The sequence below is a fragment of the Physella acuta genome, unplaced genomic scaffold (genome assembly GCF_028476545.2).
Source record: "Physella acuta isolate Inbredline_101_S28 unplaced genomic scaffold, ASM2847654v3 ptg001334l, whole genome shotgun sequence".
In the NCBI taxonomy this organism is placed as follows: domain Eukaryota; kingdom Metazoa; phylum Mollusca; class Gastropoda; family Physidae; genus Physella; species Physella acuta.
The window spans coordinates 922-73010 of NW_026732849.1; the positions used below are offsets into that span (position 1 = coordinate 922).

Here is a 72089-nt window from a genome sequence, read left to right on the forward strand (position 1 = left end):
CGTTTCGCATCTGAAAGTTATTTTAAAACTACAAAACACCACGTGTGGGCATTTTACATTCATGTGTCCCTACGGAGAAAACTCTTTTCATCCTAATCTCTTAAAAACCTATCTCTCATTTCAATGTTATTTCATCAGATGCATGAACCGATGTCAATATTCGCGGGGTGACATGACTATTAAGAAATTTGACAATCAGATCGTATTAATATGTACGTAAAAGCACGCTTTGCGTGGGTTTGGAGCGTTGCGTGTAGGGTTACACGCAATCGGACGAAAACAAAAAACGCGAATCTCGTTACACCGCGCGAGAAGAAATCCCCGTTACGAAATGACGTTGATGCGAAAAGTAACGAAGCAATGTTGGCGTGTCTGAGACCCGTTTAGCTTTCCGGGGGTTTTTCTGCATACTTGTGAAATACGGCACCTCGCTGTAAATATTTTTTCAATAAATTCGAATGTTTGTGTAAGGCTGCGTGTTTGTGTCTAGCTGTCGTGTTGAATCATACGGATGGTGATGATACTCTTAAAGATAGGTTTTTATTGCTAGGAATTATGACACCTTTTGATGTATCGGATAGTTTAAACAACACAGCCCTATAGAAAAGAGGGCGGGGGTTAGGAGGAATATGGCGAACAAAATGGTGTCAATGATCTTTTATTATAATTCTGCTATTGATAAGGGTATTATATGCTTAAAAAGAATTGCTAAACGAGGTTAGAATTTCTACGTTTTTTGACACTCGTACTTCTAAATGAGTTTTTAGAATAAACATTTAATCTTCAAAACCTTTTTATTTTTGCAACGCGATGTTGTTGCTCTTAATGTCTGGTAGTTTAAGTATATATACATGAATATATATATACATGTATATATATACATATATATATATATATATATATATATATATATATATATATATATATATATATATATATATATATATATATATATATATATATATATATATATATATGTATATGTGTGTGTATATATATATATATATATATATATATATATATATATATATGTATATGTGTGTGTGTATATATATATATATATATATATATATATATATATATATATATATATATATATATATATATATATATATATATATGTATATGTATATATATATATATATATATATATATATATATATATATATATATATATATATATATATATATATATAATTATGCTTGTACTATTACCGTTTCAAGTGACACATTGCTTTGTGCAAGTTAACCTTTCAGACCCGATGGTTCATTGGGCTGATGAAGTAAAACTCGGCTTTATCTGTGACCTTTGCCTTTTTAAAATACCACCCTTCAAAGAATGCCAAAACAACCTCTCTAAAACACTAGAGCTAATAAAATAAACAGCATTTCTAAAACACCATCCCTAGCAAAATATTAAAACAGCTTTTCTAAAAAAAACTTCCCTAAGAAAACAACCAATATGTCCAAAATTGCATCCCTATGAAAACAAACAGCTTTTCTAAAGCACCATCCCTAGTAAAATGCCAAAATAGATGTTCTAAAACACTACCCCTAACAAAATACCAAAACTGCTTTTCTAAAACAATACCCCTAACAAAATACCAAAACAGCTTTTTTAAAACACCACGCCTAAAAGATATGCATTCTAAAACACTATCCTTTCCAAAATATAACAGCCTTTCTAACACACCATCTCTAACAAAACGGCTTTTCTAAAACACTACCCCTAAAAAATACCAAAACAGCTTTTCTTAAACACCACCCCTAACAAAATACCAAAAACAGCCCTCAGTACAACATTTAAACTCGTCTGACGCTAAATCCCCCAGTACAGTCAACTTCTCCCTAACGATACCACTAAACCACAAGCCCAGCAGACCGTATCCAACACATCAATGCCACTGTCAGCCCCCACCCCCTCCCCGCCGTCAAAATGCCATCCCTAGGCTTCGCCCCATTCACACAAATAAACCCCACAACATCGTAAATCCTTTTCATTGTCTAACTCCCGATTCACAAAAGACTTCAAAATTTACATCAGTATATGTATACGCCATAAAGACCAACACACGTACTAGAAAATCTACTACATTCAAAAGACAGACATCAAAAGGGTGTTGTTTGGAGGATATAGTCTGCCTGTTGAAGTTAATCCCGATAATCCACGGTGACATCCAATAGGTCTGCGTCTATGGATTAAGTGTAACTGTAGGTATCTCAACTGTAGGTAATTTCTTACCTTCCGTCCTGTACAGTGATCCATATCAGTCTATGGTGAAGAGTTACTAAAACCCCTTGAGAATCAATGGAAGTCGGTTCACTTGATATCAAAACTCTATCGTGTGTGATGAAATGACGTTTTCGAACGTGAGATATCTATATATAAAAAACTAAAGTATTCTCCAAAAAAAAATAACTGTTTAATCCATATTGCAGGTGAAGCAGAGGCGTAGCGACCCTTCCCGGCGCCCGGGGACAAACTCAAACTTTCGATTTGCACCCCCCCCTCGAGATTTCCATTTGCACCCCCCCCCCCCTCAAAACTTTTCGATTTGCACCACCCCCCTCAAACTTTCGATGTGCACCCCCCTCCTCGAGATTTCCATTTGCACCCCCCCCCCCCTCAAACTTTCGATTTGCACCCCCCTCAACCATACAATTTATTTTTCCAACCCATTTTGCCGCCCCCTAAGGTCGGCGCCCGGGAACATATGTCCCCCCCCCCCCGCATTCCCCCCCCCCTCGCTACGCTACTGAGGTGAAGTAGAGTTTACATGTAATGTCAGACATGAAGTGGGACACAAATTCATTCATTACAGCCATTATCTCCTTGCGTTTTGTTTTTCAGAGGATGTGGTTTAGTAAACTGAACACGCTATTCATTAATCTGATAAAGGATTTCAAAACTATATGAAAATACGAATAAGCATGCCGATTAAGAAATAATTACGCCAGATCTCGTTTTAATTATTTTTTTTATTAGATTCGCAAAAAATGACATTTTTACATAATCTAATTTTAAAATTTTCCCTGACCTTCGTTTGACACGAAATTTTCATTTTATAACAAAATAAAAAAATAAAAACGTGCGACCTTAGCATGTCCTCAATAATACCAGCATTCAGAAAACTCGCTGTCTCGCAAAACTGTCGAGCCAGATTAATTTCCGCGCCTCGCGAAACTGCCTTGCCAGATTGGATTACCAGCATGAGATTAACCAAGTAAACAATTGTATTGTTCCTTTGGAAGCGGGGTTTTAGCCTTGCCCAGGCACATTTTTCTAAACACACAGCCGGCTTTAAGTGAACAAATCTATTTTGGCATGACCGGGTCGCAGTATCGGCCAGCTCAGCTTGGGGTGTCGGCTCAGCTGGGGGCGTCGGTTCAGCTAGGGGCGCCCATACGATTTTCTCATTCATCAAACACGGAACGCTGTTTGAATTAATGAGCTTGTTAATCCTTTAATTGCTTAGCCGGATCTCAGTCCTGCTTTACGTGTTGTATAAAAAAAGATAATATTTTCTTACCCTTGAATGGACTTGACTTTTGAAATGACTTTTCTGGAACCCTGGTTAACAGTACACTAGATGTAATGAGTCGTTAACTTTAAGATATTTAATTGACGGGTGTAGACAATTTGTTTTTTTTTCTATTATTGATTTCTAAAACAGACCATCGCCCAGGTGTTTGTTGAAGTGGGGAGAGGGGTGGCGTGTTGGTGTATCATAAATCAAAATGTAAAGGGTGTGTATTTCACACATTCAAGGTTAGACAGACGTCTTCCATTATGCATAGCACACATGTAAGCCAACGAAGGCTTTGTCTAACCTGACCCTTTGAACCTCTACCTGCAGTTTGTGTAGTTTTATACGAACACATTACCTGCTGGTGTGGTTCAAAGGGTGAAAGAACAGCTAATCCAACTTGAAATTGCTGGTAAAACTCATAATTAACGGTTTATTGGTGGTCGGATCGGTAACGCTCGTGGTTGCTAAACAGATTAGCCACGAGTTCGAACCCCTAAGCAGATGAGGCTCCATACCTTTAGACAGAAACCCAGTGTTTCTTCCAGGCATCCTTCCTCCAGCCCCCCACCCCGAAGAAAATCTACCGCACCCGCCTCCCCCTCCCCCCGAAAATATCAAGTGCCTTTTGGAGAAAAAGTCTTGAAGAAACACTGCAGAAACACATCTAGGAGAGACAACTCCAAAGTCAAACAACTGCTGCCTTGTAGTTTGTTTCTAGAGGACAAAGGCTATGGAAGCAAATCCAAAAACAAAAGCAGGCTGAAATTAGAGTCAAGGTCCTATAGGACGCATAATAAGTTGACACGTAAGACTTAATTGTGTTGGAAATCCCGTCCAACAACACAATTAAGAACGGAGAAGAAGAATTATCGTGTACGGGTATGTATAGCTGTGTAGGTGTAATAAGCAACTTAGATTTTTTGAGGAAATAAAATAATTTTGTATCAAATCTCTTGTATGAACTATTTTCTGATGCGGCGGTGTTGTGCGGGAGTTGTTAGCTCCAGAAGCCCTGGGTTCGGACCCCAGGCACTAAAGGTTCTTTATCTAGGGACAGCAACCCATCTAGGAGAGACAAATCCAAGACCAAACAAATGCTGTGTTGTAGTTAGTACTTGGATTGACAAAGGCTCTCGAAGCAAATCCAGAAAAAAAGCAGGCTGAAGTCGGAGTCAACGGCCTATATGGCGCATAACAAGTTGACACGTTATACTTAATTGTGTTGTGTTAGAGGCAATCGCTTTCAATCTTACAAATTGAGAACAAAGAAGTCCTCAGACAAGACGATTGAGACTTTTATCTCTTCTTTTGTCAGCTCATGTGTAGGCCTAGAATAATTAATGACCAATACCGTTATAAGGCGAGGTAGGAGAAAGGGTAGGGGTCCGCACTGTGTTCCACCATTTTAGGGGTGACACCAATTAAGAAAATTAAGGGAAATTTACTGTCAGAATAATCTTTTATCCAGTTAAAATAGTTAAAAGTATTTGAACGTGATGATCCCTAATTTGATTTTAGTGAACGTGGTGACACCTAATCAAAATTGAAAAATTGTTGGAAAATACCCTTAGCTACTGCACTGGTTGTCACCCACCCTAGTGACGCTACTCATCGTGTCTAACGTTGATATTTAACTTGGCATAAAAAAAAAACATTATTTTATTCGGTTTATTTAAATTAGAAACATTCAACTTTATTTTAAACGTTCCCTTTTAATTTCATTTGGCTTAGAAACCAGCGGATAGAAAAATCTGGCAGCTTGCAGTGTTTGCTACAAGGCCAGTTTTCTTTAATGATAAAAATAGAAAATATAAGCTATGTAATAAAAGAGACAAAGTAGATATAAACACATAAGTATTTTATATAGCCCACTTACAACAACACAGCAAGCTAATTACATTACAAGCAAAGCTTACACACCTTACAGCCCGAGTTTCTACCAGACATCCCCCTCAACGAAAAAAATAAATAAATAAATAAAAAAAAAAAAAAAATATATATATATATATATATATATATATATATATATATATATATATATATATATATGTGTGTGTGTGTGTATATATATATTTATAATTTATATAGAAAATATATACTTTAAACAGTGTCCGGTGTCGGGCCCCCTCCCGAAGAAAATGTCTGAAAGAAACACTGCTCATAGCCCTATCTCTTACAACGTAGATGCTGGTATGTTCTAAAGAAATTCTTAGACATGGCGACATAGATGACGAAATTAACCGAAGCGCTGATAGCACCCAAGAAATCAGTGACCATCTCTAGCAGGATGCCAAGCCTGGACTCCCCGTCCATCTGTGACATCAGTTCCGGTCTGACCAGGTAAAAAATGGGCGGGACGAACGTGGGACAGGAAGTGAGAAGATACGCCAGGCAGACTGCTAGAAGCATCTTTGCTGCGCGTACGTCAATAACTTGTGTTGACGTCAAGGACATCCGCTTCCGGTTGTAGTCTTTGAGTTTCAACACCGTACATAAAGATAACATGGAGATAATTATAAACTGCAAAGGGCCCTTAATCCAGTCAGTTGTTATATTGAGAATGCTTAGAGCATCCCAGTTTTGAAGGATGAAGTTAGAAAAAACAGCTTCGCCAACTGTTGTGTTGAATTGCTCAAGATAGACCCATTTCAACTCAAACATGTACGAAAAGAGGGGACAGACTAGAGCTATCCAAAACAATGCAATGGCCATCATGTAATATGCGGTTTTTTTCGACGAAAAATAGAGCGCTGCTTTTAAAGGGAGGTAAACGGCGATCATTCGCTCTAGCGATAAAAGAACGATGTGCCCGGTGGAAAATTTCCTGAACAGCGTGTTTATTGTGAGGAAATAAGCCGACTGCACGGCCTCCATCGTCATAGAACCAGTGACGTCAAACGCCGCGATGACGCAGGAACTGCGTCTAAGGATGAGGGTTATGACGTAGACGAGGTCGCAGACAGAGAGTGACATCATAACATAGTTGGTGGGAGTCCTCTTCTTGCGTTGATGAAGGACCAGGACGTTCAGGACATTACCCACAATCCCCAACAGGCATATGGCGTTAATCAGAACGCAGTTGATCAAAATGTCTGCAATATGCAGCGCCTCAACGGATATGACGTCAAACTCTAGTACTGGACTGTCTTCATACGTCACATTTGATGAGTTTTCATCGTCTTTGAAGACCGCCATTACAACACTATTACTTTTTTTTGTCTTTTCAATCGTTTGCTTTGAAAAAATTCCTAGCTATTATTCCTTCCACGTGTGAATTCTACTTCACCTGCCACGTGGGCCACCAGGTCCAAAAGGGAACTTTAATTACTTTTACTTACTCCGACCACTTAATTAGATAGTTCATCTTTAGTTTTCACAATAATTTAAACGCAAAATGTGTTATATTTGGTGTTAAACTCCACTTTTTTGAAAAAAGGAAAATAAATAATTAAATTAAGATAATTTTTAGACAGAAAATATAACACTATTCCTGTCAGATACAACTATTTAATGCAGTGGCGTCACTAGGCGGGGTCGGGGTGCGGCCCGCACCGGGTAACACCATTCAGGGGGTGACACCACGATTAAAAGTAGAAAAATGTTCAAAACAAAGTTTTATTTGGTCAATATAACTAAATATTAGGGAACAGGGGTGATACCAAACTGAAATTGCAAAATTTTGAAAGGGGGTGGGGTGACACCCCCAGTTTTAGTGCACCGGGTGACACCCAACCTCGTGACCCCACTGATTTAATGTAAACAAAACTTTAAAGTTTAAAGCATCAATTATAAAAAAAAATACTGAAAATTTAAAAACTAGGCCCTAGCCCACAGTTTGGTTTTAAAAAAAAAGTATTTTTGTTGTAATTTTTAACATCTGAAAACAGATTGTGTTGTTTAGTTAGGTAGTACGATGCATCAGAGTGCATTTATTGTCAACCTAAGGAAAAATAAAGACTTCTTAAAAGGTCGAAAAGATGTATTGAAGCTATACTTTTTTGCTGGTCTAGCTACCCTAATTCCAGCTCTGGTTTTATCCATAACCCTAGACCTTTTTTTTTTTGCTAGTAAGTTTCACCCAAATTTCATCCCTGGTTTTTTGTTTTACACATAATTCTAGCCGGTTTGCTTTACTAGTTTCTCTAGTTTACCCTTAACCCTAGCCCTTTTTAGCTAGTGTAGCTACCCAAATTCCAACTTTCGTTTTATCCATAACCCTAGCGCTAAAAATTACACTAAAAATTAAAAACTTCCTTAGTCGTCAAGACAATAAAAGCCATTCGAACAGAGTATCGTCGAGTAATCGTTCTTTCAAGATCCAACAAAAAAAATACTATTGTGACGGTTTAGTCAAGCCTAACATGATGTTCTATTTGCACTGAAGACACAAACAACTCCTCAAGGCCGTCTCCTGCCTAGCTTCATGCAATCACGACACGTAGAAAAAAATAGTCTCTGCTTCAATTATTTCTACCTCGTTGTGTCGCCCTATATCAGTTACCAGCTTATCGTCTGTCATCTGAGCAGACGAGAGCCAGTCTTTCAGAGTCTGAGAAAATCACGTGATCTCGCATTTTTAGATCTCGACAAAAAATATGCTTTTTTATTGTTAACCCATTACATAAGAACAAAAAAAAACGGGAAAATCCAGTTCAGGAAATTGTAGTTTTGCCAACAATCATGAAGGAGGTTTTATTCTATGCAATAGCTTCTTTTACATTGCCTCTATAGTTAACGTTATTCGTTGCAAAACGTTTTATATATATATATATATATATATATATATATATATATATATATATATATATATATATATATATATATATATATATATATATATATATATATATATATATATATATATATAATATAACTGGATATATATATAATTATTTAGTTTGAAAATTACAAACAGTTTAGATACAATCAGCTTTAAACGAAACCAGTTTGATTTATCGAGTAATTATAACCCCCGCCCCTTCCCCGGAAATGAGCAAAAATAAAAAAATAACAATGTTTTAATTATAAATTCAATGTGTGTAGTTCCTACGATATTTTCAAAATTGTTTTAACTTTTTTCAGACTTAATATTAAAAAAAAAACAACAAATAATGGTATTTAGCAGTAGCGTTAGATTTCGGGAGCCGGTAGAGGGGGCGGTTCGCACCGGATGACACCCAACCTAGTGACGCCATTGCTATTTAGACCAAGTTAGTACGATCTGTTGTAGGCCAAAATAAAACTTTTTTAATAAAATAAAGAATTAATAATTATATTAAAAGATTAATATTAAAAAAATTAATAGTTATATTAAAAATACAACTGGAAAAACAAACAGTAGATGAATTGTTTTGAAAAAAAAAGTGTGTAAAATACCAAAGTAACTGTTAAAAATAGCGCACAAGAAAGCCAAAATACATCTGGATTTTGGGCCGCCCAGCCAGGCTGGGCAGAAAACATATTACAGTACTGTTGAATAGTACAGATAACACAATTTGACAGCAGAAATAAGAGAGACGCACGTTGAAGCTAAAACTTAGGTGGATGTTAAGATAAAATAAACACTGGATGTACGCGAAAATGGTTATCGCGCAAGGATACATCTTTTTTAAATGTACTCACTTCCTGTTTGGTTATTTATTGAGTGCTTCAATATACCTACTTTGAAAAATTACTACGCCTTGGGCTATGTAAACAAAGAGATATTATTAACCCCACTCTGCAATAATTAACCCGTGATTAACTATAATTTATTTTAAAATTGTATAACATTCAATTTTCTCATCAGTTAAGTTTAAAAAATCATTTCTGTATTGAAAAATTAGCAATATAAATAAGCCTTAACTGATATGAATATATTTAACGACAATTGCTAATTGTTTAATTATAAGTGATAGATTTTTAGCCGTTTCGACCCTAGTATTTAAAAAGTTAATTCATAATAACAGCTTAATGGGATGTATTACAAATAGTTTTTCGGAATTGTACTAATTATTAGATAACTAATTAGGTAATTACTGTAGTTATCATATTTTCAAATCAAGATAGAAATTTAGTATTATTACATAAATTATAGTGATTTTAAGGTTTTTTTTAACACGTGTCTGTAGAACAGTTTTTACTAACCCGGAAGTCCTGAGTTCGAACCTTCGGGCTGATGAGGCGCGTCTGTTGGGACACAACTCATCTTGGTGTAAAAAAAAACAAATAAAACTCCGAAATTAAACGGGAGTTGAGCCCCTTAGGCGATAGAATTCCAACTCTGGTTTCCTTTCGGCAGCTCCTGCGACACTGCTGATTCCAAGCTGTACAGGTAACGTCCTGTCCCTTGGGTCCATCAGCTGTGTGGAGAGATGAGGCCTGATACATGGGCAACGTCGGACTCTTCTCAACTTAGGGCCTGGGCTTTGTGCTTGGATTTCCCATGCGCAATCATCCACTGATCTTTTAGATTATGGAGCCATAATATTGTATTTTACCCATTCACTTGGCATGGATTTTTTTAAATATATTAACAATTTTACCTAGTGGCCTATGCTTATTTTAATTATAGGCCTATAACTCAGATTGACTAAAACTTTGGATCTAGTTGGTTTCGTACCACGTATATTTGAGTTTTCCTAAAAAAAATAGCAACTTTTTTTTCCATTGGTGTTAGTTGGGGGTCGTCCATAAATGACGTCACGCTTTTAACGATTTTTTTACCTCCCCCCCCCCACCCTCTGTCACACGTCGTCACAAAAAGCCCGCCCCCCCCCTCCACTTAATTGACGTCACACCTCAGCCTACAACCCCCCTCAAAATTGTAGTTTAATTTTTTTTAAAACATCGATATTTTTTTCTAAAATCTTGTCTGAACTCTGTCAAAATAGAGTATTTTAATCAATTCCTATTTCAATTCATTAAAACAGTTTTCTAAAACGCGAAATAACGTCTAAAATTCGTTTTCTAACATTGCTTTTTTATAATGCAAACGTGTGACGTCGCACCATCTGACCCAGTGTTTCTATCAGACTTTTTGAAATTTTCGGGGGGGGGGGGGAGGGCTTTTAAAAGTATATATTTTCTATATAATTTTTATTTTGTTCGGGGGGGGGGGGGGGAGGTGGATTTTCTTCGTGATGGCTCCGCCCCCCCCCCCCCCCCCCCCCCCGAAGAGATGCCTGGAAGAAACTCTGATCTGATCCCCCCTCCCCTTCATCACACGACGTCACAAAATTACGGACCCCACTCCCCCCTACGAGTGTGACGTCATTTATGGACGACCCCTTATAACATTTAAGACATTAATAAATTCCCCGTATGTGATACGTGACGATTTGCATGATCAATGTTTGAGGGGGTAAGAGAGAGAAAAAAAGATAACTGAAAAGGGGACACTACTCGCTACTCCTGACTGAACTGCGGACAAAAGCCCAGCACGCCATCGAAAAAACTTAACCCAATAATCGACAGGGGAACAAAAGAGTTAATTTAAAATATGAACTTGCTTATTCTTCTAGGATTTGACGAAACAATACTTTTTGAACAGGAAATATTTAAGAATCAATGGCCAGAGAACTGTTCACCTAGCTTGAAGTGTCTGTGGTTTAGAATGGCAAAATGGTTGTTTTGGATATAGTTACTAACCCCTGCCATTTCTATGTAGGGCAGGTTTTTATACTGCTAGGGCGGAGTTTCCGAAAGAGGATCTGGTCGCTAACACCGCGACGTTTGCGATCTATAGAATTCCGAAAAGTTAGCACAGTTTTCGACTGAGTTCAATAACTTCTTAAACATTAAAAGACAAAAATAAAGTCGCCCTTTCGAACCGGGATGTCCAGTGGGTACATGAAATAAAGTTCATCTATTTCTGTGACCTCAGTATTTGAAGGGACAGTGTGGTCAGCACAATGCCCAGCCGCCTTTACTTTCCATGACGTGAGGCAGATAACCGAGTTCAATGGACTCAGAGAAGTCAGGATCCGGACTCGAGACTGTCGTGTTAGTAGCCGTGTGCTCTACCATCCAACCACGTCATCCCATTAAAAAAAACAACAAAAAAAAGAAAACTTATTTCAAAAAAAATTTCGGGCATCTCTTCAGAATGGCACCACCACCGCAGCCCCCCCCCCCCCCCTACCCATGTCCCCGCTCCCGCGAAGCATGTCTACCCCCCACACACACCCCCCCCCCCCCCCGAGCGAAATAAAATTTATATACAAATTATTATATAGGACTGATAAACCGTAAGTCTCGAGTTCGAATCCGGGTTCAAGTCAGTAGACCGTCCCTGAGTCAACCCAGCTCTGATGGGTACCTAACTCCCATTAGGGAGAGTAAAAGCGGCTGGGCATGGTGCTGAAACCACTATCGCTTCACATGCCGAGGTCACAGAAACAAGTGAACTCTACTTCACTTGCCCCGTAGATCGCCAGGTTTGAAAGGGAACTTTACTTACTTACTTACTATATAGGCCTACTTCAAACAGTGTGCACCCGTCCACCCCCCACCCCCGTCCACCACCCCCCACCCCTCAGATCCCCCCTCGGAAAAAAATGTCTGAAAGAAACACTGAAAATATTAGGCCTTTAATTTAAAATGTGTAAAACAGAATATTCAACACTTTATTACATCCAGCATGAGAACCTAATCCCCTAATCTTAGCCTAACCTTAATCGTTAACCTCAATACCATTAACCAAACACTAATAGCGATGTTAATAAGCTTAACTAAACAGTAGCGTAGCGAGGGGGGGGGGGACATATGTCCCCGGACGCCGACCTTAGGGGACGCCAAAATGAGTTGGAAAGATAAATTGAAAGGTTTAGGGGGTGCAAATCGAAAGTTTGAGGGGGGGGGGGGGGGGGCGGTGTGCAAATCGAAATATTGATGGGGGGGTGCAAATCGAAAGTTTGAGGGGGGGTGCAAAGTTTGTCCCCGGGCGCCGCGGGAAGGGTCGCTACGCCTCTGAAACAAAATCCCGAGACAGTATTGTTTTACCCTGCCTGTTTCTATTTTACATCATACCTTCGATAAACTCAGTTTCCATAAATAGGCTTCTTAACTAAAATTATAGTAAGGTAGTTCAATTTGCCATTGTAGGTTTACTAACTACACAATCCCTAAATATATCATGACCACGGAGAAAACTGAACTCTACTTCCTCTTCTTTGATAACAAAATTTCTCTTGCAGTAAACATGAAACGATGGACCCCTTCTAATCCAGTATGTACCCAGTGTTTCTTCCAGACTTTTTTCTCCGGAGGGGGGGGGGGGCACTTGATTTTTTCGGGGGAGGGGGTAGGGGCGGTCAACATTTTACTGGGGGGTGGACACTGGTAAAGAGCCCCCCTTCTCTCCTCCCCCCGCCCGAAGAGATGCCTGGAAGAAACTCGGTATGTACCTTGCCTGCTTGTTCGACAAACGTCTCCTTTGTATAGGCCTAAATGTTTTTCAATTTTTAAATTCACTAGTCAGCCTTATGATTGTACTTGATTTCTTACGTTTTGAATATAGTATGTTTAAATTAATTAAATATTGAAAGTGATTCGTTCTGTTAATTAAAAGCAGATGTCAAGGAATAAAGATTAGCTATACCATTATAGACCTAAGTTGGCCTAAAAAATAATTGTTTTAAAGCAATACAATATCTACATGTAGGCTAACTTTCAATCACTGATAAAGTATTCAAAAAAAAAAAAAAAAAAAAAAAACACGAAATATTACAGTAAAAATGAAAAGGACTTGTGCGGTCTATAGACCAAGGGACGCAACTAAAAATTATTTTAGAAAGTAAAGTGTTTATTTTTTTTTAAATAATAATATAAGCTTCCTTGTAAAGACGAATGATTTAACAATTACATAAATTAATGTAATTTCATTATATGTTGGTTTTCTCATTATACCTATTTTTTGTATTTAGAAAAAATAAATAAAAGTTTACTAACTGAAAAATTTAAACCCATGCTGATGAATTAAATTTGTTATTTAAATTAAATATTTATGAAAATCTAATTGTCAAATAAATTCATCAGTTATCGTATTTCTTCATTTAAAAAAAATAATTAATTAAAATGTATATGAAACTTAATTTTGTGCAAGTCATGCGACATGCGTAATTATAAATGTCTAGTAAAACAAGTTAATAAAAAGTCTAGTGACAATTTAAGCGCAATTTCCTTATGTTATCCATAACAATTTTTTATTTTTTGTGACCGAACGAAAGGATATTTTTTGCGCTAAAAAAAAAGACAACTATATTAACCTATATCAACAGAAATAGTTTTATTTTAACGATGCTCAGTTTAAAAATTCTTAATTAATTTTTTGTGACCGAACGAAAGGATATTTTTGAAAACTTTCTTTGGCAATATTGTTCTAAATTATGGCAGGAATCGATTGGTAAATGTTTCAAGTCGCTAAGTGGTCTGGTTGCCGAGATATGGGTAAAAAACTGCATTTTTTTCGAGGTTTTTTTTTTTGCTTTTCCGGGAAATCCAGGAAGGAATTCCGGGAATTTTTTAGCCCACAATCATCCTTGGAACTTGCTTAACATATTTGCTTTTGGAACTAGTCCTCGATATTGCTTCGTTGAGGAGGAGATACGACTTAAAGCTTCGGACATCCATCCATCCATCCATCCATCTGTCCATCCGTCCATCCGTCCATCCGTCCATCCGTCCATCCGTCCGTCCGTCCGTCCATCCGTCCGTCCGTCCGTCCGTCCGTCCGTCCATCCGTCCGTCCGTCCGTCCGTCCATCCATCCATCCATCCATCCGTCCGTCCGTCCGTCCGTCCATCCGTCCATCCGTCCATCCGTCCATCCGTCCATCCGTCCATCCGTCCATCCGTCCATCCGTCCATCCGTCCATCCGTCCATCCGTCCGTCCGTCCGTCCGTCCGTCCATCCGTCCATCCGTCCATCCGTCCATCCGTCCATCCATCCATCCATCCATCCACCCATCCATTCCCAGAAATGACGAGTTAATAATCGCAATTCTCCAGAATGGAAATTGCGCTAAAAAGGTAACAATTATGTCTATGTTTTCCCTAAGCTTTCTAAAACCGTTATGCTTAAAATATTGTACACGTGTAGGCTACGTTCTAATATTTCCTCCAGGTAATCTTAACCACTACGCTAACCTTTGTAGAAAGTATTTTAAAAATCATATAGGCTAAAAATAGGCATCTATACCCTTTCGGTCATGACAGTTAATTGGTGTCATCCATAAACAACGTCATGCTTTATTTGGCGCACCCCTCCCCCACCCCCACCCCCCAAAAAAATGATGTCACACAGCCTACAATTCCCCTCCCTCCTTCCAAATAAAAAATTAAGGTTTTTGTTATACAAATATTAAAACATTGAATTCATTCTAAAATAGTTACCGAGCTCGGTCAACACTGGGCAGCCTTTATTTTTATTATAAATAAAAAACGCTAAATAACGGCAAACATTCAGATTCTATGCTCTGCCTAGGGCAAGATTACTGTTTTTAACAAGAACCCCGAACTGGAGACTTACGGGTAGTGGCGTACCGAGGTCGGGTGTCACCCGGTGCGGCACTTAATTGGTGTCCCCCCCCCCTTCCCCCCAGAGGCGTAGCGACCCTTCCCGGGGACAAACTTTCAAATTTTCGATTTGCACCCCCCCCCCCTCGAACTTTCGATATGCAATCCCCCCCTCAAGTTTTTCTCTATATATTTTGCTAATTTTTTTGCCTTGGTGTCACCTCCTAAATGGTGTCACCCGCTGCGGTCCGCACCCCCTTCCAAATAAAAAATTAAGGTTTTTGTTATACAAATATTAAAACATTGAATTCATTCTAAAATAGTTACCGAGCTCGGTCAACACTGGGCAGCCTTTATTTTTATTATAAATAAAAAACGCTAAATAACGGCAAACATTCAGATTCTATGCTCTGCCTAGGGCAAGATTACTGTTTTTAACAAGAACCCCGAACTGGAGACTTACGGGTAGTGGCGTACCGAGGTCGGGTGTCACCCGGTGCGGCACTTAATTGGTGTCCCCCCCCCCCCCTTCCCCCCAGAGGCGTAGCGACCCTTCCCGGGGACAAACTTTCAAATTTTCGATTTGCACCCCCCCCCCCCTCGAACTTTCGATATGCAATCCCCCCCTCAAGTTTTTCTCTATATATTTTGCTAATTTTTTTGCCTTGGTGTCACCTCCTAAATGGTGTCACCCGCTGCGGTCCGCACCCCCACCCACCCACCCCCCCCCCCCCCCCCTCGCTTCGCCTCTGCTTACGGGTTAGCTTTACCTCAAAGTTATAGATCTTGATCTAGATCTAGACTTTTACTTTAAAAAAATTATGTACCATGTGAACAATGTGATAAATCTTCTAATACATAGATCTAGATTGAAAAATAATTAGAATCTAGATTCTAGATCTAGATCTAATGCTTCTCCGTGTTTTCCAGTGTGTTGGCCTTTGAAATTAGCCTCAACAGTCAAGGAAATATCATTAAGCCTAACTATTCCTGCGGGAAATGTCGGTTTTCAGTGTAGCTAACAAAGTGTCCGAAAAGTTGTTGTCTGCTGTTGTTTATACAAAAGATTTCGAGGCAACACACGATCTACGTTAATAGTTTCGTTGCCGTTTATTAAAAGTTAGTGTCTCTTTCATGTATTTAAAGATCTAGATCGAACTAGAAATGCTATGTTGTATACTCACGCTCGCTTAGTTGCTCGATTAATCTAGATTTCAGTACAAATGTATTTTATTTGTAAATTTTATTTAAATTAATAATAAAAACAACCAATTCCCGATAACTGCTTCTACCTTACCTTAGGTTCAGTTTAGTTTCATACAGACATCTCTTCGGCAGTGCCCCCCCCCCCCCTCTGGGCACGTTAACCTCCCCTCCCAGGCATAATTCCTAATAGTAATAGATTTTTTTTTAAAAAGTATAGGCCTAATTTCCATAATTTTTAAAAAGATCACATTAGGGATGAATTGGGTAATCTATCGTTTTGGGTACGTAAAATCGCCCGCGATTTGTAATGTGAAAAACAGGTGACTCCTTAAATTTTAATAATTATTTCACATTTTGAGGAGGATTTATGTTTTAAAAAATTCAAAAATGTTTCCTTGATTCATTTATGTACCTGTTTTTAAACAATTGAATTAAAACTTTTTCCGTAATAAATGAAGACTAGCGATGTTTCCAACAGATGCAACCATGCTCATTTACTATAGCAGCCATCTTGTCTAAGTTTTATTTTTATAAGCTTTTAGCGCCAGATTCAGGGGGAAGCCACTCTATTTTACAAATGGCTGCTGTTTATATAGCAAATCTTGCTTGCAGACACTGTTGTTTAAAGTTAATTTCTGGCCTATATTGATATATTTAGCCATTGATTTAGGTTTATTATTCATTTATCTATAATATTTCATCTATGTACCTGTTTTTAAACAATTGAATTAAAACTTTTCAGTAATAAATGAACACCAGCGATGTTTCCAACAGATGCAACCATGCTCATTTACTATAGCAGCCATCTTGTTAAAGTTTTATTTTTATAGACTTATAGCGCGAGATTCAGGTTGAAGTCACTCTATTTTACAAATGGCTGCTGTTTATATAGCAAATCTTGCTTGCAGACACTGCTGTTTAAAGTTAATTTCTTGCCTATATGGATATATTTAGCCATTGATTTAGGTTTATTAATCATTTATCTATAATATTTGACACAAACATATCACTATATACTTCTATTACAGCCTTAACAATGAGGTAACGTTTTCGTACATTAATAGCCGCGGGCGATTTTACGTACCCAAAACGATAGATTACCGACTAACTAAATTAGTTGCTAAACCAGACTCAATCACAATAGGCCTAACTATTAAAAAAAAATTAACTAGCCTAATGTCACATTATATTTGATTATATGGCATGGAAGTTATAAAATATCCCATTTATCTTGTGTTTCACAATCCCTGATGATCTCTTAATAAAAATATTACTTAATTTTTACAGATGCCAGGCAAAGTCAAAGTTCGGATACTTAGTGCCAGAGATCTGCCTGTAATGGACAGAGCTAGTGAACTAACAGATGCTTTTGTAGAGGTTTGAATTTAAATGTAGAACATTGCGTAGTATTGAAAGTACACTTAATGTAGAATGATAGGAGCTTAGGGGGTCATCTAAAATTATGTCACACTCATAGGGGATAGTGTTGGAAGGGGGGGGGGGATTGGACAGCACGATAACACATTTTGGATTATGTATCTTAATGTTAAAAACTAAATTTTAGAAGCTATTTCTTGTTTTTATAAAACTTTTTTTTATAAATTTTGGTAGAAATATATTTATACACACAATGTTAACAGAGATCAGTATTTTTGAAAGAAATTGATATTTTAAGACTGACTGCAGTTTAGAGGCTGTAAGGTCATTTTCAAAGGGGGTCTGGCCCTTTGTGACAATGCTGAGGAGTAGGTAAAACTGGTCAAAGAAAGCATTTATGGGTGCCCCTAACTCTGTAACTAAATTTTTTATAATCTTTTATTTTAATAATTTAGTACAGAAATAATACCTGTTTTAAATCTTATTTCCTATTTAAATCTTATCTGCTATTCAGATTCGGTTTGGAAATGAAACATTTAAAACGGATGTGTGTAAAAAATCCTTGCGCCCACAGTGGAATTCAGAGTGGTTCAAGTTTGAGGTTTGGCTGTCATTCTTTTAAAAGCACAATATTGTTTAGAATACCTCCACATAGTAGCTTATAAAATTAGTATTAGATGTTATCTCATTTTAAACATATATAATTATACTTGACATAAATGATAGCAATAAAAATAATTATTCAGCTGTATTTATTTGATTCAGTCAAAATTATGCTATTAAATTGATAATCTTTGAGTTTTGTAAATTTTTTATTAGAATACTGCACAGGTCAGCATGGTTGGGTTGGTTAAGCTCATGGTAGCTGAACCAAAAAGTCCTGACTTTGAACCCCTGGGCAGATGAGTCGATAACTATGTCTTTTTTTATAATAGTGTATACAATTTTAAAAGATGATGTTCTTTGATAGGTTGATGATGAAGTGTTACAAGATGAACCACTGGATCTTAGGTAACAGCTTACTGTTGGCTTTTTCTTATGATTGAGAGTTGGAAGTTTGTTTCCTCTATCATGCAATTGTTTTATATGAACTGTATTCAACAGGGTTCTTGATTACGACACATACAGCGCTCATGACACAATTGGTAAAGTGTACATCGACCTAAACCCTTTGTTATCCAGAGAAAACTCTACCATTAGTGGATGGTTTCCTATCTATGACACCATGCATGGTAAAAATATCACAAATTTTCATATTATTAACAATTTTTCATAAGAGGGATCCTATTTGCAAAACTTGCCAAGTCATAGTAGATTTGCGGTTGTAGCCATGACAGGAACTACCATGAAGTGAATTGTAGGCCTACCCATTACGTCCTTTTTTTATCATCTTTTTTCCTCCTGGGTTTTTTATCTGACTTGGGGTAGGGTGTCTCCGACTGACATATCGGTCTGCCAGGGCACGGAGTTTTAAGTCATGGACCAAATAGTGTCATCGCTGGTTCAAGGGGATAACAGATTTTGCAAGTGCACCCTTAAAGTGTTGAAGCTTAATTAAATATTTTATTGACTTACTTCTTTAGTGGTTTATTTTTTTTGGCTTTTTATCAATGCATATTGATACTCCATTTTGTTTCAGGGCTTAGAGGAGAGCTAAACATTCAAGTTCGTGTGGAACTCTTTAGTGATTTCAACAAATTTAGGCAATCATCTTGTGGGATACAGTTCTTCTGCAGTAAGTTTAAAATTAAAAGAAATAAATCTTGTATTCGGTGGATTAATTTGTGTCCAAAATTTTTAATAGTTATCTAAGTTAGGTGTTTAAGAATGGCATGACTCTTTCGAAAAATTAGATTTATGTGTCTATGAGAACTTATTAACGTACCATATACAAATTGCTAGTGAACTCCCATAATTTTTATTAATGATTTTAGAGTATATTTTAATTTAATTTTGGATTATTCTTTATAATAATTCACAATAGTGTTTTGTTTTCTTTTTTGAAATCTCAGTCAGATATTACATTGTAGAGAATTTTCAAAATTGAATTAACTTTCATTCTTGTAATACGTTGAATATTTTCTAAATTTTTTTTACACTGGAACAAAATTTCTGCTACTTTTGTATAGCTTGTGAGGTGCCATCAGGTTGGAGAATACAAGGTATTCTGGGATTTGTTGAAGAACTTGTTGTCAACGACGATCCAGAATATCAATGGATTGAAAAAATTCGAACACCCAGGGCTTCCAATGAAGCCAGACAGAGATTGTTTTCTAAACTATCAGGCAGGCTGCTTTACTGATTTTATTTTTATGCTTGTATTTAAAAACACCTCGAAGAAAACCTTTGATAAAAAAGTCAATATTATAATGTAAATTTTAAATTGAATATTAATTTACCGTACTAAACCTTAAGGTAATAGACGTAACTGTGATTCATATCAAATGTATATACTTCTACTATATATTAACATACATAAACTAATACAAATCTTGCTAAATAACTTCAAAAATGAATAGAGTTGTTCTCAGCTTATTGTTATTGTAAATATAAGTTTCTAGAATGATTTGTGTGATTTATATGTTTTTAAAAACTGGTTATTTTCAAAGGTTTTCTCAGAAATTCAGATTTACTGTGAATGTTTATTATTTCAGGAACATTGCAAAGAAAACTTGGTGTTAAAGTCTTAGAAATGGGAGGAAATGCTGTTTTAGGGTACAGATCTGTTTTTCTATGCTATCGTATATTTGGAATGTTTTCATGCTTCCCTGAAATAATTTTTTTATTTTTGGTTAGCTCTTTTTTTTTAATTTAAAATTTGAGACAGCATGGTCATATGGTAGCGTATTCAACTGCTAACCCGAAAGTATTGAGTTTGGGTCCGTAGCACGTCACTGAGTCCACCCATCTCTGATGGGTACCTAACTTATGTTAGAGAAAATAAAGGAAGCTGGGCCTAGTACTGACCTCAGTATCCCTTCATATGGCAAGCTCACACAAACAGATGAACTCTACTTCACCTGATTGATTCATATGTTGCTATATTAAAAATCTTTGACAGATTTTTTTCTCTAGAAGGTTATTGAAGCAAAGTGGTCACTTGTATGCTAACCCATGCTAATCATTGAGTCTATTTTTAGGTATTTCCAGAATTTCGACTTAGAGGGTGAATCTGGCATAGTAGTGAGAGGCATCGGAACAGCAGTGGCTTTAACCAGGCTTCAGATTGGGCAGCTGTCTCCAGCTGTCGTTACATCTAATTCAGTGTCACCTGTTAAAGAGTGAGTAGTACAGTAGGCCGGTAGAATGTCTTATCAGGATTATTGCTGTATTTTAAATTAGGACATAATTTAATTTTAAAATATGAGTAGGGCTTCTGTTGGTAGGAGAAAAATGTGAAAATATGAATTTAATAAATCATAAAGTCCAGCATTTTATTTATTTTGAAAAAAAAAATTTCTTAGCATTTATCCGGTGTGTTTTAAAATAAGGGTATCATTTTGTTCAAAATTAGGAATAAGAATTTATTTTAATATAAGTAGGACATTTTGACGAGAATAATTTTAAAATACTAATTGACTATTTAACAAGGCTGGGCATTAATATTTAATTTGAACTTGTAATTGTAGTCTTAAAATATAAGTAGTACCTTATTACTAAATAAGACAGAATCTTTTTTAAAATATAAATAGCAGTACCTTGCAACAAACTCAGACTTACTTTCAAGTTAGAAACATACTAAATTACACAGCAGGGTAGTTATATAGGCTAATTTTAGAATGGAAGTATAACTACACTTCATAATAAAACAATAAAATTATAGCAATTGTATCAATTTTGGGTTATAGAATACTAACTAATTAAAACTAAATTTGTATTAACCTTATAAAGTCATGCATGTATTTGTAAAGCACATAATGTAATAGTCGTACAAGTAAGCAACATGTTGTAGCACTAATTGGCAGACTGTCAATTAATATATGTTAGTGAAAATAGTTATTAGCAGGCAAGCTTGTGTATTAGAATAAAAATGTGTATTTAAATGTTTCAGTAAGCATTTCAAATTAATTAATTGTGGATCAGAAAATTCTGACATGGCTAATTTACTATATTTATATTTTAACTCAAGATTTAAATCATGGTTAAATGTTGGTGTTTTTTAATTAGCCATGATAATCATGTAGTGATTTTTAAAACTAAATAACAGCATATAAAATAGTGATCCATATAAACAATATTGTAATGTAAAGGCTACTAAACTCGGAAAATGTTTTATTTTTAACAATAAATACATATCACAATGTTGAGGGAAACTGGACTGTTCTGGTATACAATTATATCAGAGTGGTAAAATAGGCAATAAATTGGTGAGGTGATTTAAGGATTATTTCACCATTGGTTCCCCGTCTCTAAATCCACAAGTAATGATAATTGATATTTGTTGTTTATGTCTGTCTATTTGTATTAACCACACAATGATCAAAATGTGACTTTTACTTCCAACTAAAATTTTGACCAACTGCGTCTAATCTAATTTGGAATTAAAGCTATGTATTGTTGTCGCTCTCACTTTTATTATAATTTTTTCTCACTGCCCAATAAAAAATATAAAGTAACTAAAGTTTTACTTTGATTTAAATATCTGCTTACACCTCAGAGTAATCCATTTTATGTTTTTTGTGCAGCAGGCCATGGTATGTTTTTGTTTCCATTACCCGTAAAACTCCCCTAGTATAACAAATAATACTGTAGTGACATAGTTTAACCAACCACTAACATAAAACAAACATTTAATACTGATTTAATATCAGCCACACTGAGGCATGAATTTACACTTTAAGAATGCTAACATTACACGATTTTGATAACTTAAACATTCTTTTTGTTTTCCTGTACATGCGCAAAAGTCTATGGCACTATACGTTTCTCCAACTTTTTTTAGAATGAAAGTTATTCTAATTTTATTTTCATATCACCCTCTATGAAATAGGTTTTTAATACTAATCATGCACATGATTTCACTAATTGTTTTATTAATTAGGAATTTGAGTGATTAAAAATATTTATAAGTATTTAGTGTGTGCAAATATTATACAAATAAAATTGAACATTGAAACCTATTGCTACTCAAATGTAATCAATAGTTTGTATTTTTAGCTATTTTTAGATAATGTACATTTCTCAGTTAAGAAGAAAAGTTACTGAAAACTATAGCTAATTCTGATTCACACTTCCAAACCTTTTGCTTAATGTAGGATTTAGTAGATGCTAATTATTCAGTAATTTTTTGTTGTTTGTACTAAGCTATTCTTACTTTGCCATTTTGACTGCTGATAAAGAATATACACTTACATTTGAAAAATGAGCTATATATTTTATAGGGAGTTTATTAAAAAATCCTTGACTTTAAATGTTTAAAATGTTGTAATTAACGTAAAAGTTAAAATAATTAATTGCGTCATGCTTATTTTAAAACCTCTAAGTATTATGCTATATACTTTAAGGTTTAAACAGTTAATGAAAATTGTTTTTGCTTTAATTATACTCTCTAATTAGCTGTTTGATGTAGATTCACTGTTTCACTGGTTATAAACTCTATGTATGATGAAGTAGAATTTCACCTTAAGCTTATCACTAAAATAGTGTATCAGTCATTGCTTATTTTGATAATTCTTCACCTTAACACTGTGACAAATATATTTTACTTTAAAATTGATTCTAGATGTTATAAAAAAATCACTTAGTTGTGTGGCTAAGCTTTATCACAGTGGTACATGTGATATACAAGACAATCCTGTGTATAGAATACACCATTAAAAAAAAATCTGCCTCTAATAAATTTACTGCTGCCAACTTTGAAAATTAATTTAATAAAGAAAACAAGAACTACTTTCTACTTAATTTGTATACATAAATTTACACTATGTTTTAGTGAGTTAATTATTAAGAGTTGTACACAGTATTGCTTGTATGCCATCTGCCATATAATGCTTACTTACTCGTTTTTTTTTCTTCGCTTTTCATTTCTCTCTGCACGGTTGTGCAGCATGCGGAGACACACCGTGAGTCTGCACCACCGCAACACAACCAACTCACAGATCAAATCGGAAAAACACGTCCACCCTCCTCTAAACAGGCAGCTCTCCAGCCCTGGCCCCTCTCCTTCTACCTCTCCGTCAACCATGTCGCCCAAGTCGGGGATCTTCTCACGACAGACCTCGCTCAGCAACTCTCGCAGTCCGCCGCCATCGGCTCCTCCCTATATCTTACAGAAGGAATCCCCCAGCCAATCCCTGTTCACTTTCCCTTGCAGTTCCTCCTTTCCTGAAGATTTTTCCCTGTCCTCCAACACCTTAACACCACAATCGCAGCCCACCGACACCTCGCAGGAGGTGTTCACCTCTGAGACAAAGTCAACCAGCTTGCAGGCGATCAGCTCATCGGCGCCAACCTCACCGCCTATCTCACCCCCCATCCATCAGCAGCACTCGCTCAGGCACTCTACTTCACCTGTTAGAGTTGGTCCTTGTACAGAGTCAAGCAGGAGGTTGTCGGACTCTGAAATCAGCTCTCCCCCCAAAGGTAAGAACTCTGTTTATATCTCGTAACAGGTATTTGGTGCTTTCTTATCAGGCTTTTAACTAGATGCACTCCATCGCCTATTTATACACAAACTTAAAAATTTATTTATGATTAATCACACCAAGGGGTGGGCATGGTCGAGTCAGTAAAGCTCATGCTTGCTATACTAAAAAGTCTCGAGTTTGAACCCTCTGGCAGATGAGGCTCGTAAGAAAAGCAGGCTGAAATCGGAGTCAATGGTGCATAACCAGTTGACACATATGATCAGTTGTGTTGAGGAGATCCCTTCCAACACTAAAATTAAGAAAAATGACAATAATAATTATTGCTGAATAAAAATCTTAAGAATATTATTTTCTTAGCTACATCTATTGTTATAAAAACAATATGAGCAAATTTGTTTAAATTTATCTTTAATTCTTTATCATTTCTCTCATTATAGCCAACAATCAGATAAAGCCACTTTATATGTAAATGTTAAAATTGTTGTAAAACCCTGAAATTTTATTTTTACTGCTTTATTTATAACCTGCTTGTTTTATATTGACTCAGTGAGTACGATGGGTAACAATACAAGAGCAGCTCCTGTAAATACAAGTGCCTTACAAAATCCTAACTTTGCTAAAGCATCTTTGATACAACAAAGCATAGACTTGCTGGTAAGATATAGTTGTGTATGAGAACTTATACTTTGAAATATTTTTTATTGAGTGGCTGCTCTGTGTCGGCGTGATTGGGTAGTAAAGCTCATGATTGCTAACTACCTGAGTTTGAAACCTCTGGCAGATGATACTCAATAGCTGGGGACAGCAACCCATCTAGACGAGAAAACTCTGAATGAAATAAAAAAACTGGTGCCTTTTTGGTTGGATGGACAAAGACTATAGAAGCAAATCCAAAAAGAAAAGCAGGCTGTCAAATACCTATTTTGGGCAAAACAAGTTGACATGCAATACTTAATTGTGTTGGAGGAAATTCCTTCCAACATTGCAATTAAGAATGAAGAAGAAGTAGAGTGACTGCTGATAATAGTTTCTGTTGATATGAAACTCTGGCTTTATATTGGGTGGGTGTAACTTGTTGAGGGGTCATATATCTGTCATACTCTAATTATTGTGAAATTTAAATGTTTGATTGTGTTGAAAAAATAAAATGACAATCTAATACTGTTGAACGAGAGCTAAAATTAGAAACTTCTAGAACAACTTTCTTCACTAAATGTTGTGTAACAATGATTACACTTGAAATAGTGCCTAAGTTATAGACTGCTTCTTCAATGAAAATCAACTTCCCAAACAGAATTAATTTTTTTAATAAAATTTTGCCATGGAGATTAAATTTACAAATTTTTATGTTTATTTTTTTAATTTGAAATATGGCTACTGATGATTGTTAAATACAGTTGATTCCCCAACCAGGCTAGAGAGATAACTCTTGTTTAACAGTAGTGATTATGTTATATTTTGGGATAAACTTCTATCCTTAAATGTTCATATAGTTTAGTCCTATTTCCATACAGGAGTATCCATTTTTCACAATGAGGAGCTTTCCACCAAATTTTATTGTCAGCTTGGGTGGAGTTGTGTCTGCAAGATCTGTCAAATTGTTGGACAAGATTCATAATCCAGGTAATGGCTTTTTTGCAAGCTTATATTGATCTTAATTCCTCCGTCATGCTGTTGTCTTTTGTTCTTCATCTTTTATCTTAATGCTTTGTACAAAACTCTTGAGCGAAATTCCAACCATTAATATTTTTTAGTTTATATGTAGATCAAGACTTGATGACAATGCAATGTGAAGTAAAATTTGACAAAATAAGGGGTTTAATTAATTTTTCAAAAGTTAAATAAATTCTGCTATGTAAATACTAATTTTATTGCAGTATTAATACAAATCACTATGTTCATTTGGTTTGCAAATTTATTTTTTGCTATCCAATTCTATTGAAATTAAAAAAGTATTCATTTTTAATAACTAATAAAAAGATTTTACAATAACAGATAGGTCGGATTGTTAAAAAAGATTGTCAGTTTGGGTGCAGTCAGCAACAGATTAACTATGTTTTATCTGCCATACATTCAGTGGTGTTTATATAAGTTCTTAAAATTGTTGTTTATAAAAAAATCAATAACCCATTTTGTCCTACTACTCTAGAGGAGGCAGAAACAAGAGATGCTTGGTGGAGCGAGGTGAGGATAGAGATCAAGGCTCACGCCTCCAAGCTTGGCTGTCATGCTGTGCTGGGCTACCTTGAACAAACAACTATTTGGTAGGATATTCTAAACACCTAACATTCTTTTTGGGTTTAAGTCTGTAAAAAAGTAAAGTTTTTTATTAGCCTGACGGCCCATGGGGCTAGTGAAGTAGAGTTCACTTGCTTCTGTGACCTCGGCATATGAAGAGATAATTTGGTAATCGCTATGTCCAGCCACCTTTACTTACCCGTATGTGTATTAGGTACCCATCAGAGCTTGGTGGACTCAGGGCCGTTCTACTGACTTGAACTAGGATTTAAAGTTGAGACTTTTGGGTTAACAGTCTAGCGCTCTACCACTAGGCAATGCCATCCTATTTGAGCCCATAGGATGTCCATGATTTCTGATGGCTACCTGAGTCACATTAGGGAAACAATAGAAGCTAGGAAGAGTGCAGACCACACTATCCCCTTGTATGCTGAGGTCACTGAAACAAATGGGAAAGGATGATGTTCTGTTAAGCTATGTTTTCCCAAATTTTCCCAAAGAGATATTAGCATTGACATCGGTATTGACAACTGAGTGATTTTCACAAGTTTCCTATACCAAGTCCATGACTTTGTACAAAAGCACTGATGGCAACATTAATTTTGAAAATATTGCAGCTGATTTGTTTTAAATTTTATATCAGATCTTGTCAAGCAGAACCCCAAAATTATTTTTGGAACTCCTGAATCCACTTTGAGAAACACTTTTTTAAGCTTTACAAATAACTAATTTTTTTTACTTTAGTTTGCTTTCCTCCCTTTGAAGCATATGGCCTCTATCATAATCTCCGACTTAATTAGGTCTTCAGCTATGAACTTTGCCATCTCCCAAGACATCCCTGTGGCTTTAGTTCTTCAAGAGGACTACGCCTCCTTGTCCTCCTTATCTGCAATGTCATGAGCACCTGCTTTGTCCATCTCCACCAGTCAAGCTATACATAATAACAGTGTATTTTTAATAAACATGTAAATTAATCATGAAAAAACAATTTCAGTGATGAGGTGATTGTATTGGCTGCCATGGGCACAGCAGCTAAAATCAACTTAAACTTTGATCTTCATGGAGGAGTTAACTCTGCTGGGTCCCTTGCCACGCCGTTACCTCCCCTATCCTCAGGAGCCTTATCAGAGAAAGCACCTGCTGGAACAGGTGAAAAAGAGAAAGACAAACACCTGTATGTAGATATTGGGCTGGCCAACCAAGTACAAATGAAAGTATGGACTTGTCCAGACAGGTACATATAATATCCAGAGTTATCTCTCTTTGTTTCACTCTTTATGACATTGTTTGACTCTTTAATGGCATAAAGTTCATACTCATTTTTAAATTTACTTTTTTTTCAATTTGTTTGAATTCTTATAATTATATCATACCTGAAATCATTCGGGAATAGATTTATTTGACTTGCAAGAACTTTAAGTTTATATCTTATTTAGCTTTATTAAAGTTTTTCTTCTTGAACTTATCTCCCCTTATAACAACAAAAGATAAATGTTTTGTTTACTTCATCTAGCCAAGAAGAACCTTTAGTCAAATGCACCCTTTGTCACATTCCATACAACCCTGTCAATCTTCCTTTTGAGATACAGTTATCAAAGTGTGCCATTTGCAGGTTTGTGACTCTTTCTTTAATATTAACCCATATTATCCTAAGTCCTCAAATTTTTAAAATTTTTCAATATTGTTTAGCTTTCAGTCACTGAATCAAGGAATTACTGTTGATTTTGTTTTAAATTGAATACTTTTTAAAATATTGATTTTTAAAAACTTTTCTCATAAATGTGACTAGTGAGCATGTTTTGACATGCCATCTTGACAAGTCAAACAAAACAGGCACTAGAATGTTTGTCTAAATTAAATTTTTTCACAAAACACACACAAATACAATAGTCTATCCATTTCCAAATTTAATGAAACATAATTTAATTTCTAAATAGTTGTCAATAAATTTTAGCAATTTTCTTTTACAAGCATCCCATAAGTGGGATGCTGACAGGATATGGGTTTTATGGTTTTTAGTTCTGTTACAAAAATATAATATTATTAGCTATTTAATAGATCTTCTTATCTCAAGTAAAGAAAAACGTACAATTTTAGACCTGGGGGGGTAGAGTTATGTTTCTGTTTCATATAAAGCAGGGGTCTCCAAACTTTTCAGACCGAGGGCCGCATTGACTATCAAATATCAGTTTGGGGGCCAGAGTTTCTTCCAGGCATATCTTTGGTGTTATGGAGTCGTCGTCCCCCCCCCCCCCCCCCCCCCCCAAAAAAAAATGTATACAGAAATATATACAAATTTTTCAAGTGTGCCCCCCCCCCCCCCCCCCCCGAGAAAAAAAATCTGAAACACTGACGGGGGGCCGACAACACACTCGAGGTCCAAGTTTGCTCTCAAGTTATTCTTCACGTATTCTATATCTATGGTTGAGCCCATGTGACCTTATTAAATTCTCCATCTTCACCACATGATTCAGTACACTGCTAATGTCCATATATTTAGCACTCAGAGCTAAGCTGATGAATAATAGAGTACAGGAGCATTGGTTGTAGAATATTGTTCTCATTCGCTTGTCCAACCAAGCCTTTCTTTATGCCACTAATGTACTTTTCCCCATCAACAGTCAGGTAACTGAGGTTAGTCCAGTCCAATTTATAATCAGCAACAACTCATTGAATATATCCTCTCCGGTAACAGTGCCATACATATTATGTAGGGAAGCCAGCTCTTGTGTTATGTTCATGTCTTCATCCACACCTCTAATGAACACAAGCAGGTGATAGGTGGAAAAGCTGTCCAGCAATTAAAAATAGTGAAACGTGCTTGCATGTTTTGCTTTTTGAGTCACGATGTTTTTCACCAATGTCTGCAACACGGTGGGCAAAGGTATTTGCACCCAAAGCTACATTTTCAAATTGTTTTGAATCCTCTGGGCAAAGTTCCTCAGCCACCTCTAACAGACATTTTTTTCGGTGGACAAAAAGATCTCAGCGGGCCGGATGAGAGGACCTTGCGGGCCCCATGTGGCCCGCGGGCCGTAGTTTGGAGACCCCTGATATAAAGGGATAGTTTAATCTATGCCTAGCTGCTTTACTTTATAATGAATGTTGAAAATAATTCCCACAAAGTTTCACACAGTTGATTGACATTAATATGTTATCACTTCAGGAAAAAAAGTGTACCTGAAGTATTATTCACAACAGTTGATCCGCCCCAAGACATACCTATATGGAGTAAAGGTTGTCTGATACAAGCAAGGTAGGCAGATCATTGTTACATTTGTAAACTGGATTATATCTGTAGTCTTATAACAGTTAGCTGTAAGCTATAACACAGTAGTCTATAATTAACATGTTTTAACTTAACCTTTTGAACCTGGTCCAAGTCTAAAATGTCAGTGCTCTGGCAGACGAATAAATCGACAAACCGTACATAAAATGGAAAATTTAAAAAGTAGTTAACTAGTACTGTTCGACTCGTAATGGCCACAAACTAATTTTTTTGGTTCATTGGCAACTTACGATGAAAAAGTGATTTGAAAACTCCATTAATTGGCTTTTTACTTATGACCACACCTACCTATGTCTGAAAAAAAGGTCTGCCTGCTGTGAGGACTGGCATTATAAAGCATAATTTTTGGCAATAATGAATGTACAAAGGTTCACTAAATAATAAAATTAACTTTGCAGTTATATTCATAGTCTTTATTGAAAGTCTGGTGTGTGTTCATTAAGCTCAGGGGCACAGGGATTTTAGGGTCAGGAGCTCATGGTTAACTATAAAGATTTGAAAAAGTACTTAGAAACAAAATGTAGAAATTTATGTCATGCAAGATTCTGAACATTTTTCAGACTTTGTCGAGCCAAAAACAAGAACAAAAGCTCTGAACAATCGGCTCGTGAGATTAGTGATGTGAGTAGGATAAACTTTGTTGTAATTTGGTGCTCAAGCAGTTCGTTTTTTGTACAATATTATATATATATTTTTTATTCTGATTGTATATGTACGTCAATTATAAGCCCCAAGGTCGGAAATATGATATAAAATATAAAATATTAAAATCTTGAGAAAAAAGTAATTGGTAATTGATAGCTTACTATGTTGAGGTATTAAATGATGTTTAAAAAGTACAATTATTATTATTTCATCTTCTCTTACAATGCTCTATGCAATGACAAAGGGATGAATAAAATAGAATAAGAATCAGTAATATTAGATTCTATTAATTTTTATGGTATGGCTGTCAGAAATACCAGCATAATGACAATGTAGCAATTTTTTGTTTTTTTGCAGATGTTACCATTTATAGAATATGAACTTCACAATCAACTCATTAATAAATTAAAGGTAAGATGGTGAATAAATCTTATAATGAATGAATGATGCACTTTATTTTTATAGTCATAACTTTTCCTTTATATTTTTGTTTAGATTCGAGGGCTCAACAGCTTATTCGGTCTCAGGATACAAATATGTTTAGGTGTAAATATGATTGTAGCAGTTGCAGTAAGTATGCTTTATTTAATTCTAATGGTAGCATTTTGAGATTTGTAACTGAAAATTTACTTGTATTAGTAACTGTAGTTAAAAGCATTGTGTTCATACCAAGTGTAATCTTGCAGATAGATACCTCAAATCTGTTAGGATTTTATACATTATTTTTGTCATCAACAGACAGCCACTGGGGTTTACCTTGGGCCTTTGCCGGCACCTCCACAGCCTAAAATTTCTACTGAAGTAAGTCATGCATTTACTTTACTTTTTACATTTTATCCATAAGTTGGATTTTTTTAATAATTCATTTACTTTGTTGGGTTTTTTTTTTTTTTTTTTGGAAATTTCTAAATCTCTAAGTTAGATAAAATGATAAAAAAAGAAATGTTTTGATATCTTATGAATTTTGGAAGGCAAAACATTTTTATTAATTAAATATGAATTTAAAATGTCTCAAATGTAAATTGACATGGGTTTTGTTTAATCTTGCTTCTACAAAATGATTAAAAATTGTATAACTAAAAATGTTTTATTAATTTCTTTAAAAAAAAATGTGGTTTTCCTTTTTAGGTTGCAACTGCCCAGGAAAGTCAAGACCTTATTACCTTACAGAAGAGAATCATTAGAACTGTACAGATGCATAGGGAGAGGCTGGGCACTGATATAGTAGTAAATAATTCATCTTTTTTTATAAAGCACCAAAAAAACTATTATTAGTTTAAAAACTGTTAGTCATATTTTTTTGTTTTAATTTTAACTCAACCCTTGTGAGTCTAAATTTTTTTCCATAACTTATTAAGAGGTTATGGATTTTTAAAAAAAATAGATTGTCTCCCTTTTGTAAAATATAAACTACAGTGTTCAGCCAACATTTCATAAAACAGGATCGGCAACAAGAACACAGCCCTCACAGCTTAATAGCGGATGATGAAGTGGATAAAGACGACAGTGGTGGTAATTTCTGCCTTGAAGAAACATCAGATAAAAACACATTTGTACTTGTGGTGAGTGGATTGTATTATTGTCTGCAACGGGAAGTTAGGTTTTATTTAGCTGGTTTGATCAACATTTGAAGCTCGATAGCTGGGGACAGCAACCCATCTAGGAGAGAAATTCATATAAGTGCTGCCTTAAAGACTGAAAGCAAATCTAGAAAAAAAAGGCTGAAATCGAAATCAACAGCCTATATTGCTCACAACATGTTGACATGTAATACTTAATTGTGTTGGAGGAAATTCCTTCCATCTCTCTCTCATCTCTCTCTAATCATAGTTTCATGAATACATAAAATCACATCTGCTGTTAACAGAATACTTAAAACAGATTATATTGTTTTTTTTTTATTAATTCAATTTTCCCTATTCAATTTTTTGTTCAAAAGAAATGTTGGAAAAAAAATTGCTTATCATATATCTAATTAGCATTTTTGCTCAGAATGATCATTTCCATTTTAAAATAACTGATTTCTTTTCTGATACATGGCTTTTCATCCTGTATCAAACTTACCAATCTGTTACCAGTTACAAAGATACACACATTTCCTTTTAGATTGATGATTTAAAGGATAACGCCGTGGCCATGATCCTTCATGATGTCATCCCACCTGAAGGTTTTGATCTGTGTAACACTCAGATCCCTCCTGGAGTTTCACCTGAGAGGATTAGTGGAAATTTACAGGTACGTCATATTAAATACTCAATCTCAAATGTAAAGTTGTAACGGTAATGCTTCTTCATCAGCTGTGTGGAGAGAGGGTCGCCTGATACATGCATAACATATTTTTGCTCAGGTTTTGCTCTCTTTATGTCAATTCTCAATTGACCAATTGTCTAGCTAATGATGAAGTTATTTATTTTATATTAAAAGAAAGACAGCATGCCATGTTTTAAGGTAGTTAAAAGACATTGGGGGTTTAAGGTAGGCAAAAGATATTGTGGGTTTAAGGTTGGTAAAAGATATTGTGGGTTTAAGATGGGGAAAAGATGTTGTGGATTTAAGGCAGGCAAAAGATGTTAGGGGTTTATTTAAGGTAGGCAAAAGATGTTGGGGATTTAAGGTAGGCAAAAGTTGTTCGGATTTAAAGTAGGAAAAGACATTGTGGGTTTAGTGAAAATTACAGTACAGCAGCCATTCTGCAATTTTGAGTATATACTGACTCAGTTCATTTTGCTGAATCTATCCTGATCTAATTGGTACCTATTATATATATTAATACTATTATAGATTTGTTTTAATTGTAATGGTCACAATTCCATCATATGCTGTGGGCATGTAACCTGATGTTGAATAAAGGGTGCTTTGATTAGATTTCAGGAGAGAGATAAAATATTGAAGTAATGATAAGTATTCTTGAGTTATTTTTTTTTATTCTCAGATGTTCACACAAAATGTGCTTGTGAGATATCAACCTACCATTAACTGTAGTTTAGATTTTTCAAATATTTTTAACACAATATTACGGGTGAGTAGTCAAAGATTATACATTATTCATTCGTTTTATCAGATATTGAATGTAATTTATTAAGTCAATCACACGACTTAATATATGCAAACAGTTGATTATTAGCTCTCCGCTTTATGTATGATTGTATTTGGCTTAGTGATAAATATAAATTTAGTCATACATATAGAATAAGTTTACTCTAAGTTAAGAAAATGGCCACAATGATTAAGACCCAAGAGTACCTGCATGATAAAATATATATTGGAAAAAATATATAGGAAAAAATATATAAAATTCTGATGCCAAATGTAGATATGTATACATATAAATATATATTTACTATGCCTCTATTGGAAAAGACCTATCTTGTACCACTCAGGATTATTGCCATTTTAACACATAATCTTTTATATGTCTTATAATTAATAATATTATTTTAATTTTGCTAGCGCCTGTGCTTCAAATTACGTCATTTTAAACCTTGTTACCTTGTTGATATTTGCTTCAATGTTGATCTCCCAGATGAAGATGAAATAAATGTAAGTTTAAAATCTTTTCTCCAGTTAACTAGTCACATAACCATGCAAGTGCTTGTTATGACCTCGTATAACATTACCTATTCTTACACTACAATTCTATTATTATAATAATAATTAGGTCGTAGTTGAAAAAGTATTGCTATTCCCACACTGCAGTGCTGTTATTGTTAAGAGTTTTTTTTTAATGTTTTGCTATTCCCACACTGCAGTCATATTGTTAAGATAGTTTGTTTAGAAAGTTGTGCTATTCCCAGGTTGCTGTGACTGGCTGCTGTTTAGGCCTTCAGGATGTTAGCCAGCCAAGCTCTACTTCTGCCAGTTCAACAAAAATGTTCACTCGTCTGCAGAATGCATCACGGCCAAGTAAGTATTTCTATGCAACATGGCCAAGTAAGTATTTCTATGCATTACGGCCAAGTAAGTATTTCTATGCAACATGGCCAAGTAAGTATTTCTATGCATCACGGCCAAGTAAGTATTTCTATGCATCACGGCCAAGTAAGTATTTCTATGCAACATGGCCTAGTAAGTATTTCTATGCATCACGGCCAAGTAAGTATTTCTATGCAACATGGCCAAGTAAGTATTTCTATGCAACATTGCCAAGTAAGTATTTCTATGCATTACGGCCAAGTAAGTATTTCTATGCAACATGGCCAAGTAAGTATTTCTATGCATCACGGCCAAGTAAGTATTTCTATGCATCACGGCCAAGTAAGTATTTCTATGCAACATGGCCAAGTAAGTATTTCTATGCAACATGGCCAAGTAAGTATTTCTATGCAACATGGCCAAGTAAGTATTTCTATGCAACATGGCCAAGTAAGTATTTCTATGCATCACGGCCAAGTAAGTATTTCTATGCAACATGGCCAAGTAAGTATTTCTATGCAACATGGCCAAGTAAGTATTTCTATGCATTATGGCCAAGTAAGTATTTCTATGCATCATGGCCAAGTAAGTATTTCTATGCATCACGGCAAAGTAAGTATTTCTATGCATCACGGCCAAGTAAGTATTTCTATGCATCACGGCCAAGTAAGTATTTCTATGCATCATGGCCAAGTAAGTATTTCTATGCATTATGGCCAAGTAAGTATTTCTATGCATCATGGCCAAGTAAGTATTTCTATGCAACATGGCCAAGTAAGTATTTCTATGCAACATGGCCAAGTAAGTATTTCTATGCAACATGGCCAAGTAAGTAATTCTATGCATCATGGCTGAGTATTTCTAAAAGTTAATATTTCTGACCTGCACTTGACAGTCCATGGGGCTAATGGAGTAGAGTTCACCTTTTATCTGACATTAGAATAAGAAGGAATAGTGTGGTCAGCACTATGCCCAGCTGCCTTTACTTTAATGTGAGTCGGAATTAGGTGGACTCAGAAAAGTACTACAGACTTGAGCCCATGTTCCATCTTTGAAAATTTCTCTTTAGCATTCAAGTGCTACAGTCAGACCATGACTTCTTTTAAAAAATAATACAATGCATCTTCATTCTTGCTGTATAATCTTAATTTTTTTTTTGCAATCTTTAATTGTGTTTATTATCTAAATTCAGCAGTTCTTCACCCCTTCAAACACAATCCTCCTCCCCCTCAACTGTGTCCCCACTCTACTGAGACTCTTTCATTGTGTTCTATTTTTGTGTATGTTTATCTGGCCTCCTCCAGCCAAACAGGGAGTTGACCCACAAACACAGCCCACATCAACTGTGTCCACTCACCTCTTTCATTGTGTTCTATTTTTAGACTCAGCAGTTCTAGCCCCTTCCAACCAATCAGATGACATGATGTTTCCTATAGAGGGCGTTGACCCACAAACACAGCCCACATCAACTGTGTCCACTCACCTCTTTCATTGTGTTCTATTTTTAGACTCAGCAGTTCTAGCCCCTTCCAACCAATCAGATGACATAATGTTTCCTATAGAGGGAGTTGACCCACAAACACAGTCCACATCAACTGTGTCCACTCACCTCTTTCATTGTGTTCTTTTTTTGTGTATGTTTATCTGGCCTCCTCCAGCCATACAGGGAGTTGACCCACAAACACAGCCCACATCAACTGTGTCCACTCACCTCTTTCATTGTGTTCTATTTTTAGACTCAACAGTTCTAGCCCCTTCCAACCAATCAGATGACATAATGTTTCCTATAGAGGGAGTTGACCCACAAACACAGTCCACATCAACTGTGTCCACTCACCTCTTTCATTGTGTTCTATTTTTAGATTCAGCAGTTCTAGCCCCCTCCAACCAATCAGATGACATGATGTTTCCTATAGAGGGAGTTGACCCACAAACACAGTCCACATCAACTGTGTCCACTCACCTCTTTCATTGTGTTCTATTTTTAGACTCAGCAGTTCTAGCCCCCTCCAACCAAACAGATGACATGATGTTTCCTATAGAGGGAGTTGACCCACAAACACAGTCCACATCAACTGTGTCCACTCACCCGGCTGTTTCACGGCTCAACAGCATGGCCAACCAACTTGGCAGATGTGAGTACCATGTTTTTAAACTGTCCAGGTATTGACTCGTGATGTTAAGTGAAATCGCACTTACTTTTGTTTCTTTGATGTCAAAAATCTGGCATCACTTCCTCATGGGATGGCATGGTTGAGTGGTAGAGCACTCATTTATTAACCTCAAAGTCTCAGATTCAGATCTCATGCTTAAATACCTAGTATCTCTCCTAATCCAGCCAGCTCTAATGCATACCTTATTTAGTTTTTCTTCTTCTTCGTTCTTAATTTTTAGTAGGAAGGGAACCCCTCCAACACAATTAAGTATTTATTTAGTTAATAACAACTGCTAGGCATAGCTCCTCCATATACAAGGTCTAAAAAAAGTGATGAACGCATCCTGTCAAAAGCAATATTAAGACAGCTATTTTAAATAACTGCTCCCTCTCTCATAGTATTTATCATTAACCCAGGGCTCAATGTTTATACACTGATTTAAACTTTAGACTTCACTATGTTCTTAGCCTTTACATTTAAAATGAATGTAGGAGGTTACCAATATTTTCTTTATTGTAGACTCAAGTCATCTTTTATAACTTTAATTCTGTTCTTACCTTTTTCATAAATATAAATTTCTGTGTTAAAAAGAATGTTCATGTGACAAATAAAACATATTTTACCCATTATACTATAAATTTTCTACCATTAATTTTATGTTTTTCACAGCTCTAAAACAGATCAGAGATTCACCAAGAACAAAATTTCCTGTAAGTTTCTTATCTTATGATCCATCTCTGTAGTTCAAATTTTCACTACCTTAGTAATAATGCACACTCAAGAAACCAACTTTTATACTTGCAAAGTAGGCCTACTAAAGTTTTTATGTAAAAACACAAGGTGCAAGTTCTATACGTACATGGTGCTAATTAAAATTCTAGAAATTTACATTTTTTCATCAACTTCTTTGTATTGAAACAATAAATATTGGTTATGTAAAAACACAAACTATATTTTATCTGAAATAATTATTGTACAATCCTTTGCTACATATGCCATTTGTTAATTTAAAAAAGTTACAACAAGATTATTTTATGTGTATTTCTCCAGCCCACACTGGGGATAGAGCTGACACCTATGAATGTTGTTTATAATGGTCGCATTGATAAATACCTGGGCTACTATAACTTTTTCTTCATAAGGGAAAGTACTGCTGTCAAAGAGGTCAGTTGTGTTTCCATACAATCCTTATCCCATTCTTGTTCTATGTGTTAACTCTTTAAGCCCATAATTATTTTCACATTTCACCTGAATTTTTTTTTCACTAAATTTTTTTAGTACCCCTGTGGCAAAACGACCCATATCTTTTTACCCGCAGATTTAAACCCCACACATTTCGGATACAAATTAATTGTAATTGAATGCCCTACACACTGATATAAATTTTAAGTAATTATTTATTTATTGAAGAAAGATAATTACTTTGTTTTTAAGAAGAAAAAATAAAGATTTTTTTTTCGGGCAAAAATACTCTTTTGTTGGAAAAATTAATTTTAAGAATTACTTTGTATGGGTTCTTATTCACAAAAAATGAAAGTACATCCATTTTTTTTTTCAAAATCATGGATTGGATTAGTATTAGCATAAGTACTTTAATTGTGGTTAATTTTATAATGTGGCGACATAACTTAGTTAAGCTAGTTAAATAGAGAAAGTTTTATCGGATGCTGGTAGCGTAGTTATGGCAAGCCAGGCAGGCCTTTCAACTTATGGGAGCGTCATTACGGTCTTAAATAGTTAATGTTAAAATGTCATTTTTTTTTTCTTATGTCATTAGTTAATAGTAAGGGATAGCGCTATCGGAGGGTAGCATGCATAACTGCTAACCCAGAAGTCTTGAGTTCAGATCCCTGGCTCTAGTCTGTAGTGAACCCCAAAGTCCGCCCTTATCTGACTTACATTAGAGAAAGAAAAGGTGGCTGGGCATAGAACTGATAACACTTATCCGTCATAAACTGTTGTTTAAAAAATGGTGAACTCTACTCCATCTGCTCTATTGACCACCAGGTCCAAAAGGCTAACTTTAAACAAATTAGTTAGCAGTACTGTGATAAAAGAAGCTAATTAAATACAGGAGTATACCAAGGTGATGTAGGGGGGGGGGGTGGGATCAGAGGCCAGTACAAGTTAAAATTTGTAACCATCACACTATGCCAATGATTGTGTCTATTCTATATCTTCTCTCTCCATCTGATAAAAAAATATCTGTCCTATGTCCTCCAAATGATTAAATGTTTGTCCTATGCCTCTATCATCTGATTAAATATTTGTCCTTTGACCTCTCTCATAAAATATCTGTCATATGTCCTCTCTCTGATTAAATATCTGTCCTCTGATTAAATATCTGTCCTACATCCTCTGTATAAATATCTGTCCAATGTCCTCTTATTAAATATCTGTCCTTCCTAGGTCCCCTCTCTGATTAAATATCTGTCCTATGTCCTTTCTTTTCATCTGATTAAAATATGTCCTCCATTGATTAAATGTTTGTCCTATGCCTCTATTATCTGATTAAATATTTGTCCTTTGTCCTCTCTCATAAAACATCTGTCCTATGTCCTCTGATTAAATATCTGTCCTTAGTCCTCTCTGATTAAATATCTTTCCTATGTCCTCTGATTAAATATCTGTCCTATGTCCTATCATTAAATATCTGTCCTATGTCCTCTGATTAAATATCTGTCCTATGTCCTCTGATTAAATATCTGTCCTATGTCCTATCATTAAATATCTGTCCTATGTCCTCTGATTAAATATCTGTCCTATGTCCGCTGTATAAATATCTGTCCTATGTCCTATCTTTAAAAAAATATCTATCCTACATCCCCTCCCTGTTGTCTTCCCCCAGTACGGTGGTGTGGGTGGATTCATGCAGAGTTTTATCCTTGAAGTGATGGCCATTGTTAGAGCTCATGTGGCAGCTCTAGGTGGAAATGCTTTGCTGGCCTACAACATGTCACATTGTATTCTAGAGAACAACCCTCAGAAGAATCAGGTGAGAGCTACTACATCATTACATTTTTCAGTGTACTACTTCAAAGTGAACAAATTAAAAAATTAAAATTGTAAATATTTGTTAATGCACATGTTTACTAGTTCAAAACAGTAGTTCAAAGTGAAAAATGTTTTTTTTTTAATTTTAAATTAAAATTATAGATGCTGGAAATATTTGTTGATGCACATGTTTACTAGTTCAAACAGTAGTTCAAAGTGAAATATAAAATTTTTTAGATTTTTAAATCAAAATTATAGATGCTGCAAATATTTGTTAATGCACATCACTAGTAGTTCAAAACAGTAGTTCAAAGTGAAAAAAAGTTTTTACATTTTTTTAATTAAAATTATTGTTGTTGCAACTATTTGTTAATGCACATGAGAAATGTGGGGAACTGCCTGGCCTAATAGTAGTGTTCTAGACTGCTAACCTGAAAGTCGAGATTGAATTGGGTTGTAGAACTTCACTGAGTCCACCCAGCTCTGATGGGTACCTAACTTATGTTAGGGAAAGTAAAGGTTGTCTAGTCATAATGAGACCACACTATCCCTTCCTATGCTGAGGTCACAGAAATAGGTAAACTTCAATTGCCTCATGGACCATCAGGTTAAAAAAGGGAACTTCATATCTTCATATAATCAATAGTTTTAAAACTGTAATTGAAAGTGAACAAAGTATTAAAAAATTTTAATTAAAAATATAGTTGTTGCAACTATTTGTTAACGGTAATTCAGAGTAAAAAAAATAAAACTGCCTCAGAGCTGGAATTATTTGTGCTTGGTCTAAATGTTTTTTATAGAAATTACGTATATGCAGCGATGTGCTTTCGTAAAATTTAAAATTAGCTTTTAAATATTTTATTATACAAAGGTGTTTCTTCACTTAACTGAACTTAAAACTAGTTTACTTAATACTTTCCAAAAAAAGCTACAACATTGGCTCAAAAATTACTGTGTGACTTTAATCAATTTAATGACTACTGAGCTATAAATAGCTTGTATGTCACTTTGTTCAAAAAAGTTTGCTCAATTTTTTTTTCCCCAGGGGCAATGTCTGATAAATGTTAGCGGGGACATAGTGGTGGTAGTGCACGAAGGTGAAGACAGAGACAGCATTATAATGGAAACACCTGTCACGGTACCCACTCCAATTTCCTGATGCACTTTTGACTAGATGCTAGGAAAACTGCATTTATTTTGTTAATGAAAGACAACTGTTAATATTGCAAATGGGAGATAACTGCTCTAAATATTTGATGCAACATTTTACATGAAATTATAATGAATTTTACAAGGTTTCTAAGGGAATGGTATCTACACATTTTTTCTTCCAGATCTCATTTTTTTTTTAATATTGAGCAACGAAAATCAATATTTTAAAAAGAAATTTCAAAAACTTGTGATATTTTAACAACCATGGGGGTGTTAAATTGTGATGTATATAATTTCAGAAATCAGTCTCATTCTAAGTACGTTTTTGTATAGTGGCTTCTCTTGTGTAAATGTTAAAATAGCCTCTTACACCTCCAACATGTGTGAAATTGTGTGAAATTAGCTGGTTCTTGTGTTTATAATAAGTAAAGCTATCACTGATGTACTGGTTGTGACTATACAAACAACTTTTCTGCTGGCTCTAACATTCTAAGCTTTTAACATCACAGGTTCATCCAAAATGCCTAACACTTTTTTTTAAATTCCTTATATTGAATTTCTTTTTAATAAGCTTTTTTTTTTTCAAATTAGCTTTAAGAATTATTTTTAAGATAGCTTCTTATATTTTGGTGTAGGACACATGTCTGAGAATAAACAAATGCTATCTATTTATATGTGGAGGTCAATGAAACAGGTGAACTCTACTGTACTGTTCAAAAGGATAACTCACTAACTTGGGCCCATATAAATCATAGAAAGCACACTAGTAGTCGTCCAGCATTAGGTCTGCTTAATGGTGATTAACCTTTTGACCTGACCCTCTAATTTACATAAAACACTTAAAGTGACCTTTTTATTGACACAAAACACTTTGGATGGCCCTCTTATTTATACCTAACATTGAATTATTGAGAAACAGAAAGTTGCTAGATGTTTTATTACTAAGTATTGTACTTATATTCTGTGTAACGTCATTGTAACACATAGCTGATTGGTTGACCTGTCTTAAGTGCACTGTGCTTTCTTGTTGAATTTAAAATACCTTAAGAATAAACAAAATGAATGTGTTAACAAATTTTGAGGGGCAAACATTTTTCCAAACTATTTTTTATGTACAGTTTTGTAAACTATACAAAATCTAAGTGACAAAAGGTTTCCAATCCATCTTTTATGTACAGTTTTGTAAATTATATAAGTGTGAAATGCTGTGATATGATTAACAAAAGATTTTGATACACCTAATAAAACTAAGCTATTTTTTAACATGCTGATACTTTGAAAGTAATGTGCAAACAATTTAATTAAAAATTAACCTCAGCATATAGATATATAAAAAAAAATTTTTTCTTACCTACTGTTATTTATTTGCTAACTCTAACTAAGTGTCTTACTTAATACAAAATAGATGATCAGTACTGTTTTACTGATATAAGCTGATCAATTACTTATGTTCTTAAGGCTTAGACAAACTTGTATGTAGCTTATTTTAACTTATCTGCTATTTCATATTTGCATTTGTAAAAAGTCGTTTGCTGTCAGACATTCTAAGTGCTGTATAGTAAAAATGCAGTTTTGAGCTTTGTGACGAAAATTGCTTTAAGCTTACGACGTTTAGCTTTTGTATTTTTCTTTCATTTTTATGTAATTGCACTGTTGGCTTATGGGCTGTTAATGTAAGAAAGGTCTGAAAGTTAAATCGATCACGGTATAATTATAATGAAATGATGTTAAAGTTTATTAATATAAGGCTTAGGGATGGAACAGCCCTTAGCTTGGTATTAACTCCAGCTGATAAATACAAATGATAAATAGACATGACATTCATGGGAAATCTTATCTGACATTGTTCATTTAACATGACATTTATGGATAACACATTATTGTTTAAATGACATGACATTTATTCAAAAATACTTGACCTTTCTGTTTCAATGAGATGAAATTTATTGCAAAAATTACCTGTCATTACTGTTCAGATGAAATTTATAGCAAACTCATGTCAGACAATGGGACAGTGTGGCCTAGTGGTAGAGCGATAGACTGCTATCCCGAAATTCTCGAGTTCAAATCTGTTTTAAGTCAGTAGAATGAGCCTGAGTCTATCCAGCTCTGATGGGTTACCTAACTCATGTTAGGGAAAAGCAGCTGGGCATAGTGCTGACTACACTATCTCTCCATATGCCTAGGTCACAGAAACAAGTGAACACTGCCTCACTTGCCTCATGGTCCATCAGTTTTCAAAAATAGAAACCTAACTATTCAGAAGACAGTTATAGCAAACTCATATCATACATTTTAATAATCCTGACATTTGTCTGTACCTGATGTTAGTGGTTAGCTGACCTGACACGATGAACTAAATGTCATGTAAGTGATATGTTTGAACTGGGTTGAACTCACTTCTAGATTACCATCATGAATAACAAGAAATTCGCCAGTAAAGTACAAGTTATATTTAGAACTTTTTTTTTTAAATCTGTACAATGCCAGACTTGATAAAGACTTCGTTGAAACATTCAGGGTTTTGCTCAGTTAATAGAATCTATAGGTGCCACTAGTCAGTCTTTAGTCAGGCTTGTTCTCATCTCCATGTGCAGTGCCATAAATTTAATGATGAAACATGAAGTTTATGTATGTTTTTTTTTTATTAACACTGCTGATATTCAACAGGTTTTTTTATAGCTAACATTTTATATGTTGATTTTTTATTTTTTTTATTTTTTTTTTTTTATTTTTTATTTTTTATTTTTTTTTTTTTTTATTTTTTTTTTTTTTGCTTCAAAGTTAACTTAATTACTGTTGATATTTTATGTTGTTGACAGTGACATATGCTGGTCTAAACAGGGATCAACATACAGTGTTTTTCTGTTTTATGGTAATATGTTGAACGTACTGTTCTCATTTGTAGTGTCTGGATTACAGACAAGACATAATAGTTTTCATTGCTAAAACTGGTAGGGTGTCTGTCACATGCTATGTTACAGGATAATTGTACATCTTCATAGTATGTTAATTATTGCTTGTATTGGTAGGATAACTGTTTATCATTTAACATGTGTTCAGGATAATTGTACATCTTCATATTATGTTTATTATTGCTTGTATTGGTAGGATAACTGTTTATCATTTAACATGTGTTTAGGATAATTGTTTTCTTCATAGTATGTTATCATTGCTTGTATTGGTAGGATAACTGTTTATCATTTACCATGTTCTCAGGATAATTGTGTATCTCATACTAAATATTTGTTGTGTTGTTGGGATGTTTGTGATGTGTTAAGTTTTCAGGATAATTGTTTATCTTCATAGTATATGTTTATCATTGCTTGTATTCGTAGGATAACTGTTTATCATTTACCATGAATCCCATACTTAATATGTGTTGTCATTGCTGTATTGTCAGTTTATCATGAGCCAAGTTTTCAGGATAAATGTGCATCACAATTACAGCCGCATTGTTAGGATAACGTTTATCATGCACTGATTTTTAATATTTAACATTGTGATGTGCTCAAAAAAAATATTTTTACCCTAATACAAGTAGAAAAATTTACTAGAAAACCCAGTCTAGTCATAAATGACATTAATTTTACTTATTACACTATTTAGTATAGTCTATAGACATGATTTTTGACTAGATTTAACAATTTATTTACATTAACCCAATCAGTGCCCACCAGTTGTATACCTAAGTTTATTTCTTGTTGAAAAAAAAATCAACATTTAAACACATTATTTTAACAATCAGGAAACGCTATCGATTTTTTAACCATTCTTAAATTAAAACGCAATATATATTTACCTGTGGGTAAGGGGAGAGAATTGAAAAGTTTAGATCGAACATTTAGGTCAAAGTTCATTACGTGCTGGCGTTATATTCCCCATTAACAGCAAATGTAGATTCTATGTGTTAGCTTTTGTTATAATTTCATTGTCTAAATCATATGTTAACTGAAGCCAGAATGATATAATTGCATGTTAATGATTTCTTTTGCTAACGGGGTCATCCATAAATGACGTAACGCTTTTATTTTTACCACCTCCACTCTGCCAACAAGCCCCCCCCCCCCCCCACCTCTCAAAATTGCAGTTAAATTTTTTAAAACATCTATTTCTTTCTAAAATTTAGTAAAATTTTCACTGATTTCGGTCAACATAGAATATATTAATCAACTACTAACATAATTTACAAACAGCTTCCAAAAAACACCAAATGACGGCCAACATTCATCTTCTTAATGTCGCACTTTCTGACGACCCCCCCCCCCCCCCCTCTCATCTTCATCACATATCGTCACAAAATTCAGGCCCCTCGTCCCTCCAAGGAGTGTGACGTCATTGATGGGTGACCCCCAATGATAATTATGTATGTTATAGTTTGATATGAAAATAAAAACTTCAGGCAATGATGTAGCGCAAGCAGTCAGGAAAGAAATTTAAAAAAAAAAAAGCTCTTCTATGCAATAAGGCATTATAAGCTTGTTTTTCTTATGCATTTGTATAGGCTTTCCTTAAAATTAAGCATGGTTATATTTGTTAGAAGCACAATTATTGCTAACGTCTCTAGAACAAGCACAAATAGGTCGCAATTCTTTGCCAAGATTAACAATAAAGACATTTAAAATTAAAGTATTAAAAGTAACGACTTATTTCGTTTTGAGGTGTTTTTTTTTTTATAAATAATGAAAAGAGCGACTGAAAACAGTTTCTACTTTCTTATCACAACCATAATGCAGTACAGAGTTACCTGTATCTGAAATACATGTATGTTAACTACTCATTCATCTGTATGGGACACTCCTAATGGGGGGGGGGGGCGGAGTGGGATAAAAACGCGATAAACCTTAATAAAGACTGTCCTTTTTGGAAAAAATCTTATTGGCTACAGTACTATAATTCGTGGTACCTTTCGAAGGTACCCTCATAGCAAGATCCCTAATCTCGTGGGGGGGATGTTTGACTAAAAACGTGAACCATTAGACATGTCGGCGTCGTCGAAGGGTTTGTCTCGATGGCTGTGGCCGAGGAACTCTCCTCCAATATAGGGCTGATAAGTAGGTCACCAACCAGTTCTACGGCTCAATAAAACCTGCATGAGCAATAGAACTGGTTGGTGACCTACCTACCAGCCCTATTACAGCCAAGAACGAATTAGAAACCCCATTGCATATTATTTATTATTAAGACAAAAAACCTACATTCTCCAATGCAACATTAACCCTATATTGAATTATCTAATTAGAACAAGCAATCATTTTTTTAATTAAAATTCTTCCACAACGGTTTGATTATTTTGTCTATAGCATTATTAAATTCTATGACTACAAAAAATACTTCCATTTCCTACTCCCAGTCCTCGTAGACGCCTTTCAATTTGCAGGAAAATTTGCCTATCAACAACAATCATCGAGCTTCGTTATTCTCATATAGAAGCAAAACTGTAACATTGTACCGGAATCTGGTTCTAATTTGCAATGGACATTTCATGCTGATTAAATCATGTTTGTTTTACATAATGAAAATTCGATGTTTTAATTAGACTGTGTTTGGCTTCGGGTTTTTTGCTTAGCTTTTTGATACAGTATATAAATAGATGTAGTTAAGGTGAAATGCAGACATTTTTCCTGAGTATACATAAATGCATATATAAATATATATATATATATATATATATATATATATATATATATATATATATATATATTTATATATATAATTTAACATCTGCAAATGATTGTCAAAATTTTTGATCATTTCGAACACATGAAAATAAGTAGCCTACCTAACACGAAAAACTATACAAAACATCCTCAGTTTTTATTTGTTGTGCCAATTTTTAAAACAGACGCTTTTTTTTTTTTAAATTTAAATCACAACCATTATAGTTAACATATTTATTATTTTATTTTAAAACTTAAGCCCACCAAGCTTTTTGAAAATGTTAGCTTTGGAATATCATAGGTCGTTAATAATTATAACCATTCAAACTAAAAATAACGAATGAACGTCCAAAAAAAAATAATTTCCAATATAAAAAATAAAAGCATCCTTCCAAAAGGTTTTATGGGGCAGGTGAAGTAGAGTTCACGTGTTTCACTAACCTCGGCATATGAAGGGAGTGTCCGTTCAGCACTATGTTCATGCGCCTTTACTTTCCTTAACATGAGTCAGGTACCCATCAATGCTGGGTGGACTCATTGACGTTCTACAGACTTCAGCCTGGTATCAGAACACGAGATTTTCGTGGATATCGTACTGGGGGCAGCCCCTGGTGGGGGAGGGGTGGGGAAGAGCGCATATTGCAGATAAAGCTCGATAGCTGTGGACATCAACCCATCTAGGAGAGAAACCTTCAAAATAAAATAAATGGCTGCTTTGTAGTTTGTTTTTAGATGGACACAGGATATGATACCAATTCATTAAGAAAAAACAGGCTCGAGCAGTGCCGGCGCCAGGTTATTTAGCACAATTTTTTTTCGTGCCCCCGTATTATCAGAGGCGTAGATTTGCACCCCCCTCTCTCAAACTTTCGTTCGATTTGCACCCCCCCCCCCACCCCCTCAAACCTTCAATTTGTTTTTCCAACCCATTTCGGCGCCCCCCCTACGGACAGCGCCCTAGGCGACCGCCTAGTTCGCCTTATTTATAGGTAGCGCCGGCCCTAGGCTCAAGTCAAAGTCAACGGAGAATATTAAGAATATAGTACCTAACATGTTCAAGTATACTTAATTGTGTTGGAGGAAAACCCGTATAGGAGAGGCAACTCCAAAATCAAATAACTACTGCCGAACTATTTGTTCTTGAGTGGACAAAGACTGTTTAGTTTAAGCAAATCAAGAAAGAAGTCGGAGTCTACAGGCCATATGGCGCATAACAACTTTGATAGAGTTGGAAAGAAATCACCTCCAATTTTACAATTAAAAAAAGAAAAGAAAATTTATTATAGTATTTTCATATCGCCCTTTATTTTCATACAGAATCACGATATCTTAAAAATGAACGTCGTTTTACTTTAATTTTAATTAATTCAATTACTACAGTCTCTAATGACGGAATAAGAGATTTGAAATTTAAATTTACCACGAACTAATTATCGTTTGTTGATGTTTAAGAATATATGTTGATATATGATAATATTTGAATTATTGATTGGCTTATTTGATATGGGTTTCATCTCCGCAGCACTTATTGTAGAAATTTGATCGTCGTAACACATTTCTAAAAGTTACAAATCTACAGACATTTTAATTTTATTTTAGTTTTTTTTTTTTTTGTTAAAGGGCTTCAACTCTGTATCTATTTTTGTGATTGTTTCCCATTAAACATGAGATGCTTACTGAAAGAGAAGAAGGCTGAAGTTAATTAAGGGAATGAGCTAGAAATAGATTTACTAGAAATAGAATTACTTAAGGTATTTTTTAAGGATTCCAAGAATCTTATGCTCGTGGCTGTTGTGTTATAAAATATTAGGACCAAGGAGATTTCGTAAGAATCCATGGAATACCACGATGGTTTTAGTGCAGTACTAGTGTCCAAATCGGTAGTGGCATCACAAAGTACATGAGGTGCCATGAACAGTAGATCTAAAAACACAAAACTATGAAGCCCCCCCCCCCCCCACGCAGGAAGAATGTCTAAGTCCCCCCCCCCCCTAAAAAAAGAAGTACAATTTATATAGAAAATATACATTTACCAGTGTCAGCCCCCTCCCCCCAGAAGAATTTAATCCGCAGCCCCCCCCCCCTTCCCCAATGTTAGTTCTTCCTCCCCCGGAGAAAAAAGTCTAAAAGAAACACTATCTCTATGATTGAGGTTTAGCGGCAAAAGTAGGAAACGGGTCTATATTATCGATGTAGGCTCTACCTTTAGGCTGTATGATCTACAAATGAGACCAGTGTTTCTTTCAGACTTTTTTCTACCCGGAAGGGTATTACTTGAAATTTTCGGGGGGGGGGGGGGGGGGGGGGGGGGGGGTTGGACTTAATTTTCTGTGGAGGGGGCGGACACTGGTAAGGTAAAAATATTTTTTCGATATAAATTCTATTTCGTAATAGAGGACGGTAGATGTGCTTTACCCTCTCCACCAGTGATTTTGGTTTCGGTTTAGAGACAACGCTATCAACCTAGCGCCCGTTGTATGTCTCCCTCAACGTGCCATTTATCTAGTGTTAAGTAATTTTCGTTTTAACACACATGCACAACACAATCTACTCGCATGAGTCTACGCCGCTTTATACATCATCAACATCCACACCACACTAAGGCCATCCACATCAACAGCACAGAACACGCTGTTCGTATCAACACCACACTGCGCATCATCAGCATCATATTACACTTCATGCACATCCACATCTACACCACGCTGTCCTTTATTCTCAGCCACCTGTTACACACGAACTCTACGCATCTCAACATTGTCGTTGTCTAAAATATTTTATAACAATATGTCGCACTTTATTCGTCCTTTGAAATTTACAAATCTCACACTGCATTAGTTATTAAACGATTAAACCAGTAAACCGTAGAGAACTCATAATGTAACCTTACTTTGAACATAGCTACTGTGGCATCTATCTGATGTAATGAAGCCTGATGTAAACCAGTTAACCTGTGAACATCATAGGCGAATATTTGAATCGATCTCACCTTTACATACGTTCATCCTTATGATGACAAACGCGTGTATACAGTGTACTATCAGCCATGAAGTGTACCTAACCTTTGTTAGGAAAAGTAAAGGCGATTGGCCTTAGTGTTGACCACACTAGCTCTTCATATGCCTAGGACACCGAAAAATATTAACTCTATTCCACCTGCCCGATGGACTGTCAGGTTTCAAAGGGTACAGTATACCTATCGTTATATTTTATTCTTTCTAAGTCATGTATCTGATATTTAAATACATAACTAGCTTCCGTTTTGTCTTATTTAAAAAAAAATCACTCAACGACCACAACCAAATGTGTAATGCGTAAAATTATTTTTTTAATAAATAAAAACACATTTTAAATTGTACACACACCAATGTAACAGCATTTTACTAACCTATTCCTTTAGCCACTAAACCACTATAATGGTTTTGCTATTCTGTCTGTCTGTCTGTCTGTCTGTCTGTCTGTCTGTCTGTCTGCCTGCCTGCCTGCCTGCCTGCCTGCCTGCCTGTCTGTCTGTCTGCCTGCCTGCCTGCCTGCCTGCCTGCCTGCCTGCCTGCCTGCCTGCCTGCCTGCCTGCCTGCCTGCCTGCCTGTCTGTCTGTCTGTCTGTCTGTCTGTCTGTCTGTCTGTCTGTCTGTCTGTCTGTCTGTCTGTCTGTCTGTCTGTCTGTCTGTCTGTCTGTCTGTCTGTCTGTCTGTCTGTCTGTCTGTCTGTCTGTCTGTCTGTCTGTCTGTCTGTCTGTCTGTCTGTCTGTCTGTCTGTCTGTCTGTCTGTCTGTCTGTCTGTCTGTCTGTCTGTCTGTCTGTCTGTCTGTCTGTCTGTCTGTCTGTCTGTCTGTCTGTCTGTCTGTCTGTCTGTCTGTCTGTCTGTCTGTCTGTCTGTCTGTCTGTCTGTCTGTCTGTCTGTCTGTCTGTCTGTCCAGAACGCTCTAGAGAAAACACAAGGAAATTTCAAAGTTGCACAGCGAACGACTGTGACGTCACGTTACATATAGGAAATTTTCAAAACGAAACGAAATATGTACAGTTGTAAAGCCGGAAAAGTACACTCAATAAAATGACGTCATTGATACACTGACATTACCACCTAATTTATTTGTCTAATCTTAAAAGTAGTATGCAAATTTTCTTACAGGCATTTCTTCGTCGAGGGGCGACGCTTCCCACCCCCCACCCCCCCACACACACACTCAATGATAACGTCTACCACCCCTCTTCCTTGGAACAAAATAGACTTTATATAGAAAATATATACTTTACCTGTGTTCACTGTGTAGATCAATTTTACCAGATAAAGTGGAAATGTCTAAATTTAGCGTGGTACTTGGTTTTCGTTTAGAGAAAAGAGACAACACTATCAATCTAGCGCCCGTTGCATTTCTCCCTCATCGGGACTTTTATCTCGTAATAAATAATCACGTAATCCTTTTTAGGGTCGTTGGGGCAACACAGAGTACTGTGTCTAGGACTAAGTGTCGCATGGCAGCGCCCACCCTTCTCCATGCCTGACCACAGCCGGACGCCTCCTTCTAGGTGGTTCGCCTTGGTCACGAAAACGTAGTCGTTGAAGTTCATATAGGAACTCTTGCGCCCTGGCCGGTGATTGTCAACAGTAGACATAATAAGACAAATTATATGTGGTGTCTTAAAGAGTAGAGGTGGCAACACAAAGTTGCCTATGTGATATTTTTATCAGCTTATGCAGGGGTGGACTGAAGCAGAGGCGTAGCGACCCTTCCCGACGCAACGGGGACAAACTTTCGATTTGCACCCCCCCTCTCAAACTTTCGATTTACACCCCCCCTCAAATTTCAATTTGTTTATTCAAACCCCCCCCCTAAGGTCGGCGCCCGGGGACATATGTTCACCCCTCGCTACGCCTCTGGACTGAAGGCCAGATTAAAAGGGCTTGGAGTCAGATTTACGTACCATCTTTAGTTTCGAATTTTCAGAGAGTAAAATTCACACCGTCCTCACCCTGTACACATCTCCCCCCCCCCCCCCCCCCCCCCCACCACAACGGCGTACATCTCCTCCCTACATGCTCACACACTTTCGCAACAACACTAAAAAAATTATATTTATTTTAAACATATTTTTAGAGACTCGTCAGACCGACTTTTTGCATTACGAATTCTTAAGCAGACCCACCTCCCTTCCCCCACTTTGTCCAACCCAACCCCACCCCAACCCCCACACCACCACAAACTGGACACGTATTTTAATGCACAACTTTTAAAAGTACACATTAATTTTGAAATAAAATTAGCTCAAGGCTTGTCTAATATAATAGAATAATGAAAAATGCATGCATTATTTGATATCACGGTTTAAACTCATATTTTGAATTATATTTCTAAAACTGTGCTATAGTGCTAAGTCGGAACAAAGACAAAAAAGTTTTCGATACAAAAACGTTCAATTTACTCGATAAGGCCCACTTTTTTCGCGTTTTTACACTTGCTACATGTATAATATACATGTCTAGGAAAGAAAACTCGCACAAGTTACACAAAACGTATATGTTTAGTTGTTGCAATTTTTTTTCTAGACATGTATAGGATACATGTCGCTAGTCTAAAAGCGGTGTTCAATTTACTATTATTAATTTATTAACCGAAAAGATATGTTGCGTTACGTTTTTGTCCTTTTAATAAAAATTATTCAACAAATTGGACGACTTTTCTTAAAAGTTTTAAAACATTTTCCCTAAGCAACTTCGTCTGATTTTGTCTAAATAATACACACGACAAGTATTTTTGAGGTATTAATTTAATGCATTTCTCTGACGTAAGTTTACTTAAAGTACAAATTTAATGATCTCCGACGTTCAAGCAAGTGGACTTGCATTCCATGTTACAACTCATTTAAAGATACTACAAATAGAAGCCCCCCGTTGTGTTGTGTTTTACTACGCAATTGAAATAAATTTAGAATTTCTATGACGTCAGCACTTTGTTTATATTAAATAATGCAATGGGAAAGGACGTGTTTAGAGAGGAAGTAGCTTTGGGATTTCTAAAGTTATGTTTATTTAATTTAACCTCAGTATTGGTTGGTAGTTTCTATTTGTTTTCTAAGTTTTAATTATTTGTTATTTATTATTATTATTTTTTTTTTTTTTCGATAAAATCGATATTTTTACAAATCTTTACGTTTTACACCTCCCTGATTCTGAAAAACTAGAGTTGTCATCCCCATTAGTGTTATCTAAGTATATTCGAGAAAGTTTACGGGAGATCACTCCCGCTTAATTATTATATTAATAACGTTTTGCAATTTAATTTTTACTTTCACAAATCTCGACGTTTTAGAACCCTCCGAGTCGAAAAAAACTTAATTTTGCAATCTTGTCTATATGTGTGTGTGTGTGTGTATGTGTGTGCGTGTGTGAACACAATAACTTGAGTACCGTTACCGCTACATTGACGAAATTTCATTTATAAGTATTATATCAAATTTGTACTTCAGTATAAACTTTTCAGCGATTTCCGGTAACCGGAAGTGTTAGTTATTCTACTTTCGGTTTTTTAAAAGCGTATACCTTAAAAGTACTGTTTCAGTAAGGGAGAAAAAAATGTTAACGTATTTGTAGAAGATCTAATTCACTGTTTTCTGACAAATTTTGAGTAATTTCCGTGACCGGAAGTAGTACTTTACACTATTTCCGATTTATCAAAAACCGCATAAGAATTTATTTTTAACTTGATTCCTCTGTCTTTCTTTATAAAGTACTAATGCTCTGCCCTAATATACACATATTATTTGCTTTTAAGTTGGTGCGCGATTCTTTTTACTACGAGATTATATTCTATTTTAAAAAATTAAGTATTTGAAAATTGATTTCTTAAAATGTCTATACCCCGACTGCACTGGAGTTGCCATCCCGCTTTGTGTTATCTGAGTATATATGAGAAAGTTTAGGGGAGATCACTCCCGCTTGATTTTATTAATGATTTTAAGAATTATTCTCGCATTGTGCAGTTAAGTCCACATATTTGTAAAATAAATTAAACTTTTCACTTGTATGAAACAAATACAAATTTACGATGTCATCGTTAAATAATATTTAACATCTATAAATGTCCACGCTAAAATGGGCTCATCAAATTAGCTTCGTTTTCATCTGCCTAAAAAAGCTGTCATTACCATGGAATATGTTTTGTAGCGTGAATTTATATCAAGGGATAAAATCTCCGTAATAATCTAACTTATTGTATATATATATATATATATATACAATATATATATATATATATATATATATATATATATATATATATATATATATATATATATATATATATATATATATATATATATATATATATATATGTGTGTGTGTGTGTGTGTATGTGTATGTGTGCGTGTGTGATAATGGTGAGGGTGGGGGAGATGTCAGATACTGTGACGTCAATTTTGCATTTAAAAAAATATTAGAAACTAAATTTAAGCGTTGTTTTGCGTTTCAGAATACTGTTTTTGTAAATTGTATTAGAAATTAATTAATAGACTGTATGTTGACTGAGCTTACTCAGAAGGTCTATTTTAGATAGAAATCGATGTTTAATTAAGAAAAAAATAATAATTAAAATTGCTATTTTGAGAATGGTCTGACTTTGAGTCACGATGTGTGAGGGTGTGGAAGGGGAGAGGTAAAAAAAATCGTCACAAAAAGCGTGACTTTATGGATGACCCAAACCTACGAATTTTTTTCTTCATAAAATCTGTTTTATTTTACTTCGCTGAAACTTTGCTATCAAGTTTCAAGAGATTAAATGGAACAAGTTACAAGTTATTTATAATTTTTTTTTAATAAATAACTGTCTATAAAAAAAAAAAGATTCTGCAATGGTTAGATTACATGCCTACTACAACAGGATACTGTAGGAATAGTCGAGACAAATCCCAGTTGAGCGTGAAAGTCGAAAAAGAAGGTGGAGATGGATGGAATATACTTGCAGGCAATCAGAAACAAGTAATACCAGACAACAGAGGCGTAGCGACCCTTCCCGGCGCCTGCGGACAAACTTTTAATTTGACGCCTCCCTACTGAACAACCTTTCAATTTTCAATTTGCACCCCTCTCAAACTTTCCATTTGCCCCCCCCCCCCCCCTCACATATATTTTTTTATATTTACAATGCAAAACTGCAGCTAAAGTGACATTTTAATTTGTTTTTCTAACCCATTTTGGCACCCCCTAAGGTCGGCGCCCGGGGACATATGTATCCCCCCCTCGCTACGCCTCTAACAGACAAGGTATGTAATGGAATCCACAAGGATCAAGAAAAAAATGAATCCCAAAAAAACAACTGGCGTAGAGAAATTGTAAAATTAAAAGACACGAAAATTATTAGAAACACTTGAAATAAATGTAAAAACTAACAAAAGAATGGAAGTATGTTTTAAATGGCATGTGTTTAATTAACTTCTAGAAAAAAAAGCCCCTAAAAAAGAAATAAGTGAAAATTTTTAAAACATAAAAAGTAGCTATTTAAAATTACATCAAACATTAAAAGTTCTTTAGAAAAAAATCATGTATAATTATGTTAAAATGTTTGAATTAAATCTAATAATACGTTTAAATTACGACCAGAATGAATTCATGACTCATCCAAGAGTCAAGTTCAAATGATCAGTTCAAATTATGTAGAAGATTTATTTTTAAAACATCCGTTTCCATAAATAAATCCTTATCCAGTTTAAGTGGGGGTGGGAGATGAAGGGGAGGGGAGAGAGGGGAAGGGGAGAGGGCACCGGAAATACACCCCAAGCTGATTTAATTTTAACGAGAAAACAACCCTAGTTTTAAATGTCGTAAAATTAAAAACAAAACAAAAACAAAAATCATTACTCATTCATGTTGAAAGTTCGGTGTTCGTTTTCAATTTTATTAAAAGCTGGGAATTTTTTTTTTTAGTTGTTGAAATAAACAATAATTTGTTATGTAAGCTGGCCGCGTGCCCGTGAAATTCGAAAACAGCCAATGGGGGCGTGGGAGAGAATCGATTGCTATCTCTGTGTTTTGACATCGTAAATATAGAACGATACTGCGGCGGTAGGTAAATTCTAGAATCGATTATGAATTTTTTTTTTTAAATGTGGAAATAGCTACGTAGTGCATTGTTTAAACAAATCTATGTTTTGTTATGTCATTTCTTTGATGCTTGACGTCAGCACTTTGGTGCTTGACGTCATTTTTTGTTGCTCGACGTCAGTTCTTTATTGCTTGACGTTAGTTCTTTATTGCTTGACGTCACTTCTTTGTTTATTGACGTCAGTTCTTTGTTTATTGACGTCACTTCTTTGTTTATTGACGTCAGTTCTTTATTGCTTGACGTTAGTTCTTTATTGCTTGACGTCACTTCTTTGTTTATTGACGTCAGTTCTTTGTTTATTGTCGTCAGTTCTTTGTTTATTGACGTCAGTTCTTTATTGCTTGACGTTAGTTCTTTGTTGCTTGACGTCACTTCTTTGTTTATTGACGTCAGTTCTTTGTTGATTGACGTCAGTTCTTTGTTTATTGTCGTCAGTTCTTTGTTTATTGACGCCACTTCTTTGTTTATTGACGTCAGTTCTTTATTGCTTGACGTTAGTTCTTTATTGCTTGACGTCACTTCTTTGTTTATTGACGTCAGTTCTTTGTTTATTGTCGTCAGTTCTTTGTTTATTGACGTCAGTTCTTTATTGCTTGACGTTAGTTCTTTGTTGCTTGACGTCACTTCTTTGTTTATTGACGTCAGTTCTTTGTTGATTGACGTCAGTTCTTTATTGCTTGACGTTAGTTCTTTATTGCTTGACGTCAGTTCTTTGTTTATTGACTACAGTTCTTTATTGCTTGACTTCAGTATGTTGTTACATGTCACTGCTTTGCTACTTGATGTCAGTACTTTGTTACTTACGTCAGTACCTAGATGCTGTCAGTTTGACGTCAGTTCTTTGGTTCATTGTACAAAATATGTACTTTGTTGTTGTCAGTAATTTGTTGTTATGATGTCTTGTAATTTGCTGTAGATCTGATGATGTCAGTACATTGTTTCAGTGGTCAGTAATGTACTGGAGTGATGTCAGTAATTAGCTATAGTGATGTCAGTAGATTGTTTCAGTGGTCAGTAATTAGCTGTAGTGATGTCAGTAATGTACTGGAGTGATGTCAGTAATTAGCTGTAGTGATGTCAGTAATTTACTGGAGAGATGTCAGTATGTAGCTGCACTCATGTCAGTAGTTTTCTGATGTGATTCAGAAATTGGCTGCGGTGATGTCAGTATAATTATTACTACGTCATGCGAATATTTTGTTTGGTGATGTCCATCCATATAACGGGTCATCCATCTACGACTTCCACTGAGTGAGGATGGGGCGGGGGTGGGGGTGGGGTTGGGGGTGGGGTCAAAAACGAACAGCACAACCCGATCGTTTGGAGGTAATCATCACCGCCCATTCTGAAACCCTAGTATCGAGATTGAGTAACTCAGTAATCGATTCCGTGGTATCGCTATCTTGTTAAATCTACGCCCAGTACACAATGTACGCAAAAGGCAAAAATCGATATTCTCTTAAATAAGATACATCTAAATATAAAACGAAATTGTTCATTTCAAAATATTACAGCATTTTTATCGTCTGTTCTATTTATGTAACCTGACCTAAAAAAAGGATGAGGTAATTTAAAATGATACTACTCTTACTTCCGGTCGGGTTATTAAAACACGATCTGACCCTCGCCTGATGAAATCTTAACATTTTTTTCCATCTGCTGTTTGAATATTGAACCGGTCAATATTGTATTTGTGTTGATTAAATATTGATAGTAACGATACTGTCTAAATTTAGCTCGCCAGGGGGATTAACTTTTCCAAGCTTCCGGTGTTGACTGGAGTTATGTAACTTGGTAAAAAAAATGTTTTTGAGTGTTGCTTCATTCACAAATCGTTTTTGTTTATTATTTACTTCTTGATGATGTTTATTTTTGGAAAGTAAAAGTTTAATTTCAATCTTTAATGTAAACAAAATTGGGGAAAATCGACAAAATCGTTTTTGAGAATGAACTTTCCAAAATAGCCATGCTAGATTTTCGGAATACTGGTTAGTGCTAGGTTTAATAGGACTAGAGTTAAGGATATGATTAGTTAACTACAATTACTAAAAATCCGTTATAGCTGCATTACCAGATGTCTGTTTAATAAATAATACACTAAAATAGCTTAGAAAAAAACTTAATTTTTCGGATACTGAGGCATTTTTTTTTTAAATTAGTGTGCTTGGGAAGAAATTAAATGTTCCAACATGTCATGGTTGTTTTTTTTAATAGTTAGATGAAAATAAAAATACAAAAGACCACAGGGGATAAACCACAGTTGTCAAAGTTTTCTACTTTTGAGAAAAATGAGATTTTGTGTTTGAGATTCTTTGCTGTTCCATTGTGGCATGATTTTAAACTCCTAAATATTAACGGAATCGATGTGGTTTTACGCTTTCATATTATTATATGTGATATATGTACACTAGTACTACATGAGTATGGCAGTAACTTAAAAATTTAAAAAAAAGTGGACATATGCGTTTTATTTCGTGTGGTCTTCATATAACTTCAATTTAATGAAATTCATTAAAATATCTATGAGTATTAGTTGTTATTTTTTTTAGTAAGTGTTGGCAGTGTTTCTTCCAGGCATCTCTTGGAGGGGGGGGGGGAATGACCCCCCACCCCTGAAAAAAGTTTACCTCTCCCCCCCCCCCCCCCCCCGAACGAAATGGAATTTATATAGAAAATATATACTTTTAACAGTGTCCGCCCCCCCCCCCCCCCCGGGAAGTTTAGTTCCCCCCCCCCCCCCCCCCGAAAATTACAACTGCTCCTCCCCCCACCCCCTGGAGAAAAAAGTGTGGAAGATACACTGAGTGTTGGTCGTTGAGTTTTTGTAGAACCATTTGTTCCATCAAAACAACATAACTGTTTAGATAATGTCCACAAATCATGCCTGTTATGAGAGGGGCGGGGCTTTGTGACGTGTGTGGTATGGATGCGGAAAAAGGTCAACAAATGTAGAGCAGATTATGTTCTACATAAGGAGTGATGACTGACGTGAAATATAAGATAGAGGTAGGTGTTTATAACCGTGTGGCGTTATTTTAATGAGTGGAGGTGTTGTGTATATTGTGACGATATATGACAGCTTGTGGGGGGCGGGGGGGGGGGGGGTACCAGAAGCGGGGGAGGGGGGTGCTGACCGCACCGGGTGACGACATCATTTAGAGGATTGCCACCAAGACAAAAAAATTGAAAAATGTATAGAAGAAAAATGGTTTTCGCCAGCTTAATTAATTATTAATTAGAGTTAAAAAGTCTTGTTTTGTGCATATCGAAGATTCCGACATGGGAGAAGGGTGACGCCTGGACGTAAACCTGCTAATTTTTAGAGAAAACAATTTTACATTCAGTTGTATAACATACATTTTTGGGGCGGTGGGGGGGGGGGGGGGTGACACCATTAGGTGCCACCCGACCTAGCGACGCCAATGGGGGGTACAAACGGTACAACTAAGCTAAAAGCGCGTGCTTTCATGTACGTAAGCTCAACCCTGGATCCATTAACAAACAATAACTACTTTCGAACAACAGCAAAATTATTTCCTAACCCATTAAAAAAAATGATAAATATAACAGCAAAATAATACATCGATAAAACAACTTTCTGCGTCATTTTCCGTATGACAAAGATTGAATAAAAACATGTTTAAAAAATTACGAGATTACGACATCCCCATTTAATCTTGACAACTACTGAAGTTACGGTCAGTGTAACAAGATCTACAATCCAATTTCGAACATGATCTTAGAGCAGTAATATTATGAAACAATCCCTCCGCCCCAAACCTTATCACACCTCATATTACGCGATGTTTAAAAAAAACATAATTCCATTTATTTTTCGAAAATTCAATTTTTAGTTTTTAGTTTGTAGATTTCGTAAAACATGAAAGTTTTAATGAGATTTGTATCGCCTGATGTAGACAATTCAATGACAGGGTGATATATTGTCCAGACACCCACGGGGTGTGTTGTCCCCACACCCACGCACCGGTCAGGTGATAACAATCGATTTTTGTTTTCCAATTAAGGAAAACAATTTTTTTTTCCAATTTTTTTTTTCATATCTCTAGACTGACTTAAAAAAACTTGTTTTAAACAAGCCATAGTTAATGTAATTATATTTTTTTCTATTTCTTTTTTTTTTCAAATTTGTATACGTTTTGTATGTGAACGGCGTGGCCAAGTGGTAGAGTGCTAGACGGCTTACCCGGAGATCTCAAGTTCGAATCAGGTTTCAAGTAGAAAGTAGAACGTCTTTGAGACTTATGGGTACCCAGCTCACGTTAGGGAATAGTGCTGACTACACCATCCCGAGGTCACAAAAACAGGTGAATTCTACTTCACTCGCCCCATGAGCCGTCAGGTTTGAAAAGGAAAACCTTTGAATAATTCTATATTCAATTCAATCAGTTTAATTAAATAAGACATTTAACATTTAATATGAACGAATAATGATAGCAACACCGTATGGTATTCTATTCGTTTCAAGCTAAAGGGCTTAGCTTCTTTTTTCTTCTTTGCGAACTGTATCGTAGTCTCGACCTAAAATCTATCCGTTACTACGACCGCGGTATACGTTCTTTGGTGTGGAGGCAGAGAGGGGGGGAGGGGAGCTCCGCAAGAGATACCTGAAAGAAACTCTGGTACCTTGTCCAACCCGTTCCCCTAACCTGAGTCAGTTACTCAACAGAGCTGCGTGGATTTAAGACGTCCTACGGACTCAAGACGGGATTCGAACTCGAGACTTTCGGGTTGGTTAGTGGTCGTACACTCTACTATCCGACCACGCTTTCCCATCATTAAATAAAAACTGAAAAAAAAACAAAACAACAGCGGCGTTACATTATAACAAAACGGACTTCGAATAGCAAATGGCAGAGTGCCCCCCCCCCCCCACCTTTTCCCGGAGACATGCCTGAAAGAAACTCTGGAACGACGGCTCTTCCATGAGGTACCATTTTGTGGCCTCACATTATGTGGACGTGGGGTGAACCACATCGCATTAATCGAAAACGTTTCTAAATTTTACTTAAAGGAAATCAGCGATGGTCTTAACCGGATATAGGGTACGCCCCTGCTAGCTAAATCAAAACGCTGGACAGGAAGTACACCGTTGAAAAAATTATAACCAATCAACGTTTATTCCAGACTTTTTCTCCGGGAGAGGTGGGGGGGGGGGGGCACTTGAAATTTCAGGGGGGGGGGGGGGACTAAAATTTCAGGGTTGGCAGTCACTGTTAAAAGTATATATTTTCTATATAAATTCCATTTCGAAGAGATTCCTGAAAGAAACTCTGTAACCAATTATTTTCAAGATAGAAAATTACATTTTATTTATATAAAGTACTGCAGTTCACATCAAAGCTTGCTAATTCAAGCACTCCGTAAGTAATGTCAAGTAATTTATAATTTTTATAATTAAGTTTCTATTTTCTCCCTGTTTCTTAAATAAGGTTTCAAAATTCGTACTTTTTATAGCTCTACCCTAATTTATATTCTCTCTTTTCCTTCCACAAAAAGAAAATTATTTTAAGAAAATTTGGTTCCTGTCATTTTTCTGAAAGATCGAATACTTTTTCACTGCTACCACTGTCCCATAACCCGAACACAGGCCCTAACCTCGACCTAAACCTAAATCTAACCCTAATTATTGCATTAATTTGCAAAGTCCAAGTGGCATCACAAGCGGGGTCGTTGGTGAAGATCACACCGGTGACACCCACTGTGTGAGTGACACCTAAACGAAAATTTTATTAAGAAAATATGCCTTGTCCATGTATATATATATATATATATATATATATATATATATATATATATATATATATATATATATATATATATATATATATATATATATATATATATATGGTTCCATGACAAATGATCTCACGGACAAAAGATACCAGGACAAAATATATCAGGACAAATGATATCATGGACAAATTATCTTAGACAAAATATCTCAGCCAATTCTACGCGCGCATTTCCCAAGCAGGTAGACAATGTATAAACTCTAATGGATTTTTAAATTTGCCATATTGTACTAAGCATTTTAAAATCAAGATTACTAATATAGTATGGGAAGATTAAAGACATATTTTCGATATATATATATATATATATATATATATATATATATATATATATATATATATGTGTGTGTGTGTGTGCGTGTGTGTATCAGCCTGAGTTAGTGTGAATGTACTGATCCAAGCATTATATTATCAAATGACTTCTTTAATTTGCTTGAAACATTTTTTCTTCGCCTGACTAGACTCCCAGATTTTATTTCAAGCCCGACCGCCTTTGTCCAGCTCTCCCCTACATCTATCTACATCATTTCTGAGAATACCCGCCCTTGACCTCCCCGCATCCTCCGTGGGGAGAATTATCACTTCCGGTTGGCTGTAACCATAGATACAGGAGTAAATTGTTTCCCAATTCCCGTGCTATATAAAGACGCCTGGAGCTTTATGTAATGTATGTATATACAATGTTATGAATTATTGTCTCCAATTCTACGCGCGCATTTCCCAAGCGGGTAGACGATGTATAAACTCTAACAGATTTTTAAAAAATAATTTATCATCATTTGGCCTTGACATTTAAGCTTACGAAAATAGTCGCGAGAATTACGTAGACATAAAGAGTATACAATTATACACCTTGTTTTAGATGGCAATTAAAAATTTATAAAAAAAAAATTAAATATAAATCTTGAGGTTAAAAATAAATTTTGTTTCAAAAACTCGTTGAAAGAGGTGGGATGGTCTATCGATGACGTCATGAGTTGAGGGCGGAGTCAGATCAAAGATGGCGCGTTATAAATGTGAGGGGGCGGTGAAGGTTTTTATAACGTCACGGTTCGATTTCTGGAAGGTCGATTTTAGTCAACCCCGTTCTGGTTCGTCTGCACCAAAAGTAAAGGCAAAAAAAAGGGGGGGGGGGGGGGGAGGTTGGTTGGGGGGTTTGGTTAGAGGTAGGGTTAGGGGTGTGTGTGTGGGGAGGGGGGGGGGGCTGTGACTTATTTAGAGTAAAGTACCAGAAAACTAGCATGGGAAACCAAACTAATTAAAGAGTAACTTTACAGTTAATGAGATCATCTGAAATATCAGATCATTAGCAGAGACGTCGTAGATTTTAACCATGTAACTTCATACACAACTCATATATATATATATATATATATATATATATATATATATATATATATATATATATATATATATATATATATATATATATATATATATATATATATATATATATATATATATATATATATATATATATATATATATATATATATATATATATATATATATATATATATATATATATATATATATATATATATATATATATATATATATAATCAACCCCACTTTTGAGGTGCAACGATCGGTAAAAGTAAACAGTTAACTATTTTCGGTCTCTCCTACCATCTTTCGCAACATTTTAATCAATCCAAAAATAAACTGATGGAACTATGAAAATCGGGTCAAAGTTCAGTCGTGTTTATGTCTGAGTGAGCTCTACTTCCATTTCAGTGCAAAGTTGGATAACTCCTACCGACGTCCTTGTCTCGTTCTCAACCCCCCCCCCTCTCCAACTTCCCCCCTCCCCTCCCCCATGTCAGAAATATCGTCCTCTGACCACAAGAGAAACCCCACGAATTTGTTTTTTACTCCCAAGTGTTAGTTGGGATTCCCCTAATTACGTAAGACTCCGACTTAAAAGTAAGTCACAAACACAAGTTAAAACTCATTCTGGCGTCAACAACAGTACTCGACTCGAGCACTGACTCTGACGCCATCACTGATCTATCCTAGAACCAGTGTTTCTTCCAGACTTTTTTCTCCGGGGGGGGGGGGGGGGGGGGGACAAAACAATTGTGGCGGACGCTGTTAAAAGTATATATTTTCCATTTCGTTGATGGGGGGGGGGGGGGGCGTGACTTTTTTCGAGGGAGGGGGGGGGGGAGGTCCGCCACTCGAAGAGATGCCTGGAAGAAACTCTGCCTAGAACTATCACTCACTCTAGCACAGTTTCATTTGCGCATTCCTCGAACTCTTCTTAATAGTTATATCGTCCGCACTGACAAAATCCTATTGTAAATCATGATTCGGGTGTGTGTTTTGACCTCCACCGAACCCCTGAGACTGATGCTAGCACTCCCTTCTGACTGACACCATGGCTGACCCTAGCAATGACTCTGACACACAACACTGTTCCTCTGCATTTAAATTTAGTAAGTATCCTAGCACTGGCACTATCACAGATCAACACTGACCGTAGGACTTATCCTGGCTCGATCTTAGCCCTTACCATAGCACTGACCAAAGCATTGGCTCTAACATCGACCCTAGCACCCTTGACCTAGCCCTGACCCTAGCTCTGGCCATAGCCCTGACCATAGTACTGACCGAACCAATGACTCTAATATCGACCCTAGCACCCTTACCCTAGCCCTGACCATTACACTTAACCTATCACTAACCCTAACACCCCTTGAATCAATTACTGACCAAAATATTGACATTGTCAGTGACCCCTACCCTGACTAGCTCAGACCCTAGCACCAAATACCACACAAAATCACTGTCTTAATCTCCCTGGTTACATTGGAGTCCTTCAGTTCAAAGCCCTTCAACCCGCCATTACCCACAATTACCTAACCTGTTAGGGCTATCAATAGATATGTTCTATACATTTATAGCTTGAACTAGGGCCTATTTCTAGAAGCCATTGACTTCAAAAAACAGATTTTTAGAGCGGGGATATAGGAAATAGGGGTGGGGGAAGATGAGTGAGGGGTGGGGTATTTGGGTGAGGGTTGGCGAAGATGGGTGAGGGGTGGGGAAGTTGGGTGAGGGTTGGGAGAGATGGGAGTGGGGTGGGGACGTTAAGTGCGAGGTGGGGGGGGGGGGGTGAGAGGTGTTGGGTGAGATGGGAACGTTGGATGTGGGGTTAGGGGGTCGGCGTGGTCGAGTCTGTAAAGCTCATGGTTGCTAAACCGAAAAGTCTCGAGTTCGAACCCTCGGGCAGATGAGGCTCGTTAGCTGGGGACAGACACTCTTCTAGGAGAGACAACTCCAAAATCAAAACAACTGCTGCCTTGTAGTTTGTTCTTGGTTGGGCAAAGGTTATGGAAGCAAATCCAAAAAGAAAAGCAGGCTGAAATCGGAGTCAATGGCCTCAACGGCGCATAACCAGTTGACACGTATCCTTAATTGTGATGGAGGTGTGGTCGAGTGCGCAAAAAGCTCGTGGTTGATAAATTCGAAAAAGTCTCGAGTTCAAACCCTCTGGCAGATAAGGCTCGATCCCTTCCAACACTAAAAATTAAGAACGAAGAAGAAGAAGAAAAAAGAAGGTGTGGGGTTTATTTAAAAGATTAAAATTATTAGAGAAGTGAAATCAGAATCATCCCGCCCCCGTTAAATAAAAATTATGGGTAAATATCTAGATCTATATTGTTGTAAGGCTTGTACGTCAAAACTTACACTCCGCACTTTTGTCTAATTAGTCTTTAAATTAATCATAATCTCTTAATTAACATAGTTCTTCGAGTGTCAAATATCTCGGACATTGACCTCGCGGGTAATATTTCAAAATTTCTATGCTGACCCCGCATAACAGTAGTACAAGGTCGTTGACGTAATCAGTGACGTAATTGTGACGCAGATATAGGCTGTGACGCGCGATTATTTTACGGAGAGGTGGAGTGGTGATTAATATTAGACCGTATTTTACAACACGTTTTTTTTTTTAAAAATACGTTGTTAATCGCCTTAGTTTCTATTGCAGGGATTTTCTGGGGGTTGGGGGTGGGGGTTGGGGGTTGAGCGGATGTGGGTAAGGGATTATATAACCCTCCCCCTCCCCACTTGCGATACTTGGTCTATTTAAACATAAAGGTGACACGTTAGTTAGATATCCTGTCCCTGATAGTGTTTGAACTTGGACCGGCCGAGTTAATAAATTTAAAAAAAAAGCCGAATTAATAATTTAAAGAAACCACCATTTTTATCATCATTTTTGCGGGACGGCATGGTCGAATGGTAGAGTGTTCGGGTGCTAGCCCGAAGGTCTCGAGTTCGGATTTCAGTCCGGACTTAGGGCTGTAGGACGCCCGTAGCTCACTCAGCTCTGAGGGGTACCTGTACTCAACGTTAGTGAAATTAAAGGCGGCTGGGCATAATGCTGACCACACTACCCCTTCATATGGCGAGGTCACACAAAAAATGGTGAACTCTACTTCACTTGCCCTACGAACATCATTGAACTTTACTTTTATATAAGCTTACAATTACAGTAATAGAACTGAATGATCATTTTTACGACGGTAAAAATTTAACAGGTGTAAGGCCTACCTCTCATAGTTCTGTTTTAGGGGATTTTTTAGTTTCTTCCCCTTAGTCTGTGTGATACTGTCCCCTTAACAAACGCCTAACGAGGCTATGCCCAATTTTCCGAGAAAACCTCCCATGCGTAAAAATAAACATATTTTCTTAATCTATTTACAGCTATTTCTTATTTTTTCTTATGCAATTGTCATTGATATTCAGTACTAACTAGGAACCTACAAAACGGTGGTTGTGATGTCTAAATTAGCAGCATTAAATCTTATTTCGTGCGGTTTCGATTTTAGCCTCAAGGTGGTTTAGCCTATAAGTATAAGATTATATACAGTAGAAAACTATATTTCTTAAAAAAATATTTTTAGTTACCATGTATAAAAAATATTTAACATCGATGTAATTAAGCGTGAATATCTAAAATATGTAAAAATCTATGTATTATTTAAAGTGCGGTTCTATTTATCTATTTAAAGCATCTATTCATTATATCATTGAATCAATCCATCCATTCTCTTTTGGAGAAAGTGAATGAATTGTCTGCATATAACTGTATGTATTTTCAAGGCACTTGTATGGTATACTGCTACTTGTTCCAGTCACATACGGTATGCACACGGGATTTTCAATAACTGCAAAAAAAATAATAATAATAATTAAATATTGTGAAGAGTTTCTTTCAGATATCTCTTCTGGGGAGCATCCCTAAACAAATCTACCCCCCCCCCCTGAACGAAATATAATTTAAATACGAAATTTAATTTAAATACAAAATATATGCTTTGACTAGTCGTCCGTCCCCCCCCCCTCCCCCAAACCCGGATATTTAAGTTCGCCCCTCTCCCACCCACGAAAATATTGAGCCCCCCCCCCCCCCCACCCCTCCAGAGAAAAATATCTGAACGAAACACTGATATTGTAGGCCTATAGCAGAAACACAATTAACGAACTGCAAATTGGAGTTGTCCTCGTAAAAATATAAACAACAAAAAAAAAAAAACAAAAAAAAAACAGTACAGCTAATCCTAAACCTAACATGTAAGTGTGAGTGGGTTTGGTTATTCTATTACAGACATACTGGAAAAAAAAGGGAGTGGGATTAGGGGGTGGGGGGCGGCTTTAAAATTTCCCGGGAAGATAAACCAACCTCACTTTTAAGATTTGTAGGGTGTTTATGAATAATCCATACATGACGTCAGATTTTAGCAGCTTTTTTTTAAACCTCCCACACGCCCTATCTTCACCAAACACCGCACCCCCTACAATAACGTCACAAAATGCCACCCCAGATTAAAAAAAAACAAAACAAACGAAAAACAAAGGATAACAAAAATAACCTGTTTTTCCTCAGTTCTTTTTAAAAATAAAAGGGTTTATATATCCAAACATTAGATAGGCCCGTGTACCCCCTACATTTTCCATCCCCACCCCCGCATCTTGTCACAAACATGTTTGGCGTCATCGTAGATCAACTCTGTAGATTTAGAGCCTCATAGAATTACACATTGTTATCAGCGGTACTAGACTCTCCATGAATATTGAATGATTTATTAGTTCAGTGTAAGTGCTCCTAGGCTTACGCCGTAAAAAAAACCAACCAAACTATTCATCGTTACCAGTTTGTTAATGGCCTACACGAAACACAAACCTAGGCATATTTTGAAAATTCTAGCTACCCTCCATAATTTAAAATAAAATGTTTTCCACAAATATTCCATAGATAAAAAGTTAAAATCAATGTCTGACGCACATCGCGATAATCTTGACCGTGACCTCGCGATGGTTCGAGCGACAGGGTAAAGAGCGCGCGGCGTGTAATGCGGACCTATCGGAATCCTTCCGCGCTATTTTTAAACCTGTCTCGAGGTCAAGTTCAGGTTCACGCTACGTCACGTAACCTCCAGCACAGTGCGGCTTGTCACTGAAAACCTCGCCGTGTTGTTGTGTAATGTGTGGTTTGTTTTTTTATTCTTCGCTGTGGTGGTTTTCTAGAATTTTCTGTTATTTCCTACAAAGTGTGGACTCATTAATTTAATTTCCTACTAATGCTGTTTCTACGTTGTAAAGGATTTTCTTGCACGTTCGATGTGTTTTAAAATTGCATGATAAACGTTTTGTGAAGAACAGCAAGCAAAGCGATTAACTGTGTCACTTCTGCTAGCTGTCGCTCCATACGCCCGTGTTGTGTGACAAGGTAGGCTAAGTTCTAGAACTAAGTGCGATCGCACCTTCGGTATTGGTTACGTTTTAGCACTCAGTACGGTAAGACTGCTGTTGTAAGATTTATTGTGTAATATTTAAAAATACACATTATTATTATCGTTTTAATAATCCTGTGTTAAAATGTGGATATTAGATTAGGATTTTCTGATATCAGCTCCTAAAAAAATGTAAACAATACCTTTGAGTTGAGTCAGCCTTTGACATTAAGTCTAGATCTAAATAAGTTGAATAAACATTGTTAGACTGTTGGAGTTAGAGTCATATACTATAGAATCTAGAGATCTAGATCTAAGATCTAAATTAGTCTAAATCTATACTATAGACTATAGATCTATATAGAAATCTAGATCTATATCTACACAGTAGTAGATCTATAATCTATAGCTAGAGATCTAGATCTAGGATTCTAGAAGATCTAGATTTTCTAATTTTCTAATCAATTTTATTTACAAATATAATAGCGTGCCAATGTAAGCATAAGTAAAATCCGACTTAATTAAATTTAAATTACGCTTTACAAGCTAGAACACAACAAGTTAAAAGTTAAAAGTAATGCGTGTTGTTTTACAGACTGGATTTCTTCAGATAGTCTTTTAAACTTATCGTTAATACGTTTACATATAAAAATATGTAGATCTATAAAAGGATTATAGATCTTGGTCTATTAAAAAAAATGTATTTAAAAAAAATTAGTTATTGATGTTTTTCGTGTTGCAGACTGGCGCGTAAATCGTAATTTTATTAATGGGCCTCTTTTTAAAGGAGTTGATTTAATTAAAACTTGTCTACCCGAGAATAATCTTTCAGACATTTTTCTGTGGGTGGGGGGGGGGGGGGGGGGGAGTTACAATTTCCGAGGGTGCGGACACTGGTAAAACTAAATATTTTTTTAAATATATATATTGTATTTCGTTGGGAGGGCAATTGATCGAAACAAGGTTAAGACCCACTGTTTTAGCATAAGATTGCAATTATTTCATTCATATCGCAGGCGATCCCCGCGTTGATAAAAATTAGTGATTCCCATTCTGAACATTGCAATTATCCATCAACACTACATTTCTTTGCATAAAAGCAACTTAATTACATATTAATTCGGAAGGGTGAAAAGTAATTTTCCCAATACAGTTTTGATATGAAATTTAATTATAATTAAAATATATCGTTTTGGTGTAAAATGTAATTGAAATTAGCATAATTTGAGTACAATTAATACCATATGGTCAACTATAATGCCTTATAATTTATAATCTTTAGATATGTGTGGTTCCTAAATATTACAATTAAACTGTGAGATAGCACATGCCAATGCTGTATAATGAAGTAGTGAGGTGGGTTAAAACATTTATCTGTTGTACAATATTTGCAAGATCAGCCATACTAAATGAAAAGAGACGTATATATTTATTTAAAGAGTCGGATTCGTGGGAATACACAGTTGCAGAACATCGAATCAATATAATATTACAGATCTTCATTATTTTAATGAAACTGCATTTTTTTACAACGAATATTGTTCTTTTTGTTAAAAATCGTTATATCAATGAGAAAATTACCCAAATTAAAATGCCTCTGTGATATTTAAAAATATATATATATATATTAATCAATTTTAAAAAAAATATTTATCATCAACAACAATATCCATAACAGGCATGCATACACATTGCAATAAACAATGCCATTTTGCATTTTGATACTTAATTTCCCCATATAGTTTTTTTCAAGTTGCCCCCCCCCCCCCCCCCCCCCACTTAACCAGTTTTCACACAATCGCATTTTTTAAAACCATTTATGCTATATCATCTCAATGGTTGGGTGGGGATGATAAGGGTAGACAATTCTGATACAAACCAATCACATCAAAAGGTCTCTGTGATGTCTCTTTGGCATACACACAGTCAATTTGCCACCTGAATTATAGTTCACAATTTTAAAAAGTCAGCAAATTCCCATTTTTAATATAGTTTATATAGTTTATATATTAGCCCTGTCGGACCTAGCGATCCATTGTTCAAATGAAATAAGAGTCCCATTTTCTGAAACCTCGGCATATGAAAGGATAGTGAAGCCAACACTATGCCCAGCCGCGTTTAGTTTTTCTAACGCGAGTCAGGTACCCATTAGAGCTGGGTGGACTCAGAGTCGTGTCCACTAAGTTGCAAACCCAAGCTCATTTATTTTTGTAAGTATGGCACCGTTACTTATCCTTACTCTTCCTTGATAAGCCTAACCCTCACAGCAATATCGGCATTAACAAAGCCAAGCTTGAACATGGTATTGGAGGTCATGGTTGCTAATCCGAAAAGTCCCGAGTTCCAACCCCCGGGCAGATGAGGCTCCATAGCTGGGGACAGCAAATATTCTAATAGAGAAAACGCCTAAATCAAACAACTGTTGCCTTGTAGTTTGTTTCTTGTTGAAAAAAAAGCTATGGAAGCAAATCCAAAAAGAAAAGCAGACTGAAAGCGGAGTCAATGGCGTATGTGGCGCTTAACAAGTTGACACGTAATACTTAACTGTGTTGAAAGGAATCCAAACTCTAAAAATTAAAAACGCAGAAGAAGGAGAAAAAAGAAAAAAAACACAGCATAGCCCTACCAGCGAACATATTCCCGAGTTAATATTGAAGATGAATAACGAAACCCGCATAATATTGATCAAAACAACTAGCCGCATATCGCGTTTGTTTGACAGTATCCCACTGTTGCAGGGCTTTATTTAGACTGTGCTACAAACATTGGCTGTCGTAACCTTTTTTTTTTCTGCTTCACTTCCTTTAACCTAAAATAGTATTCTCTCAGATAATGAGTTATTTCTTTGAACAGGATTCTATTTATAGAATTGCGGTTACGTTCTTAGCCTATTCATAGAACCACGGTTGTGTGTATTAATTTCGTAAAGGGGTGGGTAGGTGGTCTAGTAATCCGGTACAGTATCCGCTTATTACCCTAGACAGTAATAGTATAGTAGTAGTGCGAGTGTCTTTTGTACAGGACCCGCTAATTGCCTTAGTATCTTTTGGTATTGAACCCGCTAATTGCCTTAGTATCTTTTGGTATTGAACCCGCTAATTGCCTTAGTATCTTTTGGTATTGAACCCGCTAATTGCCTTAGTATCTTTTGGTATTGAACCCGCTAATTGCCTTAGTATCTTTTGGTATTGAACCCGCTAATTGCCTTAGTATCTTTTGGTATTGAACCCGCTAATTGCCTTAGTATCTTTTGGTATTGAACCCGCTAATTGCCTTAGTATCTTTTGGTATTGAACCCGCTAATTGCCTTAGTATCTTTTGGTATTGAACCCGCTAATTGCCTTAGTATCTTTTGGTATTGAACCCCTAATTGCCTTAGTATCTTTTGGTATTGAACCCGCTGAATGCCCTAGTATCTTTTGGTATTGGACCCGCTAATTGCCTTAGTATCTTTTGGTATTGAACCCGCTAATTGCCTTAGTATCTTTTGGTATTGAACCCGCTAATTGCCTTAGTATCTTTTGGTATTGAACCCGCTAATTGCCTTAGTATCTTTTGGTATTGAACCCGCTAATTGCCTTAGTATCTTTTGGTATTGAACCCGCTGAATGCCCTAGTATCTTTTGGTATTGGACCCGCTAATTGCCCTATATAAATATAGTAATAGTAGAATAGTAGTCTGGGTATCTTTTAGAGTTGAACCCGCTTATTTCCCAAGGCACTAACATTGACCGAAGAATTGGAACAGACTAAGCCATGGATCCTCAAAACCCAGTTTGTGGCAGGTGAAATAGAGTTGACCTGTTTCACTGACCTCGGCAAATAAAGGTCAGCACTTTACTCTCCCCAACGTGAGACGGTTCCCCATCAGAGGTGGGTGGACTCAGGGACGTCCTACAAACTCTGTATCCGAACTCGAGACGATCGGGTTAGTAGTTGAACGCCCTACCATTCGTTCCTCACGCGCACGTGTTACATAACACAAAATACGACTTTTCACCCGGCCTTATTTACTGTTACACAACACTTACCCCCCCCCCCCAGCCAACACACACACATACATACACACACAACTATTTATATAATTCCAAATTTCCACGACCCAATTTAATTGTACAGGAAAATTAAAATTATGCGAATGCCGAGAAAATAAAAATCACTGGTTACATTTTCATTAGAAATGATTGCGAATC

The 72089-nt window shown here is 36.0% G+C and overlaps 2 protein-coding genes across 2 annotated transcripts; one reads left to right on the forward strand and one right to left on the reverse strand.

Moving 5' to 3' along the window:
* Nucleotides 1-5696: 5696 nt before the first annotated feature.
* LOC131958555 (somatostatin receptor type 4-like) lies at nt 5697-6725 on the reverse strand. The gene has a single exon (XM_059323642.1). The coding sequence runs from the start codon at nt 6723-6725 to the stop codon at nt 5697-5699; it is 1029 nt and encodes a 342-aa protein (XP_059179625.1).
* A 10793-nt stretch (nt 6726-17518) lies between these two features.
* On the forward strand, nt 17519-43245 carry LOC131958556 (C2 domain-containing protein 5). Its single transcript, XM_059323644.1, has 30 exons — nt 17519-17608; nt 18123-18209; nt 18579-18619; nt 18713-18840; nt 19248-19343; nt 19738-19893; nt 20263-20323; nt 20749-20889; nt 23655-24190; nt 24743-24849; nt 25710-25818; nt 26345-26459; nt 27428-27667; nt 27947-28045; nt 29600-29689; nt 30283-30343; nt 30725-30778; nt 30863-30937; nt 31106-31168; nt 31496-31594; nt 31810-31929; nt 32474-32602; nt 33300-33386; nt 33818-33907; nt 34162-34270; nt 35662-36414; nt 37105-37145; nt 37486-37599; nt 39284-39430; nt 40475-43245. Exons 1-30 carry the CDS (start codon nt 17519-17521, stop codon nt 40586-40588), a joined length of 4152 nt encoding a protein of 1383 aa, XP_059179627.1. The 3' UTR covers nt 40589-43245.
* Nucleotides 43246-72089: the final 28844 nt, after the last annotated feature.

Coding starts and splice junctions, on each gene's coding strand:
- LOC131958555 (XM_059323642.1), bottom strand. CDS start 6,725: ATGGCGGTCTTCAAAGACGATGAAAACTCATCAAATGTGACGTATGAA.
- LOC131958556 (XM_059323644.1), top strand. CDS start 17,519: ATGCCAGGCAAAGTCAAAGTTCGGATACTTAGTGCCAGAGATCTGCCT. Junction 28,046..29,599: donor TCAAAGTGTGCCATTTGCAG/GTTTGTGACTCT, acceptor TTATCACTTCAG/GAAAAAAAGTGTACCTGAAG. Junction 31,169..31,495: donor AGCCTAAAATTTCTACTGAA/GTAAGTCATGCA, acceptor TTTCCTTTTTAG/GTTGCAACTGCCCAGGAAAG.